The following is a 60,948-nucleotide window of genomic DNA, read 5'->3' as shown; positions in this document are numbered from 1 at the left end:
ACAAGTATGGACCTGGAAATGTGCATAATATAAGACCTTTATGAAGTAGACACGGTGAAGCAGCATTTAGCTGTTATGCTGCACACAGCTGGAACAAACTACCAGCAGAGCTGAAATCAATCCCAACTGTAAGCATTTTTAAATCCATGTTAAAAACATTTCTCTTTTCACGTGCGTATAGCTGAGCTCTTTTTAATCACTTTAAACATTATCTAATTTCTTTTACTACTTTTTAAAAATTCTTCTTTGCTCCTGCTTTTAACTGTGTTTTTTGTTTTGAAAATTTTTTTTGTCTTTACGTAAAGCACATCGAGTTGCCTTGGTACGAAATGCACTTTATTAAAGATGCCTTGCCTTTTAAAAGAAGGATTGATACAGCTCGCTTTCTGATACACATTCTGCATCAAGTGACCACATCCTTTGTGTTTTTTAACATTACAGCCAGTCAAACATTGTCCTTGATAAGCTTTTGTTTATTTCAGCTGCCGGTTGAATTTTAACTTAATTTCACATTTTTTTACTGGTGTGAAATATTTTGTAAAGCTGAGAAAACAGCCCCCAGTTCTGAGGGATTATACAGCATGTTACCATCACAGGAAACTGGTCACACCCCAAATTTTCCGTAATTTAGGCTGCACAGTACGTCTCCTTCTCTACTGTTACAAACCACTTACCTGAAATACCACAACATGACAAACACATTTTGTGTACAGGGAAGAATAATTATACTTGTCAGCAAAAGCTTCATGAGCAGAAGCTTGGTAATTTCCCTGTGCACATTCAGGTTTTTCGAGTTCAAGGCTATGAATAAAATCAGTTTGAAACGTCAACTCAGGTTGCATGCTGCCCCACAGTGGTAGAGAGATGGAAGTGCAATGGAGAAAAAAAATGCAGCACAGGACTCTGGACAGATTTATCAAGCATCCCTTTTATTAACATCGCCTGTTACAAAAAGAACAAAATCTTCAGTGTTAATGAACTTAGCAACAATATAGCGAGTGTTGATTACAGATGATATGGGCCGCTTATTCCTAGAGTAATTGCAGTAGGATTAAAAACCTCTACACTGTTGACCTGACCTTCTCTTTCCACAGCCAGGATCACAGACTCCCTTCTCTTTGGAGCTGCAGTACAGACTTAACTACAATATGTCCATGCATCTCCATAGTTACAGTCACGTAGTGACCCTTCTGATATGCTGAGACCCCTTCTGATCTCCCTTCTCCCACCCAATACTGAGCCACGGTATGCATGGAGCTATGAATTCATGAATGCATGATGATGCACAGTTTGTGATAGTTTTCTGGTCAAGAGGCAAACAGATCAACAACATAGTGTATTTCAGCAGGTCCTAACTGGTACATTAAACAATACATATCTTTAAGTTAAGAAAAAAGGACTGAAAACCCAGAGTTTGTTTCATCAAGTTGGAAATTTGTATCACTGCCCACTCTTGAAAAATACAACAAAAACTACTGTAGTATTCAAAATGATTTCAATGAAAAATACAGGCGTTTTAAACAGAGGAATGGTTGCCACGCAGTTTAAATTATGCTGGATGTCATTTTTAAGTTTAGAATAAAAATTAACTGGCGATGCTGCTGAAAAAGAGGAATGTGGTGGTAGTGGAGTAGTGTGTTTTGGTACAGTGTCTGGAAATAACAGTAAAATCTGCCTGCTCCCTTACGGCCAACAGTGAGGCTGCACATGGGTCGCCAGTGCCCCGGCCAGAGTCAGTTGGAGGACGTCTACAGTACAGGTGAGGTGACGTAGGTCAGGGAAAAGGGGGGTGGCTGGGTGTGACAGTATGGTGTAATGGTGGTAGAGCTGAGACCGAAGGTCAAAGGTGGTCTTTGTAGTGCAGTCAGGGTGGCTGCGTGGGGGGTCTGTCCTCTCACTATACCTCGGGCAGATCTTTGTCAGCCTCCTGTAGGAAAGCACAAATTTTGACTGTTCAGACCCCACATCCAAATACACTATTGCAAGTAGAAATACTACGACACTTTAAGATTTTGTTGGGCTTCAATCAACAGCATAGGAACAGGCCATACCCCTTCCTGTCTCTTGGTGAGTTGCCGGCTGACACCATGTAGCAGCTGCTGCAGTTCTCTGACTGTTTGGTTCAGTCCTGCAGTCATTTTCTCCTTTTTGTCAATCTCTTCCTGTCAGAGACACAAGGGCTGGTTTAGGGCTCGATGTAACAACCTAAAAACCATACATGCAAATACATACTGTACATCACCAGCTGTTACAACACCCATACCGCCCCAGACTCTTACTCTCTGTGACGACAGACTGCTATTCTCTATCAGGTCATCAGAGTTGTCCGTCACTTTGGAGAGCTCCCCCTGGATCAGATCAAGAGACTGCTGGGCCTGGGTTCAGAACCAGAAAGTTCCACACGTCAACAATGAGGCCTGGAGTTGGACCCATTTCAGCCGTGTAATAAAGTATAAACAAGTCCTCTCACCGTATACAGGTCACCAGCCACCTTTTGCCTCTCATTCTCTTCTGTCTCCAGCTTGAACAGAGTCTCCGTGAGCTGGGTTTTCAGCTGGAATCAAAACAGACACTCAGCACATGTTCTACAGCACATTATAGTCTCCCAGTCCTACCTGTGAATTCCATTTACATTGCATGTACTCAAAGAGCTTTTATCCAGAGGCCCCTACCAACACTGCCAGTATTAAATCAGTACATTTAGTAGAAGTGCTCAACATTTGCACAGATTTAACAGCTTTTACTTGTCCTACTTAGACCATGTCTAAACCAAAAATAGCACAGTTAAAAAAAGGGTTCAAGGGGCTGCGTTGGTGTGGGAATGTTATGTGTAATATCGATCCAAAAGTCCCTGTTGAGTAACATACATGTTTGTTTGTTTTTAAGGCTTAACAGACGTCACAATACTGTACAATAGTTTATGATACCTTATAACAGGATTTATAACTTAATTTTACAAATCTGGCGAGTTATCACCACTACAGCCACTTTGATTGCAAGATATACATCTAATTACACCATTCAACTTACAAAGTAACCTCTCAAATATTAACGATCCTGTGTCTTTTTGTGGTTGTTGAAGTCCTCATTGTGATTATTTAGGAGGCTACATTTTTCATGGCGCTATTGTCGGTCTGAAAGAACCCAGCCAATACAATATAAAAAAAACTGCTAACACAAAGACCACAGAAAAGAACCCAATGACATGCCAAGACAAAGGCCATGAGACTGACAGACAGACAAGGTTTGTGAGAAGGCTGAGGAGGGAATAGTGTGCAGTTCAAGGTGAGGAGTAGGATTATAGCTGAAGATGGACAAAATGGAGCATATTTTTGGACTCTGCAGAAGGAGTAAGCCATTTGTTAGATGCCTGACAAGGCAAAGTGAGATGAAGTGTAGTGCCAGTGTAGAGAAGAAAAAGAGTTAGTCTTGTAAGTGTCAGAGTGTATAGGTGAGTCATCATTCCCAACCTCTGACTTTATTTGGTTTGAGTAAGCACGTTCACTGAGGTTATTGATGTTGATCCAGAGCAGTAGAAGATGGAGAACCCCGTCCTATAGCAGTCAGTGTAAAGTAGAGCCACTACTAAGTGCAGATTTAAAAAGAAGCTCTAGCTAGAGGGTGAGCCACGCTTACCAAATTCAGCTCCTCATTCTGTCTGATAGCCTCTGTATACGAGCCATCAAGTCTGGTCTGCAATTCAGTCAACAGATCTTTGAGCTGAAATTAAGTTTGAGATGATGTTTAATGGGAGTCTGAGAGAGTCAGTCCAGGGACAGCACTACAACTAGCACACAGTCTACGCAGAGATAAGAGCTGGTCCTGCCATAAAGACATCTACAAAAAGGGAACGCTCTTCCTATTAAGCAGAGCCTTGTAATGATAAAGCACAGGATCTTGTTGTGCATGACTGTAAATTACCAAAAGCAGTCTATTAAATTAGTCTGGTATGTGGTGTAACAATGTCATTGGAAGAGCTGACTATGTGAAATGTGTTGGATTTCAGTTCATCAATGCTTAATGTCTGTGCTGTGTGGATTTAATATGCCCCAAATAAACAGGATGTCACATAAACATCAAAACACGCAAGTGACACACACGACAAAGCTCATTCTTTCGCCACAGGAGGATGAAGGCCATGACATGACTGAGCATCACAAAGCAGAATGAGTCAGGCTTGTGCTCACCTCTCTGACCTCTGTTACATAGGTGGCACTCTCACGCTCTGCCCTCTCCAACTCAGACTCCAAGTGCTGCTTTTCTCTTCTTAGCTACGGAGCACAACAGAAGTTCAGAGATACTTATGCCAGAGTCAAACCCCCTCCAAGAAAATGGTAGAATGTCTGAACAACAAGAAGTCTTAAGCTAAGTTCCCACTACAAGACTTTTTGTCAGATCACTGTGATGTTACAAACACAATCGTGCTGTCCAGCACACGCTACTAGATCTTTCCCTAGGAGGAATCCCTGTGTCTGGTTTCCAAATTAACTTTTGTCACAGAAACACACATGAGAAGCGGCACAGGACATGAGGTAATATCATGCGCGAGACAGGATTTCTGGATGTTTGTCAGACAGAAAAAAGAGCTCCAAGTCGTTGGTGGCTGATTTATAGCCATAAAGAAGAAAATAAGGGCTGTCATTTCGCACACTTTCACAAAAATAGCCCGTTTCACCCACCTATTAAATATTTATGGTCTGTTCTCTCTTAGTGCAACAAGAAGAAATGTGAGTGTTAGTTTGAGCTGTATGTTTCAACTCACATTTTCCAACTCTGCTCCATCAGTTAGTCTCTCAATCTCTTGCTCCAGAGCTGTGACTTTCTGGCCCATCTAAGGGAAGGCACAGAAGAATGATGCAATGAAACACGCATAAGGTGCAATAATATGTCACATCAGTGTTTCTGTATTCGATCTGAGAGTTGTTTGCTGCTAAACTTGAGCACACCTCTCTGTGTTCTCCCTGTGATAGCTCCAGCTTGACTTTCCAGCGAGACTCCTCCTGCTCCACGCTGCTCTGGAGGCGCTGAAGGATGCCCTCCTGTGGATGCAGCAGGTAAGACAGCTCAGTTTGGCAAGAGACACCATTACATGAAAGCCTATATGTTAAAACCTCATCCTCACCGTCTCTGCCAACACCTTCTTGTACGTCTCACAGTCTTTCTGTAGAATCCTTTGGGCTTCCTCAGCTTCTTTCAGCTTCTCTGAGAGTTCCTATCAAGAGAAGGAGTATTTGTTACTGAAGATATCAGCAATTAAAGAGGAAAGATGTTCAAATTTACATTCCCAATTTATTTACCTTTGAGTCCCCTGATGCAGGGGTGAATTGTGCAGCTGGGAATTCAGCTGCTGCCCCCTCAAATCTGAGGAGCCACTCGTGATGGTTCTAGTAGAAAGAGGAGATGAAGGGTAAAGAGAAACACCACACAGGAGGAGAAGTGGTACGGGGGAAAACAGGGATTCAAACACAATTTCCATCAAGGTAAAAAAATAAAAATAAAACAATATTACCCATACCTCCTCACTGGGCAGAGGCACATGGGGCAGAAGTCTGAGCAGGACATCTCGGCACTCAGCCTGACACCTTGCCAGTTCTGTTTGGTTCTCCTAAAAGGCCAACCGGAAGGGGGCAAAAAGGAAAAGGACAAAAAGAGGAGAGGATATTGAGCACTGACTGTTCAAATAGTTCAGTAACTTCGAAGACATGGTCCGGTTGTCATCAGAGCAGATGTGACCACCCCCTTTCCTTCTTCCTCATTCTACTCTGCATGATTTTGTTTAAAACCACTGTCAAAATAATCATCAAATCACCCATTGAGCAGCTGGAATCAATGTCACAGGAATGATTTACTCAACATAAATCGTATCATTCTTGAGCACTAGGGTAAACGCTGTCTCACTGCTACTTTCAATTACCCTAAGAAAAACATCAGCATCTTTCAACAGGTCACACCTACACCAAGTGTCAGAAACCTCTGATTCAAAGCACATCATACATTTCAGTCCTCCTGTAACCACAAATGCATCAATCGACTACTTCTGATATTATACAAAGGACCTTGAAACTCTCCAATAAATAATAAAAGGTAGACATCAGTGCTCCCACAATAGGCTAGCATCATGCACTGTCACTCTGAGGCCTGAAGGGGAGAACATATGCCAAACACTAGCCAGCTGGCACTACAACCACTATCCACATTAACACACCGTGTCACAAGGCAGCTCTGAGATGAGTTTATACAGTTGAATACAACCAACATGCATTGACAGGAAACAACAGCTGCCAAGGAACTCCCCGGCTCAGCTCTAAGAAGGTGCTTTCTACTGTACTCAGATGGCAGAAGAGCAGCTGCTGTGCTGATGGTTCAGCATGTCCCCGTTCTCAATGTAGGGGGAAGGAGGGCAAAAATATACGCTCACTGGAACCGTTAATAGACCAGCTATCTGGTTGCCCACTGTGTCTACACGGAGGGATCTGCAGCTAAAAGAAATATACTGTAAATTTTGCTTCACATTTTGTTACACAAAGATCTTTCAGTCATGCGTAAGGATCATTGAGGAACATGAGGCCACTGGTGTAGTCATTAAAAGTTTGGAAGGATCAAATTCCCTTCAAAAAGAAAGCATTCAAATCAAAGTGAATTACACGGATTTTCATTGACTGATTATCTGGTGACATTGACAGTACAGATGTCACAAAACAGAATGGGGGGGGGGGGGGGGGGGGGGGGCAAAACATGATAGAAACGGCATAACATAAAGACAGGAAGCAGAACAAATGAATATCATGAATCTCAACCTGATGACATCTAATGAAACAATTTCTAGGTCACTGCACACTCATTTCCAAGCATCAGCCTGAGCTTTGGGCAGGGGCGAAATCAGCGGTATATTTCAGAGCTTAAAGCAAAAATGTATCCGCCAAAGAAAGCGATATTTGTTAAGTTTATTAAGTCTGAGATTCCCAAGGGGAGTAGCATAGGTCAACAGCTCAGCACAAAGCCAATTGTAAAACTTGAGGCCAAACAACAAAGAGAACGGGACAGAGTGAGGTAAATGAGTATGCAGCTTTGTTATGGATGATGGCCAAAAAGAAATCTCACTGGGTCAATTATGGAAAAAAAAAAAATACAGCATTTTGGGGGGGATGCATCAGATTGGAACTAGAGTGAAGGAGACTGAGGTGGGGTGTCGAACCTTGACAGCTTTGCTGAGTTTTCCTTGAAGCATGGACTCGGTGGCTGACAGAGCTTCCATTGCACTCCAGTTTTTCTCCCGAAGCTCCTGTTTTGGTCAGTTCCAGAGAAATACTACTTTCAGTTCCTCAGGAAATATGCATTATGTGACGCTCAAATAAAGACTGCTACAATAATCAAATAAACCGACCGCATTTCTTGTTTTAAAGTTGCTACACTCTCTTTTAACCCATGCTCCAATGCTCCTAGAGAGTCCCAGTCTCGCACCTCGTGTGGGTAAAAGCAACATGCACAGTACACAAGAAATGTATTGCAACAATCAATAATTTACGAGTATTTTCGATTTAAATTGAGATGATGTCTGAAGATATATAGGGGAGATACAAAATATATAATATAAATATGCTTTTCAATTCCAATATGACTCAAAAATAAAAGGTAGGCGAGATTCTAAAGCTGTGAATCACCTACAAGCACAGACAAGCTTGCCGAAACAGGCCAATGGCGAGCATAACAAGAGTAGGCTGGAAGCCCTGTTATGCAACGCTCACCTTAAGCAATCCAAATCAAAATAGACATCTGTACTGCTGCGTACATGTTGAGAACACAACTGTAGCTAAGGAAAGCTTCCCATTTTGTTTAAAAAAAAAACAAAAAGCAAAACAAGTGAGACTAAGTGGCAGGGTACAACAGGAAGTATGGATGTATGCAGTGTGCGACTCCGGTGTGAGGGGAGTGTTTTGGGGTACCACACAAGAGGAAGGGATGATGTCTCGCAGGGCTACACCAAAGCAGTTACTGGTGTTAATACAGTTCAGGTCATCGCTGTAGGAAACCTACATTGTTCTTCTTCCTGTGAAGCTCCAGGGAGTCCCTCAGCTCAGCCAGCTCACCCTGCAGATCTGAGACCTGCCTTTCCTTCTCCGACAACCTGATAAACAACATACCCACTCATTATTTATTGTTATGTAGTAATGGGGCCTTGTGTGTGAAAAATATGCTCGGCACGAAACATTACTCACTCTGTAAGAAGCTCTGGGCTTGGCACTGCTGTGTGGGACTGCTATTCAAGAAGGAGATAAAAGACTCAGTTAAAACCTGGGGAATGGGAATTTTTATCTCTTATAACCCTCATAACAAAAAAGATCAAAATGTAAGAACAATTTGAACAATAAAGTGTTTTTTCTTGGCTGAAAGTCAAAAGAGCCCCTTCCTTTTACTTAATTTGCTCTATTTTTACTTGGTAAAGTATTTTAAAGCTAGTCAAATCTGCCCGATTCAAACCATAAAATGTCACACTTGTACTTAATGAGCAATTCTTTAGGATCGTTCCTCACCTGTTGGTGCATTTTCTCCACCTGCTCACTCAGCTCCTTAGTCTTTGTTTCCAGCTCAGCCTCCAACATCTGGATATCATGGTCCTTAGCTGCTAGCCTGTGAATTACATGTGCTCCGATTAGTTTGTGGAAATGCTTTAAGCATTTCCAACCTATGTTATCCAAATCTTTATCGTTATTATTCTTCTGTACGTGTTTCAGTCGCCTATAGCTGCTGCATACTTTGAGCTACAAAAATCATTCAATTACCAAAATGTTCAGCTCCTTCAGCTGATTTATTGTCAACTTCAACTTTTTCATATATTCAGCCTTTTTCATATATTTTTTTTTATAATGCAAACCAATGGAGATGGGTAAAAATACTCTTAAAACATGCCCATCTTTGAACCTTATCTAGTCCAACATACTTCCACCTACAGACTTCAAACCATCTTTCAACAGATTGCAAGACTATGAACTATTTAATTCTTATTCAGTTTTTGGATGTCTTTTACAGTTTTCCTAAAATCACAGTTTATGTTTTTTTAAGACCTGATCAGAGTTTATAATGAGTGTGTATTACGCCGGTAGAGTGAAGAGAATCTCTTTGATCTCTCCCCCACTCTGGCGTTCCACTACATTTACTTCTCAGATATAAATTTGATCTCAAAATGTAGGCATTCTTGTCTTCTTTCATAAAACTTGCTCATTGTAGCACTAGGACTTATAGTTTTTTTTAATTCTGTAGCTCAAAGCACCAGGTGCCTTCCTGCTCTCATTGACTCCAATGTTAGAATTTGTTCAATCGAACGATCAGAGAGAAAACTTCATGATTTTAAAACTATGATTTATCAGTCATTTTTAAAAAAAATACAAGTCATAGTCTTTCTGTGAGAAGGAGTTGTTTCAAAGCATGTTTCTATGCATTTCAGCACAGACACCAGTGCTTAGTTTGACCTACATATAAACTGATGTCCATTGCAACCTTTGATTTGTCTCAGTTGCGTGAGGAGGTCAAAAGTTCTGTCCTAACAGTACCCGGCTGGGAACCGTAGCGCTGGTTCGAGTCCCTGTATGGAGGAGCTGGCCTCTGATTGGCTCTCACAGAGCTGGCCCATATTCAGGTCTTTTATGCATTTGCACATATTCAGCTTTTTAATGTTATTTCAAAATGTTCAGCTTTTTTTATATTTTTGCAAACAAGCTTTTTTTTCCACTGTAGCTTCAGAGTTAAAGCATTTCCACATATTTCCACAGGAAATGCATTTTCTAGTTAGATTAGTCATTAGTCTGATTTGTGAAGGCATGCTGTACGACTACACGTGGAAGCACACTTACTGAGTGTGGAGATCTTCGAGCTGGGTGCCAGAAGTGGTCAGGTCTTGTTGTGTCTCCTTTTGGCTCAGCTGCTCCATCTCTTCCTGCAGGGCAGCCAACTGCTGCTCCAGAGCCTGCGACACAAAAACTTCTTCAGACAAGTGCTCAAAGTAGGACAATACAACATAAAAAATATAAGGGAGAGCATTTGACATGTGAACACTCAGTATATCATTGGTATAGAAAGAAAGCCCACACCTCAACTGTCTTCTCTCTGGCAGAGCAGCTGTCTTGTGCTGTCTGTAGACTCTCCTCCATTGATTTTAGCTTAACATCCTTCTCTTGGATTCTATAAAGCGAAGTGAAACAATGGTTCATCACAGTTTGAAGTCACAGTGAATCTGCTGATATGTACATAATGATATCCTCGACAAGAGGACATTAAACAGTCTCTATTGCCAGCGGAGAATAACCATCAGGGGTGTGTGTAGGGAGTGGCCCGGAGTGCCAGAAGGAAATAGTTTTGATATGCTGACAGTAGAGTAAATAGTGGCCTTAGGTTTCATAATGACATTTAATTATGACTTGCATTAGTTGCTTTGTATCTCAGCTAGTTTGCACAGCTGCTGCCACCACTGACTGGCGTTATTGAAACTAAAGTCAGTGTTAGTCTTTGTGTGTTGTGGATGGGGTTGGGTGATTGTAACACTATGTACTATTACAATGTCATGATCCTAAATCAGCTTGATTGATCTTACTTGTTGTGGAGTTCTTCCACTGTCGACTCTGATGATGCCTGTGATTAGGGGAAAAGACAATTTAAAAAAAAAATGAATACAGAATAAGGTAGAAAAAAACAAACAAACACAGGAACAACTTTTAATAACGATATTAGACAGCTCACCTGTTCTGCCGTCTTTCTCATAAGGGCCTCTATTTCTTGTTTTAGTGCCTCATTTTCTTCTCTTACAGCCTGCATCAGGAAGGGAAATGACTTCAATATTTCTTTTCCTTTGCTCATTTCGAATTGTACTTACAAGGCAACCAGCGAAATGCAGAGTCATTTCAAATCTTAAAGCGTGCTTATGTCAGTCAAATGAGTGAGAGAGGCAGCACAAGAGAAAAATCACCTTGAGCTCTTCCCCCTTGTTGGCCACCTCAATCAGCCCTTTCTCCAGCAGATCCTCTACAGTTTTCATGTTGTCCTCCTTCTCGCGGACACTGGGTAGGAAGCAACATTTTATACGGTTATTCATTAGGGATTTTTAGTTTTATGGGAAGAACAACAATCCTTACTAGCTGACATATTCAAAATATGTTCTACTTTTCACACACACCTCTTCTGGAACTGGTCCAAAACCAGTTGGGAGGCAGTCTGCAAGAGGGAAGTCAAATAGAGAGGGTGTGTCAAACAGAAGAACACACAAACACATAGAGGACTATTATAATTTGGAAAAACAGAAAGTACAAAAGTACAAGGCTAACCTGATCAGAGATCTGTGCCTGCAGATTCTGAACCTCTGCCTTCAGTGACATGTTTTCATTGTGCAAGGCCTGCAGAGGAAAACACAGGAAAGGGAGAAGACACTTATTTTGTCAAGACAATACAGGATCTGACAGATTGTTTGAGCAATGACCTAGCACTCAGAATTCTATCTTGAGTTAGGAAACCATTAATTAAATGATATCCATTTGGCATCCAAACTCAAGATATCTGCAAATCTGAAACAAGCATGCCGATTCCCTATGAACAGAATATGAGGCCGAGCACACGTTTACCAAATTCCAGCAGAGTAAGGAACCAATGCACTGTTACTATAAGAAGCAGTAAAAGAAGTGCTCTTGCAACTATACCTGCATGTTAGTTTCTCTAGTGGCTCCACCGCTTCTCTCAGCATTTAGAGAATCTTCCAGACTCTTCCTCTGCAACTCCTTATCGGCCAATCTGAACAGAATAGGGGAGAGCGGAGAAATGGCTCACAACAGTATGACTTGTAATGCAGTCAGTATTTCTGAAAGGGTCAAAATGGTTTCTCACAGCTTCTGTAGCTCCTCGATGTGAGAGACCTGAGTGACCTACATAAGAAAACACATCTTATTAGCCTATATACATAGTCTTGCAGATGAGCATGTTTTTCATACTAAACATGAGGTAAATGAGGTTGATCCAATCACCTGTGAAGATATTTGGGCCTGCAGGGTCTCATTCTGGACTTGCAGGGTCTCGCTCTGGACCTGCAGACCTTGGTTTTCATTCACAAGGTCCTGTTAAAACACACAGACTGTGTTATCGTATACAAGAAGTGTGTGTTTCTCTGGTTCAGAGAAAGTCACTTTGCGTTTCAATATGGAATCTATACTTCAGAAAATCTGATCCAATTTAAGCAAAGATGTACTAAAAATTTGGAAAACTTTGTGTATGATGTTGTGGCAGTTCACCTGAACCCGGGCTTGCAGTGAGTCATCAGGCATACTGTGCTGGGACATCTCCATAAGCTCCATCACTCTCTGCTCCAGCCGCTCTTTGGAAACCATGGCTTCAGTCAGGCTGCTGTGGAGGGTCTGGATCTCCTTGTTCTTGTTGTTCATCTCCGTCTCCACTGCCAACAGCTGGCCGTGAAGCTCTGCACGCACACATACACAGACAATCAGTTACTGAATGTAAAGTGATGATTCACTTTAATGCAGTTGAAGCAACAAATTAAAAGATCCAATTTTCTTTTGTATAATATTTTGTGACCTTGCTTTGAGGCCTGAAGTTTCTCTCTCTCAGCATTGACATTGTGGAGGAAATTCTGGAGATCTTCCCATCGTCGCTTAGCATCTTGCAGTTGGGCCTGGGGTTGGAGAGATATATCCAATTTGGTGAACACTTTCCTCCCACACAATATAGTAGAAAACAAGTCTTGTATTGCCACAAAACACCGGGTTAACTACCAAATGACATCCACCAATATTCTTTCCTTTCACTTTCAATGTATTTTCTGTAGGGTCAATGACGGAGATTGATTTGCATTAATGCATTCTACAGTCTCCTTTCCCTCAACAATTCAAACACAGCTTTGGATACGCAAACTAAGTACAAAACATCTTGCAGACATTTTAATTGATTTTTCTAGTTTATCAAATAAAGACAATCCTTTTACTGTCATTAAAATCTCTATTCTGGACATGGCTCTCGGGTTCTTTGCTGAGACTCTTGTCGAGCTAGCAACTTAGAACTCCCATCTTCGATCATGGTCAATGAAAAGACAGGAAATGTTGATTTGGGTGTCTTGCAGGAAAGTGTTCATACACAGCACAAAGCCTCAAACATTCCTGCTTCCAGAGCCAACACAATCCTCCCAACCCAGGTCCTATTTCCCACACCCCGCCCCAGGACTTCCACTATAACCTCCTCCTATTTCCTAGCTAGTGCTACCACACCCGCTAACCAGATTTGAAGCTGTGCGGCATGGCCCAGGGTTTGTTCAGCTCAGTTCATTTTTGTCTCGGCTGGGGAAATTGAAGCAAAGGCTAAGTAAACATATTGTGCATCTGGATTAGCGTACCTCCAGCTGGGACACATTCTGCTTATAGCTGACCTCCAGTGACTTCCTCTGGTGCTCCTCCTGCTGAAGCTTGCTGTTGTTGTCTGCCAGCTCTTTCATCATACCGGCGTACTCAGAACGTAGCTTGTTCAGCTCTGCTGAATTTCTATCAAGCAACGTACAAACAAGCAAAAATTAGTGATAGGAAGAATTATTGTGTGGTGATGTTGATGAACAAACTCCAAATGACTGTATGGGGCATTTCAAATTGTGTAACTGTCCATACAAATGGATCACTTAAGCCCCTTTCACACATGCACTGCAAACCTGAACTTATCTAGACATTACCGACACCAAATGTCCAATTTAGTTGGACCTGGCAGCTAAGAGTTTACCCTCCCAGCTCACTAGTACAAATAGTAGTAGTAGTAAGCTGAAATTCTAATATGAATTGGATCACTACACCAAGATGAGACATGTATGAAGCTCCAGACAGCATGACAAGTAGGGTCTTATCTATCGTGGTGTAACACTGACTTGCTCTCCATCTGGTTTGTGGCGGAGCTGACTGCGTCCCTCAGGATGCCGTTCTCCTGCTGCAGTCGAGTGATCTGGCTTTCCAGCTGTTCCCTCACCTGCTGGAACTGCACATAAACAAGAGGATTCATTCTCGATGCTGCTTTGAGAAGAATGCAAAAAGGTCTGGGCTCCTTCATGTTTTTCAAATTCCAGATTTTTTTTCCCATAGTATTGATGCTATAGAGTGTCTAATATAATGTAATAACTGATAATAAAATAACAACATTGGAAACAGGTGGATTAATGTCCATACTTATGCAAGAAATCGAATCACCTTTATCTGCATGGTCTGTAAGTCCTGGTAGCTGCCTTGTGCTTTGCCCTGCATGCTACCCAGTTCTTTCTCCATTGCTGCACGTTGCTCTCTCATCATCGCCTCCACTCGGCCTGTCTTTTGCTTCTCAACCTGAAGCTCCTAAAGCACAGACGTAAGTGGGCATATGAAGCTCTTCACTGAAAAAAAATGGCATTACTCTATACGAACAATAAGCACGGTATAACTCATTAATTGTATGTACTTCATTGAGTAGAACATGGGAATCCAGACCTGGCTAAGCTGTTTCACTTTGTCCTTGGCAATAGAAGCCTCCTCCTGCAGAGTTGTAAGAAATCTCTCTCGTTCCTGTGCAGCCGGGTCAGGCCTAGCTGCAGACTGTTGGGACAGAAAACTCAACTAAGGTCTCCCGCCAAATGCAAATAGTGTTAAATGTCACTTGTCACAACACCTAAATCAAATGTATTCATTATTAATCTCTCACTTTCTGCCAGGCATCCAAGGCATTAGGACTCTTCTCTCGGAGGAGAGCCATCACACTGACCGCCTCGGCCTCTGACAGAGCCAGGCTGGACAGACCAGACAGCAGTTCCTTCAGCTTCACTTCTGTGTTCTCTGTTATTAACACACAAGACAGAGGATGCAATTATTATTGTTACAGCAAAAACAAGAAATACTGGGCCAGACTTGTTTTTAATCCTCTCACCCTTGTCAGTCTCATTCTTCTGTTTCTTGCCACTCCCTTTCGTTGGTACATCATCATTATGACCAGCCTGGTGGTTGGCAGAAGCTGCTGAGTCAGCCAGAACATGGGCTTCATCAACTGGATTTGAGAAACATTGGTTGATTATGCTGATTTATGGATATATTATGCTATAATTTAGCATGTGGGATTATTGTATCACCATTACCATGCTCGGTCTTCTGCTTCTTGGCAGAGTTTTTCTTCTTGCCACTGGTAACACTTGGGGTTGCACCATCCAGAACTTTGGTTTCAGCCACAATGGGAGCTTCCTTCTTGACTGGAGCTGGAGCCTGTTCAGCCTTAATCTCTGACTGCTGGTCATCCACTGTAACTGCAAGGAATGTATTGAGTAAAAGAGTTAGCTATTTCTATCTTTGCTAGGAAAAAAAGTCACACATTCAGTTGTAATCTTGGTTACTCACCGGGTTCTGCTTTTTGTTTCTTCTTCTCCTTTTTCTTACCAGAGATCTGGGGAGGTGTTTGAGCCTGAACAACAGACTGAGCAGCTTGGATCTGGACCTGGACCTCAAGCTGGGGAGAGGGAGGGCTGGACTGTTTGCCCACAGCGAGAGGTGGCTCTGTCTTGCGGCTGACAGGCTTTGAGCCGTTCACTTCTGGCTCCTCAGGAGCAGCAGCAGCTGCTGCAGCGGCGGCAGCAGCAGCAGCTGCCTTAGCAGCCTTTTTCTCTTTCTTCTTTCGCTCTCTCAGAACAGAAGGAGCATCAGGTGATACAGAAACAGGCACATAGGGAATAGGTGTTGCTGGAGCAGGATCTGGAGTAGCCACTGCTGCAGGTTCCTCCTCTACCTCCAAAGGGGAGCTGTTGGCGCCATCCGCCACATCAAAATCCCGAAGATCCTCTTCCGACTCTCCTCCACCACCTCCACCTCCTCCACTGGCACTCTCCTTCTTCTTGCTCTTCTTCTTTTCGTTCTTCTTACGGGTTTCTGGCTTGGATGGCGGTAGCTTGAGGTCGCGCTTCTGCTTTGCCAGCACCTCATCGTAGGAGGTTTCCTTCATGAAGAGCCAGAAGAAGAGAAACATGAGGGCAATGACCAGGGAAGGGGCCAGGATGAGCAGGTACTGAGAGTCGTAGATATCCACCGCCATTCTGAAGAGAAGGAGAAAGACACAAGAAAATGTTTAATTTAGGTCACTTGACACAGACAACACCAACAGTTAAAAAGCAGACCTGCTCCATTCCACATCACGATATGCCAATACTTTCCACCTACTGAACGTATTACATTATAGTAATAGCGTTCTACCAGTAAAGTAAAGTGGCAATGGCTGCTCAAATCCAGAGATCATTAGAACATAACAGCTCAAAGAATTGATGTATGGGATGGATATGAGCAGCAAGTTGAAATCACAAATTCATGTACAAGTCCTTGTTATATATTAATTTGTAGATCTAACACTGCTACCAGCCATGAGAGCTAGCCTGTGATGTGTGAACTGGTGCAAGTATGAAATAAGGACGAGGTGTGGGTACACCAATAATGTGAGAGGGTGCAAGTGAGAGGACTCTCAGCGACACCCTGTCCTTCCTTAGTGATATGATCCAATTAGATAACACTTACCCAGCTATACAGCTTAACATCCTCCCCACCTTTATATAGGTTCATAGACAATAACCCTAACCCTATGCATGTACTTGAAACATGGCTTGGCAAGAGCCAGATAGAAAACTTCACTCATACTGGCTTTAAAAGGGGAACAAAATAGGTCAAGAACATCTGAGACAACTAGGTTAAAAAGAAGACGGCTCACTGTCTCATGTAGTCACTTCCCCCGATCAGCCCCTATGAAGATGACTTGGTGGTATTCTAAACACATATCAGGATGGATTTGCAAGAGGCAAAAATACACCCACATGCAAGTGTCACTCGCTGACGTCTGCTGCAGCTGCAGTTTGACCCCCGTCTGCCTCAAGCCAAGGAAGAGGAGGATCTTCTTCCATCGCACGCAAGGTCTACAGAGATTTTATCAGTTTAGCATCTACCAAGATATTCTTAGGAACTATGTGCTATCTCCCCAAGGTTACACAGTGAACCAGAGTGGAATCAGTGCAGGTAAAGCAGCAATTATGTGTGACTCAATGCATGATTAGAAACCACTATAAACCAACTGTAAGCATTGTTCTTAGCATAAATGACGCTGATGAAATGGCTGCATGAAGGCGGTTAAAATGAGGTGGATTGTAGGCCTACATGTACATCAATTAATGCGGCCAATCAGTCAAGTAATCTGATTAGTCTAAGAAACATTCTAACACTGCCATACATTTCAGACAGGGAGCTTTCTCTTGTATATTATGCCCCACTGCCTTTATCTTTCTTGATTACAATATGTTTTCACCCTGGATGCAAGTTTGATGGGAAAATCACTGAGGTGCAATTTTCTAAGAGGCAAAGTCAGTAAGTGGTACCAGTCCTGATAACATAAACAGAACTCTTTCCAAACAGTATTGCACACACATCAATGTTTTGTAAAAGCATTTATTACAAAAATGAAAGCACTGTTGTGAAAAAGGGGGACAATTTAAGCCCCGGGTGATGACTGGAGCATTTGTGTTGTCAACAATACAGAGTGGCACCAACAGTGAGTGACCCGAAGTTCTGCACAACCCAATTCTATATCCAGGATCTGTGGCAGCAATATAGCGTAGGAGTCATTGTCGTAGAGCAGACCTCTTTAGTAATTTGGATTAAGGAGATTACCCATGATAATACATTTAAGAATAACTTTCCACTGCAGGGCTTCCTGAGAACGGGCAGGCTTATCCTTACAGTGTAATGCTGACCCTGTTTCAATCCACCTCGGAAACCTCTCATTACACCATCCACAACACACACAAAAAATATATACATGTCCTGTTATAATGTTTAATATTTGACGTATCTTTTGAATATTTTACATATCTTTAAAAAATATTTAGCCTTTCAGCACAAATATATTCCTTTGATAATCGACTTAGTGTTGACTGACAGATACATCTGACAGGCTTTCTAGTTAGGAATGTTTTCCTTAGCATATATTCAATGCCTATACATTTCCTCTGAGGTGTTTGTATGACATCTATGTCAAAGAGCATGCATTCCTCCACACTCTGTAGGCTACAGCTGGGAACAAAACTCAGAACTGTGTGTTAACTGTGAGCAGAGAAAGAGCAGTTGGTTTAGAGAGCACTGTGGGAACTCTACACAAACTGAAAACCAATACCATGATGAAAATATTAGCCTTTACTCCCTTCCTGTAAGCTGTATAGTTTTTACCTGTGACCTCATTAGAAGATGTGTCATATTACAATGACAATACAGAAACCACACAATAAGAAGCATGCCAAGACCAAAAAATCATCTTTTCAGTGGCCTGGAGATTATGACTGTCTAAATCTTGGATGTGAACCAACTAGGCCAAACTTTTATCAAATAAGACCAAAGACGTAAGGAAGCCGTATTACATTATGTACTACATGCACAACGTGGGTAAATTAGGCAACAAGGTTTTAACTGCTAACTTTCAGTGGCTACCATATCAGGAAATTGTTTGTTATGTCAGATTCATTGTTTGTTCCAGGAAAGCCCAGTGTGAGACCAAGTGAAGCTGTGAAATAACTCTCAAAGCAACATTGCATCTTGACACATTAGAAATGGGTTGAGTAAAAGTTTGTAGCCCGCTTGCTTTTTTTTTTTTTTAAGCCCAAGGCCTCAAGAGTGCATGAGAGTGAAGGTACATGGGTTTTCTTGTGCAGCCTGAGCCTTGTCCCAGCATCAAAATGAGCCCGGAGGACAAAGCCCTCTCGGGCTGTTGGCTCCCCGGAATCTAGCCACTTGGCTGGCCAGGCCTCCTGATTTGGCACGCGTGGACAGAGAGGGAACTCCTGATAACTATCTGGCCAAAAAAAGCAGCACAGACAGTACTTGAAAACCAGGTCATGCAGCACTCTACATTTAATATCTTTAAGATGACAACAATTCACAAAGAAGCACATCAAAGGTTCAGAAAAGCACGGCAACTTGGAGCTAGTCCCGCAAACCATTTCTCTAGTATACACACACACCACAAGTGTAATTTCCAACAGAATTTTTTGTAACTCAGAAGATGTTGCTAGTTCTTGGCAAAATGGCTAAAAATCATATTATGAATCAAATGGAGTGGCAGATAAGACTGTGAGATGGTTATGTAGGAATACTTAAGCTGTAAGAAGACAAACCGATGATTTATCATTATCAGTATTCCAGTAATAAACAAATCAGAAAGTAGCAAAGTACACGGTAGGGCATCTAACTATAGTGGGAAAACATTAACAAATAACCTAGAGATACTGTTCCTCCGAAATGTTTTTTTCCTTCTTGTCAAACTGCAACAAGTAATCTAAAGAGCGTGGTATTGAATCAAGTACAACCAACAGCCTACACCCTAGATAAGAACCTATCTACAGACTGCACGAAAATTTACAAAAGCTGTGATTACACTTTTTTACGTGATTTTTGTGATCAGATAACAAAGACAAGTGTAACGATAACCAAAGATGCCAATAAGACAGTACTGACTCCGTGCCACAATACAGGAAAAGTTCAGGAATAGCTTTACAGATAGATACTTTATTGTCACTGCACACCAGTACAACAAAACTTAGTTAGGAGCAAACCTGAGATACCATAATAAAACAGGGAAAAGTGCTCAATGTGGAGACACAATGAGTACACAAATATCCACAGTAAATATAAAGTACAAAAATACATAAAGTGCATAAGAGAGCTTGTGTTCAAGGGGAAGAAAGTTTCGGAAAATGGATGCAATGGGTGCTTGAAGGACAAAAATACTTTGGTTCAGTGTCCATTTAGCATTAAAGCTAGCTTTATTTTAAATACTAGTCATCAGGACATAGTGTAACAATTATAGCGTACATAGTAATATATTTAGGGACTTCCTTATTGCAGAGGTAGTGGGGTTGCCAAACTTGTCTTTGATGTCCAGGAAACCTCCTTATAAATTCAACCAGGGCAGTTGAGAGTACCAAATGTCCCAGCATGCTCAGTCATGTCTAATCGCCGGCCTTGTGCACACTACTGAACGTAGATACGCAATGGCAGCTGTTGTTAACACCAAGAAAAGGGGTTACTTGTGGATACAGCCTGTAACCACAGAAATAGCAGCACGGGTATAAGCTATAGCGTGAATCATACCCGTGCTAAATTAACCTAGAAGTAACACGTTATATTCAAAAGCGAAAGAAGAGGCACACACATGTCGACGGCGTCTCATTTCACCGACAGGACTAGCAAATGTTTAGTTAAACTGTGGAGGCCTACTCTGGACATGGCTACAAGTAGTTATCATGGTTTTCATACAGTAAAAAGACACGTCGCCACTCTTAAGTTCGTCTGTGGCTCCGGCGCAGCCTTTCTGAATGAGCTAGCTAACGTAAAAAAAAAAGCTAAAGCCAACTGACGTGACACAGGTAACGTTGCTTCATTCTTCCGTTCAAGTCCTGAGGGCCGTTCCCAGGCCTGGGTAAAAAAGCAGCTTAGCCGCGCTAAAGACCCCGAGCGGCTTCTTAACAAGAAATAAACGTATGATATCGCCGAGAAGAGCTAAAACACACGCATACCTGTAGCTTCAGTTTGCTGTTCCCTTGGCTAGAGGTGAAATGATGGCGTTGTTCTGCGTTGACTCTGGCAGACTCCTGACTTCCCAGGGGCAGCGGCTCCAGCCTAGCTTTCTTCTGCGCTATCCGTCAGACTATCTGCTGTTCTGGTTCGCGGGGGCGGGTCATAAGCAGGGGGGCGCTTGTTTTGTGACCGCGGGCACACCGGTCGAAGCCGTTACCACGCAAGGCAAAAAAGAGAGCTAGCCCCGCCTTTTCGAGACAGCCTTAGCTCATGAATCTAACTTTCAACAGAAGAAAAGAGGGGAGTGGTCATTGCACTTCCCCAGAAGTCTACAAAGCAAGAGTAAAAAAGCACATTATTATATGGGAGGGGGCCGAAATATTGGCAGAAGAAAGTAACATAATTAATTAGCAAAATACTATGTAAAGATTTAGATTTTAAATCATATTTTACCACTAGGGAAACTTAAAAATAATAAATTGGCAAAAGCTATTAGCTTATTTAGGCATTTCAAATTTACTCCCTTAGTTTAGCAGACCCCATACGTTCTTGTTATTCTTCCTTTCATTGTATCTATGTTTTACTGTCTTTGTACTTTTTAATTGACGTTATTTCTAAATCTTATTTGGTATCGTGTTAACTCTGGAACACGCAGGAAAAGTAATGTTTCTATTGAATCTTTTCATAAGATTAAAAATAATATGGGAGGGGACCTTTAGTATGTGTGTGGTTTTTTGTGTAAACTAACCACACTTCCTGTATTTCAGTTTCTTTTATCTGTGGCATCTTGTGACCCAACCACACTTCTTTTTATTTCATAAGGTATAAGGACGTCGGGATTAAACTCAGTATTTTTCAACATCAACCTGTGGTATTATATTGCTTTTGATAGAATGGCCAAAAAGAATCACATGAACACTGGAATTCGAAGAAATCAATTTAATATCAAATAAGTCAATCAAAACACAACATGCCCAGAAATGAAATTCGGATACCGTTTTTTCCTTTGTAAGTGTATCACTGCTTCAAGCTCAATCACTCACTCCTCCTCTGTGTCAGTGGAACCCGGCTGCCCTGCTGCCTGCAGCTCTGCCTCATACTGCTTCTTCAGGCCCTTCAGATACATACGCAAGCTGTCAGGGTCCAGTCTGGAGTTCCTGGCAGTCTGCAGGAGGCGGGTGGCCAGGTGGTACACAGCTCTCTGCCTCTGTGTTTCTGGATCACTGTGATGTTTGGCCTAGAACAAAAGCCATAATAAACCACACCTTAGGTCTTATCAGCACTTCTCTGATATAAACCAGCATTATTTATGGGACACAAAAACATTTGTGCGATCTGACATGAGAGGCCACGATTTAGCATTTGACTCTCGCAGGGTCAAATATTACTTTTACCTTGTTTTACTGATTCACAAATGTGGGCCATGCAATAAAAACGCAAGCTACATGTTCTGTAAATAAACACCACACACAACACATGGAGGTACCAAAGATGGTAGGACAAAAATGCAAAAGCTGATATTCAGGAACCATACCAAAAGCTGCTGGCTAACTTTGGAGGCAATTATCTTCGCCTCTTGGATTATGTTCGCAGGAAGTGCAGTCATTTCTGCTGCTCTCAGACCTAGAAGAGCAGAAAACAATTTCTGCCATCATTGTTATGACTCATTTTAACATGATTGTACTTAGATTTCACTGAGTCTGTACCATAGTGTCTTTCTTCAGAGCACCCTCGATTCAGCAAGTACGTATACACCACACTCTCTGCACCAGTGTTACCACTGCGAGTGTGCTGAACCTCCATGTGCTGGTTCTCCACGTTTGGATAAAGAGACTCTAGTTGGCACAGCTCAAGATAGTGTGTGGCAAACAGGGTGAACGCCTGCAAAAAGTTGATAAACATCACACACCTTGAAAATGAAAACGCACACAATTCCCTTATTGACTTTACTTCTTTACAGTTGATCTAAAAGGTGCACCACAATAAGTTAAATGACAAATACAGAACACAGGAATCCGATTTATCTGGTTTTCATTTTAGATAGAGGAGTGTCAGTACTCTACCTTGAGGCTAAGGAGGAACTCACAAACCGAGTGACAGATGCCAATACCCTCCTCAGCACTGGTACCACGCCCCAACTCATCTATGATGATCAGGGACTTGTCACTTACGTTGTGGATTATATAAGAGACCTTTGATGAGAAATGTGCAGTAAATCATGATTTGTTGACGTCTTTCCCTCATTAATGTAAAGAATGTGAGCAGCTCTAATGCTTAAAGAAAGAAAAAACACACCTCCTTCATCTCCAACATGAAGGTGGAAGAGTTAGTTTCAAAATCATCATCCACACCAATTCTGGTAAAAATCTGATCAGCAACACGAAACGAAGCATACTCAGCAGGGACAAAAGAGCCTGGAACAATAATGCAAGGGCGTTACTCATAAATCCAGTCAAATCAATGCATAGCACTCTGCATTCCAAATTCACGAGGCTGAAAGGTTTGCTGCTGACCTATTTGAGCCATGATCTGACACAGCGCCACCTGTCTGAGGTAGGTGGATTTGCCGCTCATGTTGGGTCCAGTGATGATGACAAAGTTGCTGCCCTCAGAGACGTAGCTATTGTTCGATACAGGCTGCTGTCCAACCATTCGCTCCAGGATGGGGTGACGACCCTGCTTGATGGCCAATGTGTCTGTGAACTCTGGGCGCACTGGCAGACACAGCAGAATAAAAAATACCTCAATGGTGGTATTTTGTTTATATAATAACTCACTTTCACGCATTTCCATTGATGGTCAAAATGCATTACAAAACAGCTACACTGTATGAGTTAGCGATTTTGTTACAAACTTAAGTCAGTAAACTGTGACTCAATTATTAGGTGTATAAGTTCATCTATACTATTAAATTCTACCAAAATAACTAGTTCTTTAAATGAATGCTGTCACAATATAACAACATTTCTGAGAGAGGTGTGTGTGCAGTGGTTACAGCCAGTTAGCTCCTCGGCTGGGGAGATTTGTCTCGGTACATACAGCACACCAGTGCACACTTATGTAACAAGGGTAATCTGAGTACAAGCTGGCTGGGATGGATGGGGGCAGGCAGTTAGCACATGTCTATGGAGATACGCTTTCAGACAGCTGAGGGCCAGCGTTCACCACCCACGTGGGTGATCGGGCTGGTGCTGCCCACAACCCTCAAAAAAAAGAACTGAGGCTTACACAGCTGCTATTTCAGTGGAGCAGCTTCTGGCTGTCATGTGTGAGATCGGCTGGGTGCTACCTTGTGTGCACACAGTACTACCGCAGAACCCAGGTCTTCAAGGTTAATTTGACAGTTTGACTGACTTGAGATTGGAACTCTTACCATAGTCTGAGATGGTGCATGCATTGGCCAGTGACAGTAACATGTCCAGCATGGATACGGCATCAGACAGTTTGTACAGGCAGTGAATGTGCTCGTGGACAGTGCCGAGCAGTTGACTTATCACCCTGTAGGGAGACAGGTTATAGATGTTGCAGGGGCATAGCACTGGAGGAAAATTTTCATACAAAGACCACCCTCTGGTGGACAAAAAATAGAGCACAATAAATTCAATTAAATGATTGAAACCAACTGTTAAAGGAGCTGTACTCAAAATTCAGAGCATTGATAAAATGCTGTGTTGTAACTAGTGCTGTTGCTTTGATAGCTGCATGTGCATGTTAGTGCATGTGGCCGTGAAAAAACTTCAGTATTTCACACATTGGGGTGAGAGCCGTGTGGAGGCAACCCCACCTTTTCTGTATTTCAAGTACATCTCCGTTAATATAACACAATTCTTAGATGCAGAAACGTGCAGTGACCCCTTTTGATGAATGAAAAGTCATTACACTACAATAATAGTCTCTGGCATCAAAACAATATTTAAAGGTAACGTTGTACATAATAATATTCATCTGTGGAATAAGAAGAGTGCCAGAAAACAATTTAACAGATTACACAGACTAATTACTAAAATTATTTCTATGATAACTTAGATAAAAAATCTTTAGTGTAGGACAGCCTTTACAATTCCAAATCATTCTGTATTGTAATATTCAGTACAGTGTAATTAAGTGCCTACAATACATTACTGTGCATGTTTGTACAGTCATTGTCACAGGGTCATGATCTCCTCACACATAGGACATGTGGAAGATCTCCCTCAGGGCTTCATCACAGCGGTCATTCATCTTCATCAGGTCAGCAACAGTGAAGCCATAGTTGTTCTTGTGCTTGGTTACCTGCATTGGCAGACGATGAAATCACCTTTATTGTCCCCATGGGTGCTATATATCCTCCTTCACCCACAGCTGATGTTGATTGATTCTCACTACCACTTTCCTTTAGCAGATTATACCTTGATAAACTCAGAGGGGAGTTTCCCATCAGGCAAGACCACCCCTTCAAGCTTCATCTGGATGAAGAAACCCCGAGCTGTGCTGAAGCTGGTACGCATTGGGAGACCATATTTCTCCACCATCTGGTTCACTAGCCCTGTACAACACAATGCCATTTAATAAGCTTTGTTGTATAAATACTTTATACAGATATTGTCGACAAAGGTATTAACTGAAAAGCCAGAATACACACCTGCAATGTCGTCCACTATCTCAGTGTAAGCTCTGCGTGCAATGTCGAGGAACTCGTTGATGTTGGGGCGGACAGCATAACACTTCTGGGTGCGCATGTTCAGGCTCCCCTTCAGGTAGGTAGAGTCCTCATTAATCACTGTCTTGATCTGCTCCAGAATCATGTCAAACCTGAGTCAGACACAAAGATATACAGTAGAAGAAGTCAGTTGACAGTACATGACAGTAAATGTATATCTGACATAGGCATAAGGCTTGGTACCTGTTGTCTTCCAGTGAGGTGCAGTATGCCTTGAGCAGCGCTGTGTTGCAGTTCTTCAACACCATCTGCTCATAAAGTGTAATGCTTAAAATAACTTGCTATTTGCATTCTAACTAAATAACAATTAGTTTAATGCTTTTTGTGAAGTAAAAAGCCTTCCCCCCATTATATCCATAGCTATAGAATAGTTTTGAACAAATTCGCAAACCCTTAACCGTGGCACCAGGTCCAATGTGTGTTTCAGTTGGATGACATGCGTAATCTTTGCTTCAGCAAGCTGAACCTGCAAAAACAGTATTGAAAAGTGCGCAATAATAGAAACACAGACCAATAATTCAAATGTGCGCAATTTGGGAAATTTGAATTGGGCATGTATTCACTCAATGACAAAACATTCCATTGCAATGAAATCGTCTTATATAAGCACATACTGAAAGTATTGTACGTACCGTTTCCTGCTTTGGAATTTGGACAAGAACAGAGAGCAGCTGGTCAATGTCAAGGAAATGACCTATGGCTAAGGAGTGCAAAAGAACAGATACTCAAATACCGTTCATGCTCTCATCCATAGGCACCCTGTTGAATGTATGATTAAAAACGGTTTGTGCTTATCCCCCACCATTCTTCAGGCCAAAGAAAAGCTCCTCATCCTGCAGCAGCTCTTGTATGGTGTCCAAGCGAGTGTTGATGGTGTCCACATCAACCAGGGGCTCCAGAATATTTGAGCGCAACCTTCGAGCCCCTCCGGGCGTTTTGCTGTGGTTAAGTACCCCTAAAAGAGTATGCTCGCTCCTGTACACAGATAAGCAGAGACAGATAAACTGAACACTTGCTGTACAAGCACTACACATACAACCTGTCACTATCTTGCCTTCTTACCTGTGGTCTCTATTATTAACCACCAACTCCAAGTTAGCGGCAGAGGTGGAGTCGATCATTGCTGTCTGTTCACTCCCTTTAAAGCTCACTTTGAGAGACTTGGCAGCATAGACGGAGCTCTGGATGAACTCTAAGTATTTCAACAAAGCAGCAGCTGCTGCTAGGCAATAATACCTGCAAAAGTCATGATAGTCCTGGTAATACAACATTTTTCATCAGTACACCTAATTACATTGTACTCAGTGGCGTACTTAGCTTGCACTTCCATGACGACGGTGCCAAATTCTGGAGCACACAGCTGCTGGATGTACTCCAGTCCTTTCCTCTCATTAAAATACTTCCTTTGGATAGCAGTGAAAGCTACACCCTGACAAATAAAAGCAATGCAATGCAAATATTCAATCACACTTACAGTTAACAAGAGCACAACATGTCAATACGCACCATACACAGTTCACAGTAGTGCCACCAAAACTGAGGGAGTGAATGCGCATGAAAAGTGGGTATTTGTTTGAATGAAATGTGTTTTTTACTCATTACACCTATTCTGCATTAGTACCGGAAAGTTCTCTGTGATGAGGTTGAAGAGCTTTGTCCCTTTCCCCTTCTCACTGGCTGTGTCTGGCATCAGTATTTCCAGTGGCACCAAGATGTGAATCTTGGTTATGACCTTTAGATGAGTAACATATGACTGAGACAGGAGTTTCCTCTATTTTAGAGTCACTGTTGAGTGTAGCCATGATTAACAGCCAATCAAGCGTGTAGGTTATAGCTTTTGACAATGCTTGGGTTACCTTGGCATACGTCCCAGTGTCTGCAAACTGCGAAAGTATAAGCTCTGGACATTTCAAGTTGAGACTGGCCATGCCAATCTCTCCCCTGGCCAAACCGCGCCCTTCAACCACTGCCACAATCACAGAGGCGCCAGAGGTTGTGGTCGCAGAGGAGCAACTTGTTGCTTCAAAAAACACAGAAATCAGAATTAGATTTCAGCCATGTTGACATGTTCGAGATTATTTAGGGCTGAAATACCGGTGTGGTCAGTCAATGGTGTCCTTGCTGGGTGTGTGCCAGTGGCCCCAGAAGACCCCGGAGTCCGCCTGAGTTTGGGTGTTCCTCCACGGCAAGTGTTGGAGGAGCTGTCCGAGGTAGATACAAGGAGTGATGAGTTGGTCCTGCCAAACCTGAAGCTGTGATGACCTGTGTCAACACAAAATATGAAGAGAGCGTGTCACAGTGTTAATGCAGTGTCCTGCCCATAGACAAGGTGTTAGTATTATAAATGTGGCCCCACTGATCCAGTTTTAGAATAAATTCACACATTTGAGAATTTAATATCAGAAATATCATCTTACTGTCAATCCTCATTTTTATGGAGGACGCTTTACATTTATTTCTACATTTTTGTTCAGCTACATTTATTCATTTCTGTATTTGTGTCCATACGTTAATGAGGTAGGATGTCCCATTGATTCATTTATCCCTGTATTTATTTATACATTTAATGAGACTTTTGTCATGTTCAGTCCTCCATACATTTTGTGTGACACTGTGAAAGTAAAAGATGCAGGTGTTAGCTTAAACTCATAGAGCTATGCACAAGTTCACCTGAGGGCACTCGGGGGAGTAGTGGACCGTGGCTGGAGCTCGTACTGCCTTCATCTAAACTTTGGTGGGATGAACCGGAGGAAGCTGATGCGGGACCGTACGAGGTAGTTTCATTCAGTCCGCTTCTGTCCTGTGGGGACACCCCCCATGTTTGTCCACATTCAGAGGTGTCACCTACCTCATCTGTGCTGCTACGAAACATGTTCAAACCATAGGTTCAAACCTCGCAAAAGCAGGTGAATGGAAGAATATTAATACATTTTTAAAAGTCGGTGATTATGCTACATAATAATAACAACAAAAATACGCCAACGTGGAAGTACCGCAGGTAGCTAGCTAACGTTTCAAAGAAACCGCCTAACCAAATGTACTGGTGCGCGCCATCGGTCAGATCCCAACATCTGCGCATGTCAGTAACGTCACACTTTCAAACGACCTGACTGGTTGATTAAAGAATAAATAAATAAACAAAATGTAAAAAATATATATATTTTAAGTACCCGACTGGTTGATTAAAAAATAAATAAATAAACAAAATGTTAAAAATATATTTTAAAAACCTGACTGGTTGATTAAAGAATAAATAAATAAACAAAATGTAAAAAATATATTTAAAAAAAACCTGACTGGTTGATTAAAAAATAAATAAATAAACAAAATGTAAAAAATATATTTTAAAAAAACCTGACTGGTTGATTAAAAAATAAATAAATAAACAAAATGTTAAAAATATATTTTAAAAACCTGACTGGTTGATTAAAGAATAAATAAATAAACAAAATGTAAAAAATATATTTAAAAAAAACCTGACTGGTTGATTAAAAAATAAATAAATAAACAAAATGTTAAAAATATATTTTAAAAACCTGACTGGTTGATTAAAGAATAAATAAATAAACAAAATGTAAAAAATATATTTAAAAAAAACCTGACTGGTTGATTAAAATATAAATAAATAAACAAAATGTTAAAAATATATTTTAAAAACCTGACTGGTTGATTAAAGAATAAATAAATAAACAAAATGTAAAAAATATATTAAAAACAACCTGACTGGTTGATTAAAAAAGAAATAAATAAACAAAATGTAAAAAATATTTTTTTTTCAAAACCTGACTGGTTGATTGACAGTAGGCCATATAAAAAATATGTTAACTGACTTATTGATTTATCACTTGACAACTAATTTGTCGATAGTGTAGGTTACCCATTTCCCTCAAGGCAACACAGGATTACAGTGTAAATCCTATGGTTCAAACCTGTTAACACAATTTAATTTTCATAATCCTGGAAATTAAAATGAAGACAGTAAAAGGGAAAAAGAAAGAAAGAATTATATCAAGACAAAACAACTGCTGTGATAGCTATGGCCCAATCCCATGGCCCATGGGGGGCGGAAGTAGCTCAGTCCATAGGTGACTTGGCTGGGAACCGTAGGGTCGCTGGTTCAAGTCCCCGCGTGGACCATGTATGGAGTGTGGACTGGTGGCTGGAGAGGTGCCAGTTCATCTCCTGGGCACTTCCGAGGTGCTGTTGAGCAAGGCACCGAACCCCCAACTGCTCGGGGCGCTGGTCACTGGCAGCCCCATCGCTCTAACATCTCTCCTTACTTGCATGTATAGGCCCTGTTTGTGCATGTGTGTATTTCGGGTCTGTGTGTGTAACACGTATAATAATAAGAGTGAAAAATCCAATTTCCCCGTGTGGGATTAATAAAGTAATTCTTCTTCTTCTTCTTCTTCTTCCATAGTCTGGGCCTACACCTCACATTCATAGCAGCATGCTAGTTTTTTTGACAGATAGGGCCCCAGTTTAACTTTGAAACTGGGCACAGATTCTGTTTGATGTTTTAAAGATGTTGTAGGCAAAAATAATTTACATCATAAACTGTGTTTTTGACTTTCTTCATATTGTACCAAAAAGAAGAAGAAGCAGCTAAGAAACAAAGCACAAACATGAAAACATGCGTGTAGGAGTGTTTTGACAAAAACTATCCTGAGCCAAATATTAAAAAAAAGTATTGTCAAGATATCATGATTGTAGCCTGTGACAGATGTTGAGGTCATGGCCACGACTTTATTTTGAAAGTATTTGTATGTACGCAAGTGCTTAGTGTATGTAGTCTCTATCAATTAAAAAAACAAAACTTTGTCACTTTCTATGTCAAATCAATGCTTTTATTAGAATCATTATTACGACATACAGTATTATACAGAATTAATATTTGCTTTTTGCTTAAAGTTTTCTACCTATTTTTTTTATGTATTGCACAATCAAAAAGGCATACAACCATATTCAAGATAATACAAGTTATACACAAAGCTAAATTATATAACTTTAAATGAAATTCAACAAAAATCTGTCAAAATACAAGAGGTCAGTCAGGAAATAAGGCACATAGATATTCATACAGATGTGGGGCTTTTGCAATTTTACATATTTTTTGTATAATTTTATCTCATTTCCAAATACATCAAAATTAGGAATATTTTTGTGTATAAAGTATTTTGACAAAATAATGAGGTTATTGTTACCGAATTCTACTTTTTTTGTCCTTTAGTTGATTTACACTGTAGTGGTTATTACTTTTATTCTGGAAAAATCAAACCGGAAGTCTTCCGCTGGTTCCTGACGCGGCCAACATGGCGGCCGACACAGATGAGGTTGATTATTTTGTAAGAGAAATTGAGAAAAACGACGGGTGTACCCTAAAGGTGAAGCAGTGCTACCTGGGAGACGTTGGCTGTGTAGTTTGGGATGCAGCTATCGTCCTGGCGAAGTATTTAGAGACGAAACCGTTTTACGAGCCGTCCTCAGGTGTGAACGTGTGGGCAGGAAGCCGGGTCCTGGAGTTAGGAGCTGGGACAGGAGCTGTTGGTCTGATGGCAGCGACGCTAGGGTCAGTTAACGGTTTTTGTTTGTGTGTTTACGTGTTACTCTGTCGTTTAAATATCATTATTATTACAAAATGATTTGTTATTTCATTATGTTTTGTATTATTATTTTCACACACAAAAAAGAAATAGACAGAATTTTATACAAAGGGGTACAGTAAAAAAAAAAAGAATTAAAGAAAAATATGTAAGGCTTTACAAATTCCAATTATTTTTATTGCTTTGCTTTTTTAAAGTCCATGTAATGTTTGAATAATGTGCAAGTTCTACTTTGAATTGTTGTGTTCGTGGTTTCTTTTGAGACCATTTGCCTTTCTGAAGGAAGTATAATAGGTTCAAAATATACAGACATTGTCAAAAAATACTATCTCTTTATCCTATACATATATTTGATATGTATTTTAAATAGCTAACCCAAATAATTTAAAACAAACATTCATAAATTAAGTGGCATGTGGTCTCAATTTATTTATTACAAAATCCATAACTCGCATCATATACATATAATCTCTGAATCTTGAAAGCACCTGGTTTCCAGGATAAATCAGGTGTATAATTTTAAATGAAACTGCTCTAATTTTGTTCGTAACACCATATTTCATATTAAAATTCCAAACTTCTTGCCGACTCTCTTCACGTGTGCTCTTTTATCACCAAAGTATTGCAATCTAGCGATTAGCCTATCAAGTGCCATACAGATACATACAGAGAGCCAAATAATAGTTTATTGCTGTGTATTCAATCCAACCCCATAGAGCTCTAGTTACTGTGACTGACCTGGAGGATTTGCAGACCCTGCTCAGGGTGAACATCCAGGAGAACCAGACACTTATCAGTAAGGGATCAGTAACTGCCAAGGTACTGAAATGGTTTGTACTTATATTTCTTTTTTCTTTGGATTTCAGTCAAATATGGTAGCTGCATGTTCAACATATTGCAAAGCATGCTCTAGTGCTAACTGTTTGATTTCTACTCTCCTTCAAGGGGTGAAGATGTTTCTGATTTCCAACCTCCTCCACATTATATCCTTATGGCAGATTGCATCTATTATGAGCAGGTAATTTACTGTAGTTTTCTACCTAGGCTTTTCAAACTAAACATGACCATAACATTTTGCTGTAAAACAGAACAATCTTGAAGTGTAGCACTGTATTTCTCTTTGTGACTTTTTATTTATTTCCACAGTCCATTGTTCCACTGGTGGAGAGCTTGAAGCTGCTGTCTGGACTGGAGACCTGCATTATTTGCTGTTATGAGCAACGCACAGAGGGCATCAACCCAAAGGTAGAGAGGCAGTTTTTTGAGGTGAGAGCCAAACTGTGTTCCGTTATACATACAAAAAAAATGGGTTAATAAACATTAATAAGCTGATATATATGGTACATCCTCGCAGTGAGTTATCGTAGTCTTTTTTGTTATCTTTTAGTTGCTGCAACAAAACTTCAGCTGTGAGGAGATCCCTTCAGACAAGCAAGACCCAGAGTTTAGTAGTCCAGACATCCACATCCTGCACATCCGGAGGAAAGTCTGAGTTTGTGTGGTGAAATTTGTGCGTACTGTACTGTAATCAGTATTCCACCTTTATATCACCTGGAAATCAGATTTAATTCTGTACTTGCATGTGAATTATTCAATGTATCTCAACTTCTGTGCTATTTTTTTTTTTAAGAAAAACATGTTTCTAAATTACTATTAAACACTGTCCTGATATCATGATTGGAGTAAAAACAAAATGAAACACAAAATGATACACTATAAAGTTTAGATGCTATCCACAGTTTCATTGGTCTGTGTAATTGTACGGCTGTGAAGGTAGATGGCAGACGTGTGCAAACACACACATTTATTTTTTTAAGCTATAGGCGTCACATATGGACCAGGAAGGGACTGAACCAAAGGTTTTTGGTGTTCATTTGGTGATTGCGGTTGAGCACAACACAATGAAAGTCCAGAGTTTAAAGCTCAGTCAACTGCAGGAAACTACAAACATGCAACTTACTCTGCGTTTGCTTTTGAGCACTGACATTCTTTTCTGCTGTGCATGATTAAATATACATTGTTGCAGATTATTACATTTTGATTATATGAACAGTCACATTGAAATGGTTGACCTTCCTCCTCTGCTGTCAGAGGTTTTTTAAATTTAATTAACATGATTTCTTCTAATTGTGATTGAGGTATGTATATTCAGACATTGCCCATTTGGAGCACTAGGGGGCAATAGTTACTTAAAGTAAAAATATTTCACTGTGTAAATATTTAGTCTGTGCAATAAAATTGCAATTAGATTATTAATGTTGAGGCCTCAGAACTAAATATATACACAACTTAAGTTGTAAAGACAGTGTTGTTGCTACATTATCAGAATTTACTTTGAGAGGGGAGGAAAAATAAATCATGAATAAAATCCATTTGTTTATCTTTATGCAGCGTAGCCAGTTTTTTAAAACTGATGCCAACATGGTGTATGCCAGCTCTTCTGAAAGCTTTTGCCTTCCATGCAAGGGGAATTCCACCTGAAGCCCCAGATTAGCTAGAAGATTATGGGTCTTTTTTAAACATAAACCATGAAGTACGCCCCGTACTCCCAAAGGCATGCAGGGGCCCCTCGCAACCTTTCATGCTGCTCTCTGTTTACACAGTGGAGTTGTAGTGTAATGAGCAGGGTGGCCTCCAACGCTCAGACCAAATAAAAATGTTAATGCTGACGTTAACTGGGTGGGGTTAACACTGAAGGTCCAATTAAATACTCAAATCACTTTATAGACAAATGCAATGGGAGCCAATTTTGATTATGCTTTAATAAGAAGCTCATCATGATCAGACTAATACTTCTCCATAGGGATCCAGGAGTGCAAAGCTAACCTGCTTGCCCGAAATCTGCTGATACTGTACAGCAGGAACATCTGTGATGGCACGGTGCCTACGACTCATAAATTATTTATTTAAACAGAAATAAGTAACTCTTCATAATCCAACTTCCAACAGATGCTTTAGCTTTGTGTATAGAGTTAATTACGGACAGTTTAGCTAATCTGAAAACACGTACATGCACATATAAGCCTCCTGTCCAGACTTATAGAATCAAAACCTGCCCTCTAACTTCCTTTAGGCCTCGGTCAATGATATGGCTTATCACATTAAGTGAGATTAATGGCCTTTAAAAAAGTTACAATCACTAAAAGTGCTACATTGGACCATTTAAGATAATTACTCCCTGTGGTCATTCTCTGCCTCCTCACTTCTGCCTGGCGCAGCTGGACTGCTGCAGTCAGAGTTAGCCTAATATTGAGGTCTCCTCTGGCTTTGACCAGGATCTGTTCAGCTAATTAATTTGAATCACAGCTTGTATTAAGTGAATGTCGTCCAGTGTGGCAGGGACAGATCCCAGGTGGGTTATTGGGAAGATTAGAGGGGATTTCCACTAGTCTGTCAACATTTCATCCTCCTGCCCACCAATAGCTCTCCGAAAGAGCCTGGGAAAACATTAAATGATTAGTTAGAATCCATTTTCCAGTCTCTCTGGTGCTTTTTTTTTTTTTAATGTTCACCAAAAATACCTCAAATAATTTAGTCATAGTCTTCTTGTGGTTGGCTAATTAGGCTAGCACTGCAGGGGAATATAGAGAGGCTCAGACTAAATGAGGACAGCCCACAGTGAAGCAGTGACGTCTCTAATCTGTTTTCATATTACATTACAGTTGATTCCACTGACCGTAAAAAAAATTGAAAATGTTGCTTACATGCTGCGTGCACCAAGACAGAATGGGGGCATTTTCTGCCAACAGATGGTGCTATTAGTAGAAATAACTCTTACCTGTGTGAAAACCTGCAGTGAGAACAGCACAGTACAAGTCATCACAAATAGCTGAATAGACAACATGGCACACTGCTTTAAGACAGGCAATTTAACAACTGTGGCATAATGATGAAATTTGTTGTGGCTGTTTTGTCTTTTCATGTGTGATTAGTTATGCTTGTCTTTGAGATTTATGTGCAATTTAACCTCAGGCCAGTCTGCATTTTCTACACACAAGATTAAGATTAAGAGACATCTGCATGCATGCCCCCCCCGCCCCCCAGTTCTTTTAACAGAAGAAAACATGAGGGAGCAGCGCAAAGCCCCTACAAACCAGATGGGTGGAGGAGACCGGACTCCATGCGGCCTGTGTGGTGTGCACCACTCTGCTGCATCACAGCCAAGTGACACAGAAGATCCTTTGTGTCACCATCATCACGCTGCCTGGAGCCAAGGGACACTGTTCCAGAAAGGAAGACTCATTTTCTCACTAACTATTAGGGAGTGGCCCAAGAATAGACGTTAAACTGGGCTGATTAAAAATAGAAGATGGCTGCATGAATGTGTGACTCCTCTGATCCTGCAAAGCCCCCCCCCCTTCCACACACACATCACCTGTCTCTCTTTCACATGACAAAGTCCACAAAGAGACAACAGATGTAGTAGTGGATTTAAAAGCAAGAGGTGGTGTGGTACCAGTGAAGCAAAGCCATACAGGACAACTAGCTTATAGAAATACAATGCTGACTCAACCCCCCCTCTCCCGAACCACCACCACCACCCAAGGGGAACAGGAGGAGGGCGGGGGCTGTTAAGACAGCTGTGCTGTAGTTGAGAGGGGACACAAATCCAGTACTGTGAGAATATTGATTCACAGACACACACTTGCCTCCTTTTTCCATTCCTGTCAATACTAGCACTATGACACACTGTCTATTGAAATTGAAAGGGCTGAGCAAAAATGTTTATAACTCCTATTAATCTTTGTAGGCAGAGTGAGGTTTAAAACTGTTCTTTGTGTATAATATTAGTGATATATATAGTTTCAGTGTGACTCCAATGAGGTATCAGTAATAATGTATTGATCCCTTGCTTGAAATACCACAGGTTTTGTGGAGACTTGACTGCCTGTGACTGCTGTCCCTATGGCATTCTAGTGCAATGATGTATTTGTCATCATTAGGATGTGTGGCGGCCCAGCACCGAAGGGAGAATTGCAGAAGGGTGTGTGTGTGTGTGTGTGTGTGTGTGTGTGTGTGGCGTTTCCCTGAGTCATTACATCTCAGTAGTCTGAATCTGGACTGTGTGTGCGTGTGTGTTTGAGCAGCAGCGCCTGACTTTCCTTAGATCTCAGATTTTCTCCCAAGCTCAAACTGCTGTCTAATCCAGACGCAGTGTCATTTCAAACACCATCTCCTCTGTAATTACAGCGATCCTGTCAGATATACAGATGTAGTCAGTCACGGAGCGTGGCAGTGTGGTGGCGAGCTGCTGAATGAGGCCTTTGAGGTCGCTTTGCATGGATCTGCATGGAGCATGCAGAGGCTGTAAGTGAATAAATGTGTCTGGCAGACACAGCTGCTGGGTGAATGACTATGGTACTGTACACTTTGATGTTGAAATCACCCTTCAGTGTTACTGTGAGTGTTGAGCAGGTTATATAAAGCCACATGGCAAAGGTCAGTGCTCTGCATACTTTATGAATAATCCGTAACTCATCCAGTTGATTTCATTTTGCTTTTGAAACAGATACACATTTATGTTTCTCATAGCCAAAAGACATTATCAAAAGGATCCCCCCTTTTCCTATACTGCAGTATTGCTTACATCTAAAGGCAAGATAGTTAACACTCAGCCATAACCCTCTGTGCTCTGTGTGTTACAGCTGGAAAAACACAGCATATGAGTCCAGGGACAAACTGGTTCACACTCTCACACAGCTGTGTCAAACATCCTGCAGTTCTCAAGAGGAACCATGTGGACACATTTCAGGTTTTCACATAATGGAATATAAATAGAAGCCCTGAGGCTTAAAAAATGTAATGGGACTTAGATTGGATGGTTTCTAAAGTGAGAAAACCAACATGATTATAGGCCAGTGAGACTACCAACAAAACAGTATGGTTAGTGGCTTAAATTATGTAGTAAATGCTTGTATGAGTACTTTATCTATCCATTAAAAAACAAATTGGTAATGTCATGTGGACCTTCAGCTCTTCATAATAATGTCCTGGTTCTCTGGTTTGTAATTTCACCACAGCAAGTAACCTTCAGTTGCAGATATGAGTGGAATGTATTTTGGACCAATGCCCAGAGTGCACCTTGGACTTCACAGCCTCACATATCCACCCTTATTTAACTAGCCTATCACAGCAAAACTCCTATTTAAGCCGTAAATATTTTTTTAAGATTGTTTACGAATAAAACCTGCACCCGCAAACCTGCAACCAAACTCAAGTCCCCATATAAACAGAAAACTGTGCATCTGTGTAAAGGCAACCAGGGGTTTGCACGTGGCGTGGCATTCATCAGTGTTAACCTCAGCAGGAAACGTGAAACAACGTTCAGCCACTTCCCCTGTTTTACACTGATCTCTGCGTGAGTTCATCATTCAACAGCTCACTTGAACAGAGAACTGAAGGTGCAGAAGACTTAACCAGAGGACAGAGAAGTTTCATAACCAAAAAGAGGCTGTTTTACTGTCCTTGAGGATAAGCCGCCACTGAACCAAACTGTGCGAGCTGTGGCTTAGAGTAGGTGTTCCCTCCTACCATTCGACAGATAAATAAACTGCTTTAATAACGGTGTACACCAATGTGCACAAGAATATCTGTGTCTGCACACACCTACGGTGATTATCCAGCTGGGTGTGGCTGTTGAACTGTAGGCCAACATTAAGCCAGGACTATATTCACAACCCACAGTCAGAAAGGACTCTGACATTAGTGATACCTGTGCAAATGTAGCAAATGGAGTTAAGCGGAAGTAAAGACAAGTGAGGAAGACAGACCACACCCATGAAAACCACAAACATAATTAAGGTTTGTAGGCATGTCAAGCGTGCAGCTGTAAAACCACTCACCACAGTAATTCCTGAGCCTTTTTAAATCTTTGTCAAGTTGACTAATGAAAGGCGAGTATGGCAAGCTCTCAAAGGAGAAAAAAAAGGTGTGTTCCAATATTGCAGAACTTGGCTCAGAGAGTGGGGTCTCTTTCGTTTTCTTCCTATGTTTCCTCTTTCTATGTAAAATAGAGGAACTGACTGGAAACTTGCAGCACAGTCAGCCACCTATGTGATACCAAAAACACCAGGCCACACTGGCACGGATCCCATCAGGTCGTTGTCATAGGAACTGCCCCAACAAACAGGCGTTCTGGCCGCCCAAAAACAAATCTGTCATAGACATTCTTGCACAAACCAGCGGAAGTATTGCCTTTTACTTTGTGAATTACGACACCAGTGAGTTATGGCTGTGAAATAAGCTGCCGTTTTGTGTGAGGCTACATGAGCATATTGCTGTGCTGTCGTAAGCACAATCATATAACCCCACCTCTGTAAATGACCGATCTTTATAAGCAAGAAGAATAAGACCTATTAGACGAGGCACCTAACTTCTATGACCTTTCCTCTCAGGAAGTGTAAGGAATTCCAGCTGAGCACAGAGGGAGTTGACAGGAGGGTCCAGGAGGTCTCATCTTTACACAGCAGAGGTCGTAAAACATTGCTTGCAGTCTCTGTCCTTGCCCCAGGGTACCCAGTTTTACCAATAAAGCTGCTAGGATCATATGGTTGTAATGAAGTGGTGGGAACCAAAGTGGCCATTACAGCCCAATTAAACTGCCATCAGCATCTAATGCAGGCCCCTTTTCAAGCCCCTCGCTGAAAGTATTTACAAATACCCTCAGAAGCTTTGATACATTCTCAACAGCAGTGTTTGTCTGATCTATTCTAACGGAACATTTAAATCACAGCTGCAAGAGGCATGTGGGATGTGCCAAACGTCTTCTGTGGCAGTGGAGTCGTATCTGTCTATGTCACCTGACCTGTGTGACGGAAACCTCTGTGGTGCTAAAGCAAACTTCCTGAGGCCTCTACAGAAACTTGCTAAGCACCAGATTTTCCACAGTGCCACTGTTACAACACAGCCAGTGGATTGCAGACACATTTAGGTTATAGTGTCCGACTGTCAGTTAATGCTACATGATTGAGCGTGTGCATCCCATGCTTGTAAATGCAAAAAAAGCAAACTGTGCTTTTTGAGCAGCTTACACCGTGGCAGTTTTTTATGTGGATGTGTAAAAGCAGTGCCCTTCCCTGGAGCACCCTGGAAAAATCTGTAGACATTTTCAGAATACTAATCTTTTATAGCTTCAAACACAGTAGTCAGGTTGTCACTTGATTGTCACTATTAATACTGTCTTTGTCAGGAGCGCAAACACAAGTGTCAATCGGCTTTACTGGAAACGAAAACATTCTTATTATCTTATAGACATTTAATTTTCCTTTCTCAACAGCCCTGCATTAGTCAACTTGAAGAGACGTTATTCTCACTGAACAAAAACAACAGTCACTTAATAATGCCAGTTCCAACAAAAAGCAAACTCAGGCAGTTACAACTGACAGCTTAGCATCGACTCAACTGTGGCTCACAACCAACACAACATTCAAAAAGAATTCACAATTCAGCTGTATATCGCTGCTGCCCCTCCAAATCACATGCAAACTATCGTGTGGCTCTGTTGTTCCAAAAAGACCAGCAGATGGACTTCCTGTTTTTCCCCATTTACTGGCAAGGGAACTGAGACCAGCAACTTAGTCTGAGGGTAGACATAAACCCTTTATGAAGAATATGCCCAATAGCACTTCAACCAAAAAGAGAATTTTAACACTGGGTCTACTTTGAACTAAGAGCATTCTTGAAACTTTCCCATAGATTTTTTTAAAATAGCTTCTCACAAATAAAACTCTGCCACTCTTAAAATGGTTTGAACACTGACAGGCCTGATCCTGCTAACTGCCTTTAATCCCTAAAATAAAAAAAAACATAAAACAGACAGATTTTAAATCACTTTTTTAATAAGACATTACAATGACATTGTTCTGTGCATGGTTCCCCCAGTCAAAATAAGAGTAAGAGCTGCACCACAGGTTTTCTTCAACATTTCACCAGTAAACGGCTCCCTCTGACTGCACGACAGATGGTCTCTGATGTAGGGTTACTGTACTTTCGTACTCATGCTACAGATATAGGCTATCATATAATGTCCCAATACTGAGACTAATCAACTGTGGTTTCAGATTGAGAGAGCTCAGAGCTGAATGACATTCCTTTGGAAAGATTGAGTCAACCGACTATGTGTTACCCAAGAATCAAAAATGCATCCTGACAAGCATGTTTAAGAGTTACTGTAGGCCTATTTGTTGAATATTCAGCACAATTATGCATCAAGACAAAGGTGAATCAGTAAACTAAATAGCCCACATAAGGGGATTGGGAAGGGTAACAAAACATGTCTCAAGAAATTTTGCTTCTCTGCTGTAAAGACTGATGACAATGAAATGTAACTAATGGCGTTTCCCCTGTCCCCTTACAGCAGTCAATACCACTGAGAAGAAATACTTTTCATCACAGTACTGTGTTAAAACAAATGTCAAAGTCCTTCAAATATGCTACATGACATTAAAGACCTCAACTAAGAAGAAAAAAAAGATCCAAGTTTCAATGCAACTGAGACTAAAGAACCTTGAAACAAGTTTTAATCCAAGAATGAAGATTAAAAACTTCAGCTTCATTGGAAAAATCATACAAAACCGGGGAAAGAATAGGCAAAGGTGGTGATCTCTGTGGCTTTAACATTAGAACCAATTAATTCAATATTCATCAAGCAAGCCCCGAGATAATGAAAGTGATATAGGCCTGCTACAGAGTACAAGCAAACTTTAAGCCAGCAAACCCAGTTAAAGATAAATTAGTCATGGGGTAAACGTAGTATTAAAAAATAAATGGGAGATAATCAACTTTTTCTTAACCATACTCATTTTGAGAAGTTATTTGTTACTTGCAACGTTATTATTGTTTTGACCTAAAACAGTCAGCACTCAATCATTAAGATTTGTAATTTGAGGTTAGCCATGTCAAGCCCTCATACAGTCCATCACCTGTGGTCGCACAGGAGGGCTGAACATACCAATTCCTATCTCTGATGCGGGTCAATCCGAGCTTCTCTTGGATTTCATGCGGCTTCATGGCATCCGGAAGGTCTTGCTTATTGGCGAATATCAAGATGATGGCATCCCTCATCTCCCGGTCATTAATGATGCGGTGAAGTTCCTGTCTTGCCTCGTCGATGCGATCCCTGTCCGCACAATCCACCACGAAAATTAACCCTTGGGTGCCCGTGTAGTAGTGTCGCCACAGAGGGCGAATCTTATCTTGCCCTCCAACATCCCAGACGTTGAACTTGACATTTTTGTAGGTGACAGTCTCCACATTGAAGCCGACTGTGGGGATTGTGGTGACAGACTGTCCGAGTTTCAGTTTGTAAAGGATTGTTGTCTTTCCAGCAGCATCAAGTCCAAGCATTAATATTCTCATCTCCTTGTTGCCAAATATTTTCGACAGCACTTTCCCCATTTTGAACTATTGTGCATAAATACTTTTATTCCTAACGAGAAAAAATGTCTGATACCGTGCTGATGATTATTCACTTTAGACTAAAGCTTCACTTTAGGGGTTTACTTGTGATAACATGACTCAGTAAAGAGCATATGGGGGGAAAGGTAAAAAACGCACACTCATGTTAAAACCTGACAAACAGTATTTTTTAAATGCGTTTTGCTGCTTGAAAGTCTGTGCGTCCTGTGAAGTGCTGGGGCATTAATGTTCAGAGGATCACAATGTTTGCGGGGCCTATACACAACATGGCACGGCTAGACTAGGAACTTGGCAGCAGCTGTTGCAGGACGTTCATTTTGTTGCCCCAAATCAACATTAAAGCTGCGTGATAAAGACAGGCGATCAAAAACTGCGGAGAGTAGACACGGTTTGTCTATCAGGCCCCGGAAAAGCCTCGGTAACGTTACTTGTGAGTTCCTTCTGGTGTCCGGTCCTCCACATCGGGTGCGCCCTTGTTCTCTTCGCCGCTACCGGAGAAAAGCAGCTTTCTGCGGCTAGTCCATCAAGCGTCGCGCCGGGTAGCTTTAACACGCTGGAAGGGAGGTCTTCGGGGGTGAAAAATCCTCAGCAACACATGTATCCACTCATGAAACTCCACTTCTTAACCCCCTGAAAAGAGATTTAGGAGGAGGTTTCAGACATGCCAAATTAGCAAGCTACCGCTCATGGCTGCTAAAGAGAGCTAACATCCGCTAGCTAGCTAGCCTTAAGCTAACCAGATAACGGTAGTTACAAACTAATCATATCTGGGTACAAAAATACGCGCGACAGTGACAAAATATTTGGCGTACACCTTTCTGAACTGAACATTTAATTAAAATATAATACATTTACCTCCTATCTCCCCCTCCTGTCTTGATTACTACACCCAGCTCTCGTCTTTCTCCTTTAAGTCGAGCTGGTCGCAGTGCTGCTGCTACACCGGAAAGGTGTGGAGCTGCATTAACCGCCACTTCCTCCCGTCTGCTCCATTCAGCTGCTGCTGCCTGCAGCTCTGACTGTCTGGGGCATATAAACAATGAAATGCCCAGACTGACATGAAATAAAGATGCAACGTTACTTATTTGTCACTGACTTTATATATACTATATTTGCTTGCTTTTCATGTTGTAATTATTGTATCAAAAAGTCAATGTATGTGTTTCTTTCTAATGCTTTTAATGTTTTATGCAAAGCACTTTGAATTACCTTGTTGTAGGGTGCTATACAAATAAACTTGCCTCGCCTTGCACCATATATCTAGTCTTTAGTTGTTGTAGTTTATTATTATTATTATATTATTATTTGGATATTTAGATTTATTTCAAACATGTAAAAAAAGATAACAGAAAGGGTCATACAGAAAATAATGTTACACAGCTAGAAAGCATATAAATAGATGAATAATACTTTTTCTTACATGTCCGAAAAGTAGTGGGACGAAGTATACACTTATTTAATCCCACCCCTTCTCCATAATTCATGGTTAGTTAGTTAGTTAGTTAGTTAGTAAGTTAGTTAGTTACAGCTTTCTTTGTCATACACTTATTATTATTTCTTAAAATTTAATTTAATTCAAATTTAATTTTCACTCCAAACTCAACCAATTTTTTTTAACTTAACAAGTATCTCACAGATTAAAATTTATTCCTCATACATCCTTATCAAAATTGTTATAAATTATTGCATATTTAATTAACTTAATCAAAAATTAAATAGATTTTAGTATCCAAAATATTATTTTTTCAGAATTTAAAAATAAATACAGTTATAACGTACATACATAACAACAATTCATGTCAGTAACGTTATGATTTATTCTAAACTACCCGCTAACGACCTTACTTTTTTTTCTCATAAACCTCTTTTGGATTCACCACATGAAAATGTTATATTTTATTATTAGAAAGCATAGCACTGGTAAATTTTTCAGCATCTGATGTTTTCAATGGATTAATCGAGTTACTCTAGATGTATATAAAGGGTAACAGCACACCCTTGTGGCAGATATAGGCTATCTAAAGTCCCACGTAGCTACTACCAATCATATTAATAACAGGCCTACATTTCTTTTTCCTTTGGTCTGTTTTGACCATCCTCTATTGTAGAGAGGAATGGGCACTATTGGTGTTTTTTTAAGTTTACTTCCAATTAAATAAAACAATTGGGCCAAAGTTGGTCATTTACTGTTAAATATCTGATAATAAGTAATATATGTAGCCTAATTGTCACTATCAGTTGGTGGGTATAATGATGAGTTATAACAAAATATAGCGTAACTAGCTCAAGGCTATTTTCACTTTTCACTCATCTATTTAACATATTGTAGCCTGTAGTTATAGCTTATATGTAGTTATCCAATTTCCTTCAGTGCCTTAAGACCAATGTCAAAATTCCACAAACCCAAGATACTGACATAAAAAATGTGACAACAAGTAACAAGAATTTTAGTAATACAGTCTGAGCTGAATGTTTATTAAGATATAAGATACGAGAGATCTTTGTCATCCATCTTACAGTGCAGAAAAATTGTATTTCTTTTCTGGACCCAGTACAAAACAAAAAGAATGAATGATGCAACATTCATTGGGAGGGTTGCAAACATTCGGACTGCACACAGTGCAAGGTACAAAGCAAGATACATAACAACCTTGTTTCCAAAAAAGTTTGGACGCTGTGTAAAATATAAATAAAACAAAATGCAATAATTTGCAAATAATTGTAACACAATATTTCATTGAAAATGGCACAAAAATTTTAAATGTTGAAACAGAAACATTGTATTATTCTCATGTAGAATTTGATGCCAGCAACACATTTTGAAACAGTTGGGACAGGGTCATATTTACCACTCTGTTGCATCACCTCTTCTTTTAACACCACTGTAAGCATTTGTAAACTGAGGAGACCGATCGCTGTAAATTTCAAAGTGGAATTTTTTCCTATTCTTGCTTGATGTAGCATTTCAGCTGTTCATTAGTTTGTGGTCTCCTTTGGTGTATTTTACCTTTTCAATGGGACTTCGGGCTGGCCGGTTTAGCACCCGGCCTCTTTTACTACAAAGCAATGCTGTTGTAATACGTGCAGAGTGTGGTTCGGCATTGTCTTGCTGTAATAAGCACTGCTTTTTCTGAAAAATATGTTCCCTACTTGGCAGCATATGTTGCTTTAAAACTGGTTTATAGGGATCGGCATTAATGGTGCCTTCACAAAAGTTTAGGTTACCCTTGCCATGTACACTAATGCACCCTCGAATCATCAAAGATGCTGGCTTTTGAACTGTGCGCTGATAACAAGCCTCTTGTGGGTTTTATTGTGTTGTATGTCCCAGGGATATCTGTGTACATAAAATAATTCTATGAAGGAGGTTAAACCCTGGATTCAGTTGTTAAATAAATTGTTGTAAATCAGGTTTCTCCACAGTGTAAACAAGGATCTGGTCCATGCTAATGTATTCAGCTACAGTGTGCTCAGTCAGCTCAGTGTGTTTTATAACGTGATAAACCAGCATTTGTGTGATCAGAGTGACGAGCTGTAGCTGTCTGTCTGCAGAGTGGCTGGGTGATGTTTCTGGTCAGCTGGAGGAGGCGGAGACTGCACTGTTGACGGCAAAAGTATCAATACTTTTGCAAGCTAGTATCTTAGTCCGATAGTAATTTTAGTATCAATTATTATCTGAGTATCGATTTTTTAAAACAAGGGCAACAAAGTTGTAGACTGGCAAACAGACATTTAACTACAACATAAAACAACAACACAATGATACATGCTGGAACAAATAGGTATTATGAATGTTGCAACAGATTTTTATATATATATGAGGTTGGCGGATAAACGGTGTTTACAGTGATGTTGATTGAATGATTGATAGGGATTAACATGTTAATTAAGTTAATTAGTGAGTATTTAAACTAGGAAATATATATTGTGGTATAAAGTGGATGCTTTGTGTTATAGAGTCATTACAGGCAGTTTCCTGCCACTATGGACTGATGTTAACTGTACATCATAGTGACAGCCTATGGGAAGTAACAGTTCTTGTGTCTGTTGTGTCTATTTATAGTTATTTATTGCAATAATAGAAGGTGAATTTATCCAACAGGTTTTTAGTATTTGGCAATCTATATGATAGCCTACATTTGATATTCTCAAAGCAATTTCCAGTCCCAGTCTGGTCAGATGCGTACATGAACTGATGAAGCCTCTTGGATGAGAGGTGAAACGTCTTCCTAGACAAACAACCAGTCCAGTTGTTTTTGACTGAAATTGCTTTGAGGATAACGATGACCTGGACGAATGAGAACATTCACAGGCTCAATTTGATATTGTTTTTGTGTTTGACTCGGGAAGAATTTCCAGTATTCCCATGTGGTAAATATTATTCAGATATAATATTATTCTAAACAAATTAAAAAAACAAAAAAACATTCTGCAGTTCAATTGTAATATACGGGGGAATAGTTGGGTCTATGTAAATCATAAATAAGCCATAGAGTGTGGTCTATACCTACTCTGTAAAGTGAGTCCTGAGATAACCTTTGTTATGATTTGGCACTATAAATACAGAATTATATTGAATATAATTGAATATATCATATATTCAATATAATATTGAACTGAATTGAATACAGGTATGCAGAGGAGCTTTCGCTGCGAGGCCGCGCCCTATTCACTGACGTCAGAGTGGACACTGTCCATCGGTGTTTCAAGGGCAAAATGACAGATAGGGGTCTTAGTCCTGAGGAAGAGTCCAGTGTTGTAGAGTATATTAGAATATAACTAAAACGATGGCACCGCCCTCTTTTTAATACATCACATGATAACGATGGAAGCGGTGTTTGTGTCTAAAAGACTAGATAAGCGACACCCTCTCTCAGCGCATTCACAGCACTTGAAGACCACCGTGTTTTGAACTGTTTTAAAGGAGCAGCAGCAGCAGCAGCCCCGGCTCACTTTAAGTCGTAAGTCATCATGGCGGACTCCAGCTTCAACAACCTGACATCCCTCGCCCGAGCTTTGTCACAGCCTTCACTGGCCCTGGCAGAATTGAACGAAATTAGTCCTCCGAGAACTATTCAGCTGCATCCATGCCGAAGGAGAAAGTTGTCCAGCTGCAGCTCGTTTGAGACCCTTGAGCCAACGGTTACTTCACCAACCGCTGCCGAGGCGCGAGTCCTGGTTATCAACACCGGAGGAACCATCGGGATGGCACTTCATGATAACGGTAGCTACGGCTAACTAAACTCGCTGTATTGTTTTGTCTGACTTGTGTGCTCTGGTGACAACTTGCTACCGTGTGACAGGTAGCTTGCTGTTAACATATGGTTGCAGATAAATGCTAGGCTCGCGGGAGCTTTAGCCCTGCGTGCCGACAACATGTGCGTGCATCTTTAAATAGTCAGCTCAGCTGCACAGTCAAAGCTAGGTTAACAATTAGCATGCTAATTCACACTAAGTTGGTGTACACATGAGCAAACTGTCACACTTTACTCCTGAATACAAATGTAACATAGACTATTATTTGAGTAATGGACAGCACCAGCACATTTAGCTTTAAAAGAGTCAAACGTCACCTCCATTGGAGACAACCAACCAAATGAATGACATTTGTAATTATGTTAGGGAGGCAAATGCTAAAGGCATAACAGTACAAGCTGCCCCTCATGCTGCAACATTACTGTAAAGTTAGCTGGAGTCTCCCAATGAATAACTAGATGTTGACGTGAGGCATTGGGCAACATCTGGAGCATGTGTTGAGGCAAATAAACAACATTCAAGGTCATATCAGCTTCAGGTACAAGCTACAACTAGTCCTCTTCATCCAAGCCTGGTTTATTCATCAATAATTCACTTGATTTATGTAAGGACATTCTCATACTTACTTTGTAGATTTTGTTGTTTTGACAATGCTATATAATAAAAGTTTAAATCAAAAACCAAATGGTCTGGAAATTAATCATCATTTTTAACTGAGTGTGCTTAAATGTGGATATTTACAGTAGGTCAGTAAGCCTATATGCACACACATCATGGTGTCTCTCTCATTTGTTAGGTTTAAAGACCCTGGGATAATCCATGTCTAGGCAGGGTAATTCAGTCTGCCAACACTTCAGTTCTGAGTAAAATATCTTTACACCTGCTTATCATGGAGTTTGGAAACTAAATGACCAAACCAAGGCTATGTGTATACTTTGGACCATTGATACATGTTTACATTGTGTGTTCTACAGTTATGATTGCCTGTTATTTAAGCTCTTATCAAATTCTCCTGTCTTGGTTTCTGTCAGCAGCTCTCTTAATATCTTTTGGCCTTATGTTCATGTGGCTGTCAGCCGCCACGTGTCGTCTCTCATTTGAGTTATAGTGAAGAATTTCTGCTGGCTTTCGTTCAGAGTGCAAGGAACTGCAGCAGCAGTGGTGCTGTGCTTGCGTTATTCACAGCTCCTCACTGTTATATTAAGGCTATAGATTTTTAAAATGTGCCTATTGTAGTGGCCTAAAAACGATATCATTGTATATAAGAATAATAACTTAAGGGGATTTTTAGCCTCTGCATCAAAGACAGTTCTTACATTTACCACTAGGGTTCAGTATGAGACTAGAAACTGATGTTTGGTGTTGAGATAATGGTAAATCCACTGTGTTATTCTCCTTAACTGTTACTGATCAACAGAACAGTATTCACATAAAAAGAAAGCTATGAAATATTACAATAAATCATTTTTTTCTATTTCTGTAACCCACAGTGCTTGCCCCAAAAGCCAATGCTTTAGTGAAGAGCCTGCGCAAGTTGCCCATCCTCCATGATGAGATGTATGCCCAGCAGACGTGTCTGTATCAGTACTATGGGTCTGAGAACAGCCTGGTCCTGCCGTAAGTGCACCCTGAACCACCACCCCCCTGCTCAGTCAGCACATATATATGTTCTGCTCTTCACACTTCTATGCTCCTCCCTACAGATTGTAATGATTCATGTTCTGAATGTATGTGTAATATCTTCTTAAGGCTTTTTTTTAATATGATAGCCATCGATATGATAGATGCTTAAATAAACTTAGAATTGTTTGTCAGCTTCACAAACAAATACAATTAATCTTATTTACCAGTGTCACAACCATCCTTTGCACACTTTTTAGAATGTTTAATTGATATTTAAAGTGCAATTTCCGGTACCTGAAAGATTATCATGTGAGCATCATGTTTATCACAAAGGCAGCAAGGGTTGTTGGCTTTACTTGCCGTCAGTATAGGTTACACTTTACAGTAACAAAAAATGTAATTGTCATTTGCAAATTCAAAATGTTTATCACTTATATTGACCTTTAGAGATGGTCATTCAGTGTGTTCTTTATTTTCTTTATATATATATCATTGCATGCATGTTGGAAAAACTTATCACCAACACCTAAATACTTAATGGAAGCACACACGCAGCTTAAAGGGCTAAATGTCTTTTTAGTGAAGAAAATGTTACACTTCATCTAATGTGTTCTCCTACGAAGCTAAACCAGGCCTAAATAACATTAATTATGCAGTATTTGATATGTAGGTTGGCTGTATAGGAAAAATTATAAGCAAAATCATGTCAGAATTGACAAACACTGCACTTTATGATCATGACTATTAATTTTTTCCCATGAGTACAGTTTGCATTAGGATCTTCACACAGTGCAAGATACATTTCATTTAAGAAAAAGCAGAGACTGAATGAAAACGATTCACTGTCCTCAATGGTTTTAATGACTCTTAACTGCTTTTGTTGCTTTAACAGGAAGCCAACGCCCCATGCTGGTCGCCTATATCACGGGTGCTGTAGCACTGGTAGCATTGTGTGTGCCTGCACTGTGCTTGAGAGTGGTTTGATGTCTCTGCCGTCTTGGAGACAGAATGTTTGGGTGTGCTTATCCGACCAGAAATGCATGCTGACGTGGCCTTTGGTAATAGGAGTAAATAGTAGAAAGGACACAGGAGCACAGAGCTGTCGATGACTGAAGTAGTCTTCCACCCTACACTTGCTAATGTCACCTTGCTAATGTGTGGCAGAAGAGTATTCCAGCTGAGATAACCTAGTGTTTCTTGAAGGTTTCTTTTGTGAAAAGCTGTGGTTGGAATGCTAGGAAAAACAAGACTAATGCACTCTATTCCTGTTTGTATAATCCGTGTTGTCTTGATGTCTGGTGCATGTGCCACGGAGCAGTGAGAGTGGAGCCCCTCTTGACGAGCCTCTCCAGCTGATCAACAGCCTCTCAATTGTCAGTGATGGTTGACTCGATCAGAAATGTATCTGTACTCATTTCTGAACCCCCTTCATGTTGACTTCCACTGGCTGAGAACAAGCTGAGCAGCAGTAGCCTGTATGGTAAAGATAAGGCCTCCTCAAGGCGGCGGTAGACATGTTGTGATCTCTTTGTAAGGCTTTTAAAAACTATTCTGGAGGACTTCAGTTTTACTGTCTTCAACCTCTCACTGTTCCCGCACCTTCGGCAACCACAGGAGCTTCCATAAGAGCTTGTTAATTAGCTGCCTTGCAAAGTCTGTTTACTTTGACTAATATAACATCTCTGCTAACACAATATTATGCAATTTTAACATGAATATATTGTATGTGCATGTTTTTGATTAATTTTTCAGTTTTTTTTGTTTTGTTTGTTCTTAAGCTGAGAGCATAATTTACTTTTTAATATGTTCTTATATTTGAGTTGGCATCGTGTAAATATGAACTGAAGTAGGCTCGTATGCAAGTCTAATATGGTTGATGGTATGCAGTTCCAGCCTATGTTGAAGGAGGGAATTAGTTTATTGATTTATTGAAAAGCTTTATTCATGTGGTGTTGAGAGGCTACACCACAAGGCTGATTGCCCCCCCCCCCCCCCCCCCCCCACACTGCCAACCCTCTTCTTCTTCCACTTCTCTTAAGTCCCCAATCATACATGCACACACAGACATTCATTATTCTTAAGCTTTGCAGCATCTTAGCATGGGTATGCTAATGTGTAGCTTTGCTACACCTTAGGGTACATTGCCAGATAGATGAATAATTGGTGATCTAAATAGTGTTTTCTTGCGGCACTTTTGTCTTCAAGATTATCAGCAGCATATGTTCTTGGGTCATCTGTGGACTTAAGGCTAATTAGAAGAGTGTATGTAGGACCCCTGGTTGGGCAAACTGGGGCTCGCTTGCTCGTCCCCCTGCTGTTCCATTCAGCTCATATCCTCATGTCATAGGGCTGCCCCATGGTAATGTGGGGGCTGTCCCCCCCTGTTTCTTTAAAAGGGAGATTAAAAATAAAATCTTTCCATGCCAGTTTAGCCAATTGTCAGTCATGCTGCTTCATACAGAGTGTCGCAGGTGGAGCCATGGGAAACGGGTTAAACTCTACTTAAAGGCGACATAAATATGTATACATGAAAGGCTCCCTCCCTCCCTTGTAATCGTAATGAAAAAGAAACGCGGACTTTCGCCCCAATCTGAAATTATTCACAAAATAACGCTCAAGATATATCAAATTGGCCATATAATGTCCCTCAGCTTTGCAAGTATTTTATATATACACAGTGGTAAAGCTCCACAGAACATTAAGTGTTTACTGTGGAAAGGAAAATGGGCAATTTTAAAGTGCTTCTCTCTTTAACATTATGCCAACAATGCCCCTCCCTTTCACACTTCCAAAACTCTCTGTGTGTGTCTGAAACAGGTTTTGGCACCCTGCTGCTGAGACAGAAGGCCCGGCTAAATAGACTTTGTCTCGCTTCATAAAGTCAGCTTGGTTTTTAGCATTCCCCTAGCCTTCTTTAGACCCACTTCTCAAATGAAAGCAGAACTTGATCCAACTTTGTTAAACGAGCACAATGATGACAATACTCATTCATCACAGTGAAGATGATAATCATTTGTTTAACCGTGTGTCCTTTTATGTGTTTTTGAGTGAATTTCTTTGTTTGCAACGACTAAAACAACTGACTTTGTTTTATAGATGTGCATTTTGTTGTGTATATATGATAATTAAATAAGTTTGTTTAACAACAGAAACTCATAAACCTCTCTCTCTCTTCCAGGCTCAATAAAGACAATAAGAGGATTGTCTACACTATTTTAGAGTACAGTCCTTTGCTGGACTCTTCCAACATGACCACAGATGACTGGGGTAGAATTGGAAAGGACATTGAGGTACTTGCTGCTGGATTCATTTTTATTGTTTTCGATTGACTCCATTTCTAAATAAACATCTTATAACTTGTGCTTTTTAGAAGCTAGGCATTTCTTAGTCCTATAATATTCATATAGTCGTGGAGTTACTGAAATGATGATGGAATGGTCTTTGTTTTTGTTGTCTAGAAAAACTACGAAAACTATGATGGTTTTGTGATCCTCCATGGCACAGACACCATGGCTTACACAGCCTCTGCCCTGTCCTTCATGTGTGAACATTTGGGCAAACCCATCATTCTCACCGGATCACAGGTAAGAGCTGCTCTCCTCAGGGGTCTAAAAAACAAAAAGCTGCAGACACATTTTGTCTTTGACTGCCTTCTAAGACGAGACACATTCTGTCTTCAGGTGCCGATCTATGAGATGAGGAATGATGGCAGAGACAACTTGCTGGGGGCACTGCTGATTGCTGGCCAATTTGTCATTCCTGAGGTGAGGAAATGGAGATGGGACATAAGAAAGATAGAAACTAGAAAGAGACATTTAATTTGGCAGCCTTAAAGAGGGAATGTTAGGAATTATAAGGAAAGAAAGAGAAACAGCTGCTGTAATACAAGACTCTTCGGACGATCACCAGTGGTGACTTTCTTTTGTGAGCATTCCTTTATTGTTGTGGGGTTGATAAACCACAAGTTATATACATTGTAAATTAACTGATAAATAAGAAACCCTGCCCACTAATTGTAAGATCGGTAGTTCAATCCTCCTCCTCCTCCAGTCTGCGCGTTTACGTCAATACTGAGCCCTAATTAGCTCCTGATGGCTGTGTCATCACTGTATGAATGGTTATATTAAGTCATGTTCACATTGCAGGGCTTAATGCTCAACTAAAAAGACAGGTGTATAACAGGGCATTTCAGACCGAGGGTGTAAAAAGATATATTCAGAAAGGTAGTATGTGGAAAATAAAGTGTGTTGTGTGTTTTGAACATTAAAGTATGTAGATATGTTCTTGAAGAATCCTAAAATACAAGTACAAACCTGAAAATGAGCATAATATGGGACCCTTTTAAGCCCTGCAGTATTAAAAGGATATCATCTTTGTAGAAAAGCAAATTTTGTCCATTAAATATATCTTTGCCTCTATTTAGGTGTGTCTGTATTTTTACAACAAACTCTACAGAGGGAATCGTTCAACCAAGGTGGATAGTGGGAGTTTCAATGCATTCTCATCACCTAACTTGGCCCCTCTGGTTACAGCTGAAGTGGACATTATAAGTAAGCTGGTGGCGTAATGGATCTGTCTCCATGTGGAACATAACTTTCCCTAACTTATAATATGTTTTCTCCATTTTCCCTTTTAGTCAACTGGGATACAGTGTGGAGGGCAAACACCACAGCAAAGTTTCAAGTCAGCACTGAGTTGAACAGGAACGTGGGCCTGCTCAGGCTGTTCCCAGGAATCACCGCTGCTACTGTAGGTCACTCAGCTGCTGAACTGGACCAGAGATGTTTACTCTGTCTGTCACAGCCACCTAATGTCCAGCGGTTACTTGTCGTCCTTGGTCTTTGGTTGAATCAGCACACAACAGAATAATTAAAACGTGTTTTTTTTTTTCTCTTTGGGGAAGTATTCAGCAGCTCATAATATGATTTATTGTTTCTTGCACAGACTTGACTGATTTGTCCAGACGTTCACTCCAGACAAAAGAATCCCATCACAGATCACGCAATACCTACTCTAAATGTAATTATTTGCACAATACTAAAAATTAACTTTATTTCAAAGAGTATAAACTGATGTCATTATTTATGGGCAATTACACAAATGCACATCAACACCAAATTATGTTTAGCCAAATGATGAAAGGAGTAAATTAAAGATTTAACCAGTACATTTGCCTTCCCAGTGAATTAGATTGTAATTAAATATATGTTCTTCGAAGGTAACTGACTTCCCAAAACTGCTGTTTTGTCTAACTGCAATAAAACATAGTTAACTTTAATTTAATTGTGCTATAACCGGTCTTTCGCTACCTCCCTGGACATGTAAGCTGCCATCAAAGCTCAGCCTAGAGAAAGATGAGAAGGAGTTATGGCCCATGACCAATCACCCTGTAAAGAGGGAGGATTGGCATAGATACTGTAACATTTAGCTGCACCTCCCCTGCAGAGGCTGCTGGGAGAGTGTCTTTACTGTCTCAATCTGCTCCCACTGCCCAGCTTGGCCATCAAGTCTTCCTTACAGCATTTAACTGCCTTTATGAGGCACTGTTTTGATTAGGCACCAGGTTCTCATGTGCCCACTGTTTTTTCTATATGAGAGCTTCATTGGTAACCTGCGTCGAACAGTTCTTGTCAAACTGCTTATCACATCAAAAAAAATACTGGCTGAACCTAGCACTTTTAATGTTACCTTCTTCTCACATTTTATGGCAACTGCTTTAGTCTTGCCAAGTGACTTTATGCTTGCTAACACCTTTAGATTAATTGCTCTCCTTCCTGCCATTTCAGTCATCTGCCATTCTAGTCATATGCCATGGCTAATGATGTGGTATAGGGCCTCCTGGTGCCAGCCAACCAGCGACTGAGATGCTGGTTGCATAGACAGCACCAGATGGTCATTTAGGAGAGTGGATGGTCTCACGCAATAACATAACATGGAATACTAATTCCTTAAATTTCCACACAGTTGAGAAACTAGTTCAGTTTCAAATACAACGTGGGAGTTTGTATTTGAATCCTCTGTATATCTGTGTCTAGGTGAGGGCTTTCCTGCAGCCGCCCATGGAGGGCGTGGTCTTTGAGACCTACGGCAGTGGAAATGCCCCTGATAACCGTCCTGACTTGTTGGCAGAGTTGAAGAAGGCCACTGACTCTGGTGTCATCATCGTCAACTGCACCCAGTGTCTGAGGGGGACTGTGTCTGCATCTTACAACACTGGCAAGGCATGTCACCTACGAGTCAATTCAGACCCATTTTTTACTACATTTTATGAATGATTAATTTCTCCAGTACCAAATGGAGAGACTGTGAAGTTAAGAGAATCAGTCACGTCATATATATATATATATATATATATATATATATATATATAAATACCTATGACTTCTCAGGTGTTGATGGATGCAGGGTTGATAGCTGGTGGTGACATGACGCCAGAGGCTGCCCTGTCAAAGCTGTCCTACGTATTGGCCAAGAAAGACTTAACTCTTGATGCCAAGAAAAAGGTTTGTGTCTACTTTCAAAGGTGACATTGCTTTAAACACTTTATTCTCTAAACTGTAACAGGATGTCCACATAGATGCTAATCGTACTAAAAGAAAAGTAAGGTTTAGATGTGTTTGTGTGTGCTACTCTGTCCAGATGATGGCTCAGAACCTACGAGGTGAGATGAGTGCTGACTTAGCAGGAGCCAAGCTGTGTCTGAGCGACAGCCGTTTCATCCAGGTCATCGCCAAGTCTCTGGGCATCAGCTGCAAGGAGGTGAGGACACCGCCTATACACAGACTTAAATAGGGTGGCTACCTATCACCAAACAAACAGCTGTTAGGATTTTCAACAAATCTTTTATCTGACGAAAAAGCACTCGACTAACATAGAAGTCCACACATTTCTGTAAAGGTTGTCATGATTAGACTTGAAGAAACTTCCAAAATGTGTTTTAAAAAGTGAGGTTAATTCAATGTTACACATTCAGACAAGTAGCATTTTTTCTATTATCTCTGTCGTATCTACAGGAGTTGGAAGCCATACGTGATGCCCTCACTCCCCCACTGGCATGTGCTGCTGCTAAGATCGGAGACATAGAGGCCTTGGAAGCCCTAAAGGAAATGGTAAACAACCCTACTATCTAAACTACATGTGTACCATTGATGAACATTACCTGTGTTTGATTGTTTGTCAAAAATGTAATTAATCACACACACACACACACACACACACACACACACACACACATACACACACTCACACACACTTGGTTGTTAGGATAAGTGTTGTACAGGGATAGCCTATGACACTGTAACTCAGCTTAGGGCTAAAGTTTTATGGCAACAGAGACCAGGCTTATCATGTTTGTTTGTAGGGTCAACGCACCCAGGTGAACCTTTCACACTGATGGTTCAACAACAAATGTCTAGGGTCGCTATTCCCATATTAGGGGGGTATAGGAAACATACAGGCTCACATGAAAACATGAGGCTGGACTGGTAAGGCAGGCCTAGAGTTTCCCCAGCAGTCACGTGTACATGCTTGTATGTGGCTTGACTTGTATGCTGCTTAGATCAGTTTCGAGTTTCTGTGGACAAATTTAAAGTCTAAATGTGCTGTGTTCACACATTTTTTTCTTTGTGGTGAACTTTGTCCATTTCTTTCTTTTTTTTCACTTTGATTTTCATTTTTCCTCAATTATTTGTTTTTGTTTGTTGTATTTGTTCTGGGTGTGCTGCTGAACAGTAAAGAAGGTCACTATTTATTAAAGGTTAAGGCTTGCATTATATTAGGATGTTTTTATTGTCATCGCGCCCATAAAAAAACAAAAACCAACAACTTGTTCCGTCTTTCAATCCTTTCCAACTTTCCTGTGTCCGTGGCACTCAGCCTCATTCATTGTAAACCAAAATGCCAAGGTTTATTGTAAAGAAGAAACAATGTGTTTTAATAGTTAGTGGAGAGTGAAGCTCTATGGCATGAAGAAAACGCTTCGGCCTCATCGATAATACCTACTACCAGGTGAAATACATTGATGTTCTCACATTTGTCTTTGACACAGGGCAGCAACTTGTGTCTTGGTGACTATGATGGACGTACACCCCTGCATGTTGCCGCCTGTGAGGGCCACCTCAAACTGGTGGAGTACTTACTAGGTCACGGAGCCACAGTCTATGCTAAAGATCGCTATGGGGACACACCTCTTTGCAACGCTGTACGCTTCAGGTAAGACTCGCCTCTTTTTTTTTTTATTTCAGTGAGAGAGAAAGGCAGGAGATAAGAGATGCAGCAAAGGGCTCTTAGCCAGACTCATATCCACCTCATTTTAAACAATAAAGGCTGATGTGTATGTTTTTATCCGTCTGTTAAAGGAATAATGTCATTTACGAAGTTGCAAACAAAATCTTCCCTGTCGGCCATTAGCAACCATTGGTTTCCTGCAAACATGTTGTTAATAGCTGCTATAGAGGGGACATCATTTAATGAGCTGCTGCAAGGTGGGTAATCTGGCAGGGAGGGAGAAGCGGCGATCAGAGGGGGGTTGAAACCAGGGGAGCCACTAGTAATGGAGTTTGGAGGCCAGGCAATAATTATAACCTAATTAGGCTAATTGTCATCTGACAGTTTAGATAGTGTTTATTTTTACCAAAGCTGTTTTTTTCATTTTTGTCATTCATTGACATTGCTAGAAATGTCTATCAGGGAAAAGCCACGCTTAATGTTGCAGTTTTAGCACGATGTTGAGCCTCAGGGTGAAAACGTTGTATTTGTCAAAGCTGTGCCAAATGGCTGTTGTCCTATTTTAACGGTTGGCAAAGCAAGTATGGACTTGTCTCCTTTGTGATGGTAGAGGGATGCATTGGAGCGCTAACACCTGTCGTTACACCTCCTGTGCTGCACACCTTTGCTTGCTTTGCCCTTCCTAAATGTATTTCATGAAATTACACTAATAGAACTGGTGTTTTGAGTTTGAGCTGTCGGGATGCCACCATGACTGACTCACTATGAATGTCACTGAAACTTCACAGTGCACTACAGACTGATGCCCATATAAGGAGTGGCAGAAAGCATGGACAAAGAAGGGTTAAAGAACAAGTATGGGGAGTGTCCTCTGAACCAGTCTGACCAACCTGCTCCCAGTTTCACAGATGAGAGATACTGGCTTCTTAACACTCTACAGGATGTTTTTTAAATCATTTAATAGTTTCCTTGGCTTTGCCTCTACATACCTCCTAAACAATTAAGCTTCAATGTGAACTCTTGGGTAACGTCTCATTTCATTGAAAGATCAGTTCTTATTCATAAACTCAGCCATTCACTGAACAATTAGACCTTTTAGTTTTATTGAAAATTTCCTGTCACCACAAGTGTCCCTGCAGGTGACTTGTGCGTGGGTGGTTTGTGCAGGGGATAAGGAACTTGTTCTTACACGCCAAACTACAACCACTGCCACACTGACTGTCAATGAAAGTCAAACGGCCTTCAACAGTTTGAAAGCAACATTATATGTAACTTATGTGTCTTAGCTCGGCTGATTTTAACTGATTCATATGGTATTTATTACATATACAGTAATAAGTATATGGCTCTGTTGCATGTCCTCTAACTCAGGCACAAGGAGGTTGTGAAGCTGCTGAGAAAGACCGGAGCCCACTTCTCCAGGGACGAGTTGGATGAAGCAGGAACAGAACTGTGCAGGTGAGACGCAAAAGGGATCACGTCTTCAGTTGCGCACACATACAGCCAGAAATGTCTCAGTTGCTGATCTACCCACGGTGACCCATCCTACATAGCTGACACGGGTTCAACCAGTTCTCCCACTGTTACACAAACCGTAGGAATGCTCCCCGGCAGCATAGCTTTGGATCTGTTTTGCGTCTCTAGTGTCGGCAACTGTGCGAAACACCGACTGTGATTTATCTACCTGAGACAACCGACAGGTTTTTGTCAAGACAATTTACAGTTTCAGAAACACACCTTTTCTAAGGTATGATCAGCATTGCTTGTGTCACTATTAAGATAAAACAAAAACATCTGAGTCACGAGGTCCAACATATTCTCTTTTTCCACAACAACATATCCTTCGCCCACTGGCTATTTGATTGTGTTAATAAAACTCTGACGTAATACCTGTCATGTCCTCCCGTGTGTCAGCCTGGCATCCAGTGGTGACCTGGAGGGCCTGGAAATCTGGAGTCTTGCCGGAGCTGATCTAAATAAACCAGGCTATGACGGACAGTCAGCGATTCGAGTGGTGGGTTCTAGGGATATCTATTCCACTGTAAACCTATTTCATGAAGTGAAACTTATTTTCTTTTATTCTTCACCTGTCAAAGGCCCAGGCTGTTGGCAAAAAGGAAGTGGTTGCCTTTTTAGTCCAACTCATGAGCAAAAAAGCCAAGGTATCCAATATTTTCCATTCTAGCTGCTTCATCTTAATATGCATGCATATAAAAAAATCAGATTGGTATAATTCTCTCTCTTTAATTGCCTCTTAATTCAATTTTTGTTTGTTTGTTTAATTTCAGAAAGTATTTGGTGAATTTAATGAGTATGATGAAAATCATGATTATGATGATGATGATGATGATGATGATGAGGTAAATGACATTTAGTGAATGTGTCCAGTTTGTGCATCTCCCATATTGAGCATGAGATCCCCCTCAGCATGGCTGCAATGGCTCCCTTATTCTTTTTTGTACATGTCCTTGTGCCTATTATCAGTCCATCCACCTGTGCATTCTATAAACCGCTTATCCTGTTCAGGGTTGTGGCTTCCCAGCATGCATTGTACAAGAGGCTTGGTTATAGCCCTGGATATGTCAGTCTATCACAGGACTAAAACACACATGTATACAAAACATTCAATGTAATTCAGCATGTTCACACCTGCACGACATTTAGAGCTGCCAATTCACCCGGAGTAAACCCATGTAGACGATGGTAGAGCTTCAAACTTCAAAACAAGGGCTTTCATCATAGCGACAGTGCATATCATATTTTCACGATACACAGTAAAATGGATTAAAAGAGATTTAAAAGTTGAAATGAGTCTAAAAAAAATTGCTAATTGTTATTGAAAAACACATTTCTAAAAAAAAAAAGCGAGTTAACGATTAGTTAATTGACTGAAAATTAAACCGAAACCTTTTTTTTCCAAAGCAAAAATGTCAATCATTAACAGGTTCCAGCTTCTTAGATGTGGCTATTTGCCTGGTGTCTTAAAACCAGTGGGAAATTGTGCTTGTAATTTTCCTCTGATTTGACATTTATTCTGTTACTCTTGTAGTCTATAAATTGTAAAAAAACAACAACATATTAACTGTTAATTAAAGTAATTGTTAGTTGCAGCCCTGGTTTTGAGAAGCAACCTTGACCTTTTTAAATTTAAGCTAAGCATGCCTCAGACTTCTGTTGTTTATCAAAACTACATCAGATAAAGTCTGATCAACTTTAAAGGTTCTCTGTGTAACTTTTAATGTATTAATTGATGGGCAAACTTATCAAGGCAACATCAAAAATGAGACATTCGCTGACTTTCTTGGTTGCCTAGCAGCCTGTGGACGGACTTCCATTTAAAGGACAGAATTTTCTGGGAAAATACAAAAATTGTACCAGTCGCCGATACTTTCTCACACCTAAAAAGTGTGATTGTGAGCGGCAGGACAAAAACAAGGATTTTCTGAACATTCCACAGAGTACCTTTAATGCCTCCCCACCAATGTCTGTGCATGTTAAACCGGTGTAGCCTGCTTTACACTAGGCTGACCTGTGTTTGTGGTTGGGCTTGTGTGTCACAAGGGCTAGGTACCGGTACTCAATACCCTCTTATGGTATAGACCAAAATAACCCAGTACCAAGTACTATCGATACTTCTCCAGTCAAACAACACCTACAAATGCATAAAATGATTATTTCAAATGAAGTACTGTTGGTATTGGTATCACTTTAAGGGTGTTTAAACGATACCCAGCCCCAGTGCACAGTGGTGGTCAAGAGCACTGAAACACCTCTCCCTGGTGCCTCCTGTTAATCCTGTCTCTTTTTGTCTCCGTGGCAGAGTGGGGTTATTAAGTTCACAGCCCCCCCGACCGGACTGTGAGCTGCCTCAACCTCAACCGACAGGGATCCTCCTCCTTTTGCATCCACTTCCTTCCAAGCCGTCCTCTACTGTCTACACACTGTCCACCGTCCTGTTCAATCTCACAGATTTGCTCTCACTTTCAATACTTTTTAAAGCCATCACTGCTTGCGGTGTTTCCTTCCAAACCCATTCATAGCACAATACTACTGCTTTGAGTGCACAGTGCCCAAAAAGGGCAACGCTAGACCTATTTATATGTTTGATTGTTGCACAATAGTAATATGTATGAGGAAACATCATCCTGAATGTGAATGTCCAATCAGGGATTAAGGGTGAAATTCCCCCGAGCTGTTTATCGTGGAGAGTGCTCAGACCTTCTGTTACTCCTTCAAAGTGAAGGATGTTTTTTTAACATGTACTAAGAGAAAACTCTGACTACTGCCAAATTACTTTATAAAGTACGGTTGTCTTTCTAGCAATAAATTCACGATATCTGAAACGACAGGGTAAATTCTCAGATTTTATTTTTATGCTTATTTTTACAGTAAGATGCTGGAAAGAATTGTGTAAACTAATACAAATATTTGTATTATCTTGTCAACTGCCCCTGAAGCTGATCTCTTCATTTCCTGTTGCACTAACAGGTACTTGCAGACTCATCCAGCCTGTTTGTCACACTGCTAACCAAGCTGGAAGAGTCGCATA

At 40.7% G+C, this 60,948-nt stretch overlaps 5 protein-coding genes across 10 annotated transcripts in view; 2 read left to right on the top strand and 3 right to left on the bottom strand.

Annotated features, from left to right (window-relative positions):
- Nucleotides 1–908: 908 nt before the first annotated feature.
- On the bottom strand, nucleotides 909–20,715 carry ktn1 (kinectin 1). 3 transcript variants are annotated; one of them, XM_083924287.1, is made up of 36 exons: nucleotides 20,576–20,715; nucleotides 15,378–16,066; nucleotides 15,122–15,286; nucleotides 14,917–15,033; nucleotides 14,695–14,825; nucleotides 14,484–14,588; nucleotides 14,211–14,351; nucleotides 13,895–14,001; nucleotides 13,379–13,523; nucleotides 12,568–12,664; nucleotides 12,267–12,451; nucleotides 12,003–12,092; nucleotides 11,866–11,903; nucleotides 11,682–11,772; nucleotides 11,313–11,381; nucleotides 11,165–11,202; nucleotides 10,958–11,048; nucleotides 10,732–10,800; nucleotides 10,586–10,623; nucleotides 10,086–10,176; nucleotides 9,849–9,961; nucleotides 8,532–8,628; nucleotides 8,217–8,257; nucleotides 8,035–8,125; nucleotides 7,196–7,282; nucleotides 5,516–5,605; nucleotides 5,298–5,384; nucleotides 5,123–5,212; nucleotides 4,947–5,039; nucleotides 4,763–4,831; nucleotides 4,188–4,271; nucleotides 3,637–3,720; nucleotides 2,471–2,554; nucleotides 2,280–2,375; nucleotides 2,052–2,162; nucleotides 909–1,927 (listed from the first exon to the last, which is right to left on the bottom strand). In XM_083924287.1, exons 2-36 carry the CDS (start codon nucleotides 16,063–16,065, stop codon nucleotides 1,898–1,900), a joined length of 3,843 nt encoding a protein of 1,280 aa, XP_083780413.1. In that variant the 5' UTR covers nucleotide 16,066; nucleotides 20,576–20,715; the 3' UTR covers nucleotides 909–1,897. The 3 variants fall into 3 exon arrangements, with proteins under 3 accessions (XP_083780413.1, XP_083780414.1, XP_083780415.1); XM_083924288.1 differs by having other exon boundaries at nucleotides 8,217–8,254; XM_083924289.1 differs by lacking the exon at nucleotides 7,196–7,282.
- Nucleotides 20,716–21,615: 900 nt separating this feature from the next.
- On the bottom strand, nucleotides 21,616–28,147 carry msh4 (mutS homolog 4; the record flags this gene model as incomplete). Its single annotated transcript, XM_083924871.1, has 20 exons — nucleotides 21,616–21,813; nucleotides 22,111–22,199; nucleotides 22,283–22,457; nucleotides 22,640–22,768; nucleotides 22,872–22,990; nucleotides 23,090–23,290; nucleotides 23,950–24,074; nucleotides 24,745–24,848; nucleotides 24,965–25,101; nucleotides 25,198–25,367; nucleotides 25,459–25,523; nucleotides 25,667–25,741; nucleotides 25,908–25,975; nucleotides 26,078–26,250; nucleotides 26,338–26,511; nucleotides 26,589–26,704; nucleotides 26,897–27,007; nucleotides 27,132–27,295; nucleotides 27,370–27,537; nucleotides 27,946–28,147. 20 exons carry the CDS (start codon nucleotides 28,145–28,147, stop codon nucleotides 21,616–21,618), a joined length of 2,763 nt encoding a protein of 920 aa, XP_083780997.1.
- Nucleotides 28,148–30,551: 2,404 nt separating this feature from the next.
- On the top strand, nucleotides 30,552–32,546 carry vcpkmt (valosin containing protein lysine (K) methyltransferase). The gene is made up of 5 exons (XM_083924810.1): nucleotides 30,552–30,844; nucleotides 31,595–31,708; nucleotides 31,824–31,896; nucleotides 32,025–32,144; nucleotides 32,266–32,546. The coding sequence occupies exons 1-5, from the start codon at nucleotides 30,588–30,590 to the stop codon at nucleotides 32,368–32,370; spliced, it is 669 nt and encodes a 222-aa protein (XP_083780936.1). The 5' UTR covers nucleotides 30,552–30,587; the 3' UTR covers nucleotides 32,371–32,546.
- A 7,149-nt stretch (nucleotides 32,547–39,695) lies between these two features.
- Nucleotides 39,696–42,275, bottom strand: LOC310954504 (ADP-ribosylation factor 6). Its single transcript, XM_083923981.1, has 2 exons — nucleotides 42,150–42,275; nucleotides 39,696–41,924 (listed from the first exon to the last, which is right to left on the bottom strand). Exon 2 carries the CDS (start codon nucleotides 41,271–41,273, stop codon nucleotides 40,746–40,748), a length of 528 nt encoding a protein of 175 aa, XP_083780107.1. The 5' UTR covers nucleotides 41,274–41,924; nucleotides 42,150–42,275; the 3' UTR covers nucleotides 39,696–40,745.
- A 3,788-nt stretch (nucleotides 42,276–46,063) lies between these two features.
- Nucleotides 46,064–60,948, top strand: part of aspg (asparaginase homolog) — a 15,255-nt gene continuing 370 nt past the window's right edge. Inside the window, exons 1-18 of one of the 4 annotated variants that reach the window (XM_083923921.1) lie at nucleotides 46,064–46,518; nucleotides 48,041–48,167; nucleotides 49,066–49,101; nucleotides 51,352–51,463; nucleotides 51,632–51,757; nucleotides 51,854–51,937; nucleotides 52,597–52,723; nucleotides 52,810–52,922; nucleotides 54,209–54,394; nucleotides 54,563–54,676; nucleotides 54,813–54,932; nucleotides 55,187–55,282; nucleotides 56,221–56,384; nucleotides 57,771–57,857; nucleotides 58,314–58,413; nucleotides 58,496–58,561; nucleotides 58,688–58,759; nucleotides 60,888–60,948. The exon at nucleotides 60,888–60,948 is cut by the window's right edge and continues 370 nt beyond it. In XM_083923921.1, coding sequence (XP_083780047.1) covers nucleotides 46,266–46,518; nucleotides 48,041–48,167; nucleotides 49,066–49,101; nucleotides 51,352–51,463; nucleotides 51,632–51,757; nucleotides 51,854–51,937; nucleotides 52,597–52,723; nucleotides 52,810–52,922; nucleotides 54,209–54,394; nucleotides 54,563–54,676; nucleotides 54,813–54,932; nucleotides 55,187–55,282; nucleotides 56,221–56,384; nucleotides 57,771–57,857; nucleotides 58,314–58,413; nucleotides 58,496–58,561; nucleotides 58,688–58,759; nucleotides 60,888–60,948 — 2,044 coding nt within the window. In that variant the 5' untranslated portion in view covers nucleotides 46,064–46,265. Of the gene's footprint in view, nucleotides 46,519–48,040; nucleotides 48,168–49,065; nucleotides 49,102–51,351; nucleotides 51,464–51,631; nucleotides 51,758–51,853; nucleotides 51,938–52,596; nucleotides 52,724–52,809; nucleotides 52,923–54,208; nucleotides 54,395–54,562; nucleotides 54,677–54,812; nucleotides 54,933–55,186; nucleotides 55,283–56,220; nucleotides 56,385–57,770; nucleotides 57,858–58,313; nucleotides 58,414–58,495; nucleotides 58,562–58,687; nucleotides 58,760–60,219 lie in introns of all 4 variants that reach the window. The other 3 variants (XM_083923922.1, XM_083923923.1, XM_083923924.1) reach the window with 3 other exon arrangements.

Source organism: Echiichthys vipera (genome assembly GCF_963691815.1).
Source record: "Echiichthys vipera genome assembly, chromosome: 12".
Classification (NCBI taxonomy): domain Eukaryota; kingdom Metazoa; phylum Chordata; class Actinopteri; order Perciformes; family Trachinidae; genus Echiichthys; species Echiichthys vipera.
The sequence above is the reverse complement of the archived record's forward strand: the minus strand, read 5'-3'. Positions and strand labels throughout refer to the sequence as shown.

Excerpts from the sequence above, each read along its gene's own strand:
- LOC310954504 (XM_083923981.1), bottom strand. The coding sequence starts at position 41,273 with ATGGGGAAAGTGCTGTCGAAAATATTTGGCAACAAGGAGATGAGAATA.
- ktn1 (XM_083924287.1), bottom strand. The coding sequence starts at position 16,065 with ATGGCGGTGGATATCTACGACTCTCAGTACCTGCTCATCCTGGCCCCT. Across the intron at positions 8,258-8,531 it reads TGGAGAAAATGCACCAACAG|CAGTCCCACACAGCAGTGCC; the intron begins GTGAGGAACGAT and ends CTTCTTGAATAG. Across the intron at positions 5,606-7,195 it reads AACTCAGCAAAGCTGTCAAG|GAGAACCAAACAGAACTGGC; the intron begins GTTCGACACCCC and ends TTGGCCTTTTAG.
- vcpkmt (XM_083924810.1), top strand. The coding sequence starts at position 30,588 with ATGGCGGCCGACACAGATGAGGTTGATTATTTTGTAAGAGAAATTGAG. Across the intron at positions 30,845-31,594 it reads CTGATGGCAGCGACGCTAGG|AGCTCTAGTTACTGTGACTG; the intron begins GTCAGTTAACGG and ends CCAACCCCATAG. Across the intron at positions 32,145-32,265 it reads TAGAGAGGCAGTTTTTTGAG|TTGCTGCAACAAAACTTCAG; the intron begins GTGAGAGCCAAA and ends GTTATCTTTTAG.